We start from the raw sequence: 72,089 nt of genomic DNA on the forward strand, positions 1-72,089 counted from the left end.
ATCAATAGGAGTGTAGCATCTAGATCAAGGGAAGTAATAGTGCCACTGTATTCTGCTCTGGTCAGACCTCACCTGGAGTACTGTGTCCAGTTCTGGGCACCACAGTTCAAGAAGGACACTGACAAACTGGAATGTGTCCAGAGGAGGGCAACCAAAATGGTCAAAGGCCTGGAAACGATGCCTTATGAGGAACGGCTAAGGGAGCTGGGCATGTTTAGCCTGGAGAAGAGGAGGTTAAGGGGTGATATGATAGCCATGTTCAAATATATAAAAGGATGTCACATAGAGGAGGGAGAAAGGTTGTTTTCTGCTGCTCCAGAGAAGCGGACACGGAGCAATGGATCCAAACTACAAGAAAGAAGATTCCACCTAAACATTAGGAAGAACTTCCTGACAGTAAGAGCTGTTTGACAGTGGAATTTGCTGCCAAGGAGTGTGGTGGAGTCTCCTTCTTTGGAGGTCTTTAAGCAGAGGCTTGACAACCATATGTCAGGAGTGCTCTGATGGTGTTTCCTGCTTGGCAGGGGGTTGGACTCGAAGGCCCTTGTGGTCTCTTCCAACTCTATGATTCTATGATTCTATGATTCTAGGTGCCAATTCCCACAAAATTCCCCTTGAAGGGGCCGGGCACCTACAAATTTTGGTGTGAGGGCCATGCACGCTGCATCACACCCATGGTCCTGTGCACCCATCGTTGCGTGACCAAGCTGGCACTCCTTTGTGCACACACACACACACACACATACCCCATGTGTGTGCAAATAGTAGTCACAATTCATCTGGAAGCTCTCCTGCACAAAACCCTTTGAAAAGCCAGAGTAACTATCCTGATCTGGCCTGCATACACACCATATATTCAAAGCACATTTATAGCACACACACAAAGGTTCCTGGGAACTTTCGTTTCCCCACCACAGAGGTACAATTCCCAGGATCCTTAAACACTGCAGTTCATATGAGGGGGGTAAGTGTGCTTCAAATGTATGTTGTGTATACAGCCTGAATGGATTCTTTCAGTTAATCAGGATTGACTCCAAATATTTGCAGTACTATTTACTGACTTATTTATTTTTGTTTTTGTTTTTATATTTATATTTATTTTTACTTTGTTTGTTTGTTTGGTAAGTAAATAAGTAAGTAAGTAAGTAAGTAAGTAAGTAAGTAAGTAAGTATACTGCCCTCAGAGTGGTTCACACCAGAAAACACAACATAAAAATACAAAATACATGATAAAAGCAAGAATGGAAAACACAAATCAATAAGCCTACCTCCAGTTTGCGAACAAATTTCAGCTTGCTCAGTCCAGAAAATTTCACTTGGTTAAAATGTTTTAGCGAGCACAATGAAGCAGGTGTGAAAGAGGAAACTGATGCAGAAAGCCATATTTCAACAGCTGACACTTTCATTGTTCATTGCAAGGCGAGGAGGGGAACCTTCAATTCTCCCTTATGAATTCTACCTCTATCTATTCCTTCCTGTGTGAATCAGTAGAGAGCTTTGTGTTAAATGTAAAGGTTCAAAAAAATATTTGTCCTTGTCTAAACTTTGCATTGGACACCTTGTTTATGAGCTGCTTAAAGAGGATCTGGGAATCAATGGGACAATGTTCAATAAATAAAGGCCAGAGACCTCTAGTTTTTCATTTCTTTTACATTAGTGCCTGAATATAAGAGACGATGCATTATACCTCCTAAATCATAGTAACACTGATATAATTTGCTACAATATGACAGGTTCTCATCGAAATCTGTTGCTACCTTAGCATTGTCACTTAAAGTAATTTGTACACCGCATTAAAAAATAAACCCACTTGGAAAGACCCCTGCTATGTTTTAGGACTCCCTGAGTACACATAAGCAACCAAAATGAATTTATTGCCATTCCAACCATTTATAGCCAGCCACTTGATTAACCAGAACTGGGTTAACTATTATGCTAAATACCCAGTGGAATAGTGATCTAGCCAAGGCAGGGGACCCATCTATGTTGCAATCTGTGCTGTGCCAAAACGTGTCCGCCAAGTTCTTGAAGGTTTTCCTCCTGCACAAAACATGCTTCTGTCTTGTTTGGAGAAGTCCTTTAGGTGGCCCTGTGACTTACACTGCATTCCTCCAAACAATCCTAGAAACTTGTTTACCCTTCAATTCCCTGCACCCTTAACAAACTACAGTTCCCAGGATTCTTTGTGGGAACCCATGTGCTTTCAATGTGTCGTAAATATATAGCATGCCTATACGGAGTCTTTTTTTCCATTCTTGACCTAACCCCTTTAGATCCAAGATTACTGATCTTGCATGAGCATACTGATAACCCACTTGCTTCCACGGAGACAATACTGGAGAAAGGGAATTGCAGTCAGGAAAAGGCGTGCTGAGAGGAAGGAGTAAAAAGTACTCAAGCCATAAGGTTCCTGCCTTTGCAACCTATCCCAACAATATCTAAGTAAACTCCAATAGACAAGAAGGGAAGGCTCAAGAACAGCAGTTGCAGGCTACAGAGCACTCTAAGGAGGCTTTGGAAAGTACAGCACATAGAATGATTCCTGCCATTCCCCAGAAGAGGAAGAGAGTGGGGTAGGGGTGGGGTGGTAGGTGATATTCTAAACATAGTTCACAACATATTATTATTATTTAGTTATTTGTCAGTACTACAAAAAAGGCCCCAAAGCAACTTGCCACTGTAAAAGCATTCATGAGCTAGGGTCATAGGATATGATGATACCCAAACCTGTAATGGTGCTCATTTTTTAGTAGGGCTCTGTCCTTCTTTGTTATTGGTCATCCTGCAATAACATAAACAAGGACAGATCTTACTCTACCCTACTAAAAAATGAGCACCAGTACAAGTTTGTGTATCATCATATCCTATGAGCCAAATGCCTGAGTGAACTGGAATGCATTTGCCTGGTGCCTAACAGTTGATAAGGTGAAGGCACCAGAAGTATGTCTCTCAGAAGAATATTAGGCACTTGAGGACCCACCACTGAAAGAGTGACCATGGGTCCTACTTTACAGAGGACAGCACTTTATTTGAACACTGGTCCAGTTAAAGCTGAGTTTAAAGATAAAGGACTTGAAGTGCCCCTATCAGCAGTTTGCACCCAGATAGCAAAACTCAGCAGGTACATGTCGTTGTTCTCTGCTATGGGAAGATGTATTGTGTTTCTATATAAATTATAGTAATTGTTTCTAAATTTGCATCTACACCATATGCAAATTTTAGGCAAATTTGTGCTCCCACCCCCACTTTGGCTGATGCATAAATGACCACCCTACTGTAACAGCACCTTCCTTTCTCTGACCAGGGGCAGAGAATATGAACTGCTAAAATTCATTCAGAAAATTCCAATAAAGTATCCAAAGTCCAATGCTTGGGGAGGAAAAACCCACTTCCAGGTATTAGCTGCATTACCCGAATAAGAACAAGCAGTAAGCTCTTGAATGCAAGCCATTTGCCTATGACTTATAACTTTCTCTCTCCCTATAGCCCTTAGCATAGCAAAGAGTTTCACTTTAATTATAAACAGGATTGAAGAAGCCGCAAGAGGAAATCACACCGTATTGGAGCCGGCCAACAGCTGCTTTGCTGATTGCACAGGGAGGTTTATCAAAGCGGAGACAAAAGTAGGGGGGGAGCACAGGCTGGGCTGGGAGCTACCAGCACTGCAGTTAGTGCGTGGGAGAGAGCTTGGAAACGGATGTAATTCTGCCGAATTGAATTCTCCATGGAGAACCTCTCCCTCCTCTTTGGGCCTGCCATTAAAGGAAACAGGAGAAAAATGTGAAGCAAATCCCAGGAGGACAGAGGGAAGAGAATCAAAAGTGCAACCTCCTGGCTTTTAATTTCAATGTCAGGAAAGAGGAAAGTCTTTATCATAACACAGAGGCTAATTATTTGCAAAGTCTAAAGAAAACTTCTGACTCGCATCTGCAAAATCTCCCAAGCAGTCGGTGATAACTACTGTTTAGTCACCGTCCCACTGTTCAGCAGGACTTGGCCACACGCCTTGGTCTAAAGATTGTGACAGAGGGGCTGAACGTGGATGCCACCTGTCCTGCACCAGACCGTGGCAAGAGGGGTCAGATCCCCGCCAGAATCAAAGGATTCAGGTGACATTTCAGGAGTGCCATGTCAGGTTTCAGTTTAGGAAGTGGGAGACAAGATCCACCACACGTTTCAAAGGCCTGCTTTTGGATGTATTAAAAATTAAAACACATGCACACAAAGCAATGGGCTGTAACCAAGGCTAGTCCTACTCAGAGTAGACCCATTAAAGTTAATGGACATGACTAACTTAGGTTTATTAATTTCAGTTGATCTACTCTGAGTAGAACTTAGTGGGGTACAACCCCACCCAATGTGTTTTAAATTTGTGTGGGTCAAAATTTCGGTCCATATTTGAGTGGTGATTTGGGGGGAAAGCTAAAGTTAAACTTATTCTCCTCATTCACATTTTGAGGGTTGGGGGCACATAATTTATGGGAAGAAACTTACTGGACTTCCAAGGTGCCCATCAGCTCATCATAGGGTAGTCACATAAACATTGCCAAAAAAGAAAAAAAAATGAACCACCCTCCAAAAGACGGTAAAAAAGCACAGATATGCATAAAATTCACACATGCTAACTTATATGTATGGTTGAACATTTAGGGGGGAAAGACTACTATTTAAATTGAAGAAATACATCTCACCAGACCTGGTCTCGTTGCCGCTTCAAGTCCCCTCCTCTCCCTTCTTATGGTCCTTAATTTGGAAATCAGTCTTGGAATGGACAGACGTTCCCATAGAAGATGCCTTCCAATACAGGACAGGACTGGCAGTCTTTCAAATAAATGGGAAGGGTCATAATTCAGTTGTAGAGCATCAGCAGTGCATGCAGAAGGTTGTAAATTCAATCCCTGCCATTGCCAGGTAAGGCCTGAAACCCTTGACAGCTGCTGCCAGCAAAGACAATACTGAGCTAGATGGACTAGTCATTTAATTGGCCATACTGTTTCATTGATCATGGGCAAGCACCATTTGCCATGGTCCAGAACAGAGGGCAGTATCCAATGTCCCCATTTATGACAGAACTTTCCCCCTCTCCTACTCCATTCCTAGCCCCACATTCTCCTCAGATTTGCTCTGAAGGGTTCAGGGAATCCCCAGAACAGATTTAGGGGTGCATGGGGACAGGAAAGGGGGATTTCTGTTTGGCAATAATAGAACGAGAGACTTAGTGCTGCTTTGGATACAAGGCAGAGATATTGGAGACCCTGCCTTTCCCCCATTTCCCCATTGCATAGAGGCAGACTATGCCCCTAAGCCATAGAATCATAGAATCATAGAGTTGGAAGAGACCACAAGGGCCATCGAGTCCAACCCCCTGCCAAGCAGGAAACACCATCAGAGCACTCCTGACATATGGTTGTCAAGCCTCTGCTTAAAGACCTCCAAAGAAGGAGACTCCACCACACTCCTTGGCAGCAAATTCCACTGTCGAACAGCTCTTACTGTCAGGAAGTTCTTCTCCCGAATATGTCCTCACCTTCTCCCGAATATGTGATGGAGTAAGGAGTAGAGATAACAGACCTGATCCCAATTTCCTCTTTCTTTCTCCACATGCCCTAACCCACACGGGGGTGCGGCTATCAGAACAACATACAGGAAGTTGAATAAGTTGCAATAAAAATGAGTTTAACATTTTGATACACTACACCCTATATAACTAAAAGCAAACTCATTCTCTGAGTGTCTTGTGGAATCAAAATGTCAGCATCCATACCCAAGAGGGAGCTATCAGCAGGCTTTGGGGAAATGGGGACCCCACAGCTGCTTGCCAGAGTGCAAAAAACATTTAGAAAAATGCACATTAAAAAATAAACTCTCTTGGGAAGACCCCTGCTATGTTTTAGGACTCCCTCAGTACACATAAGCAACCAAAATAAATTTATTGCCATTCCAACCATTTATAGCCAGCCACCTGTTTAACCAGAGCTAAATACCCAGGAGGCTACTGCTTCTGACCATGGAGGCAAGGCATAGCCATATCTACATCCATGAATTTGCCCAATCCTCTTTTTAAAGCTATCTAAGGTGGTCTTGTTTCAGAAAGTGAGAATTAGGTAGATTCACCTTTAAATGTAAAGGGAATCCAATTTTCCCCCATCCGTCCTTAAAAGGGATTTCCCCCCTCCCCCAAATCTGTAATAATAGGATTCCTGGAAAGAGCAAACCACGAGTTGCTCAGCCTACTTGTTTTGCTGGATTACAAAGCAACTCAAAACAAATGCTATCATATGCAGCTGCTTGCTGAAGCGCCTTCTTCCGCTGCTTGGGACCTGGCTCAGATCCTTGATGTAGACTGTGGAGGGTCCATTATTATCCCCCCCCCCATTACTGCTGGAGAGAGAGCTCACCCACATGACGCAAGTGCATCTTGTATAAATAGTGACACATTGAGAGGATGGGTGGATGGCTTGCGGAGCGAGGCAGCCCACTTTTCCGGGTACATGCAGTTAGCTGACGTCAAGGAGTAAGAGTGTCATAGAGTGGACAGCATAAGATACATCTTGGTCTGTTTGCTTGTTGTTGTTTCGAAATCTGCTTGCTAAATCTTTACATTTGCCTCAAGAGCCTTTTGGCAGACAGGAAAAATAGAAAACAACTGGGACAAAGAAGAATCAAACAAGTGGGAGCAACAACAAAATGTTGCAGAGTGGAGTGCTTCTGATCTGAGATCTTCCAGGTGGTGGAGTTTGCTCCATTAGTGAATTGTTCTGGAGCTGTAGAGTGCTGAGAGACTGTGATTGGCTTGGGCTGAGCTGGGAAACCAGGCGAGAGAAGACTGAATGAAATACCCTGGAAACAGTGGTGTCTGGTGCCCATTTGGACTGATAGGGCAGAAGGCATGGAGCTCAACAGTAGGTGGAGCCAGATCCAATGCCAGGCAGTAGGACTAATGTTGGCTACAAACCTGAACCATTAAATAGAAGAAACCATACATGTTCATTGAACAATAGCCATGCCATTCTGTAATTAACAATGCGCAGGTCTTGGTTTTGATTTAAAGACAACTTGTGTTTGCAACAGAAAGCTTAGAACCTCAAAAGAGGCAAACTAATTGGTTTCTTAATTAATTAATTAATGAACATCAACAGAAGTATAGTATCCAGATCTCGGGAAACAATAGTACCACTCTATTCTGCCTATGTCAAACCATACCAGTCCTGGGCACCACAGTTTAAGAAGGATGTTGACAAGCTGGAAGATGTGAAGAAGAGGGTGACCAAGATGATCTAGGGCCTGGAAACCAAGCCTGAATTAAGAATGGTTGAAGCAGCTGGGTCTGTTTAGTCTGGAAAAGAGGAGACTGAAGAGATATAATAGCTATCTTCAAATATCTAAAGGGCTGCCACAATGAAGAGGGGACAAGCTTGTTTTCACCTGCTCTGGAGGATAGGACTCAAATCCATGGCTTCAAGTTATGAGAGGAGATTCTGACTAAACTTTTCAGAGAGTAAGACTGTTTGATAGCAGAATGGACTCCCTCAGGAGGCTGTGGACTCTCCTTCCTTGGAAGTTTTAAAGCAGAAGTTGGATGGCCATCTGTCATGGATGCTTTAGCTGAGATCCCTGCATTGCAGCAGGATCATCACTAGATGACCTTCAGGGTCCCTTCCAAGTCTACGATGCTATGATTCTATGAACAAAGAAGCTCTGGTACATCTCTGCTGGAGCTGGAGAAGCAGCTGTCTTCTCCTCTGCACTCACGCAAATTAAAATTAAGTGTTTGATGAATAAAACATGATGCGGCTAATTAAAAAAAACAAAAAACTTTGTGGGATCACCCCAGCCAGAGAATTTTCCACTGTCTTTGTGCAATAAATAACAGCCTTGGGTTTGTTGTTTTTAAGCCTATAAATAGCCATTCCATGCACCACTGAAAAACAACAACTCTGTTTTATGATTTAGGCACGCTCAAGCGCTGGAAAACGGCAGTGCACAGCAGACCGAGAGAGGGTGCGCAAATATTTGGAGCTGTCCATAATTAAGCAAAGCACATGGACTCCAAATGCTGCGAGGGAGGTGGGATGTAGAGGCGGAGTTGAGGCCAAATGCTGCTGGGTTCCAAGCACTACTCCACTGAGACCAAGGAGGACCGCAGTCGTGTAATCAAGACCAGATTTTCACATCTGGCAATGGAAACTGTAGCTTAAAATTAAAGGGTTCTTCCCCCAAAAAGGTGTGACTCCAAAATACCAGTATAATTGTTTTTGTTTTACAAAACCCCATGTTATCCAAAAGTTGTCTCTAAGAAAATTCATTGTTCATTTCCCTCATGATATGCACAGCTTCTGCCCCTTGTTCGTAATTGTTTTCCTTTTTTGCTGGCTGATTTCAAACATCAACTATTGCAGTAGAGGCTGGTCCATTAGCGATAGCAGAAAAAATATTCCAGCAACCTCAGCCTACCCTCACCTGCCTGCTTAGAGCCAGTCCAGGGGTGGAGGCACTGCCTATCAGCTTCTTCCTCTTCGCGCTCAGTCTTGTCTCATGTAGAACTCATAGAACAGAATATAGAATCTAACCATGTCTCCTGAAATGCAAGTCATATTGAATTCAGTGGGGATTACTCCCAGTCCCAGGAAAGTGGGGTTAGGATTGTTGCCTAAAGTGAGGATTGGGGCCTTTGGTAAAAGGAAAGATGCAGAGAGACAAACACAGCTGCCTGTGGAGTCAGAAAATGGTGAGTAGAGTGTTGTGTATGTTTGTGTGGGTGTAGTACATGCAGTGAATCAGGGCTTCATCCACCACCATCTAGAGTCCCTGCTTGGCACACACACACACAGACACACACACACACACACACACACACACAGACACACACACAGAGAGAGAGAGAGAGAGAGAGAGAGAGAGAGAGAGAGAGATGTGAGGGCTCCTCCATTCAAAGAAAATGAAGTGTATTCTCCCTACTATCCAAGATAAGAGCCCCATGAAGAAGTGAAATAGTATTGTTTTGCTTTTAAAATAAAATAAACTAAAAAGAGAGCTAAACAGTAATTAAAGTATTTCTCCACACAGTATAGGAATAGAAACTGACGCTGGAGCAATTCAGAAAGGCAACTTCACTGATCCTCCATTTGTACTCATTAGCAAGTAATGAAACAAGCTGAACTGGGAAAGAATAATTGATTGATTTAAGAGATCTTAAATCATAGCATTGTAGAGTTGGAAGGGACCAGTGCAACCTCCTGCAGTGCAGGAATCTTTTGCCTAATGTGGTGCTCAAACCCACGGCCTGAGATTAAGAGTCTCCTGCTCGACCAACTGAGCTGTCCCAGGACTTTATGTCTCCATGAAGCTTCACCTGTCCAAGGTGCTGCATTTTGCTGCTGCAATTAATGTGTTTTGAGTTAGTTAGTTAGTTAGTTAGTTAGTTAGTTAGTTAGTTTGTTTGTTTGAAGAAACCATCAAAAAACAGATCTGATGGGAAATCGTGGGAGGGTAAGGCAAAAAGCACTGTGATGCAACAGTATGATAGCATGGATCCATAAAATGGACAGAATAAAGGACAGCCAGCAGTTTCAAAGTTCATAGCACAACTAACAAAGTGTGCAGCAATTTTTCCATGGGTTAAACCCATGGAAAGTAAACCCACATTAAAGTGCACAGTTCCTAAAGTTCATAGCAATTTTCCATTAACTTGCACACCATTCCTAAAAACTTGATCATATAGTATGAAGTACACACACAAAATCCCTTCTCATTAATCCTTGCAGAGAGCAAATTTTCCATCAACAAGCGATGGCTTCAGTCACTTCGTTCACTAGGCTCTCATTAAAACCATCACATACACTTACAGAGTGTATAAATGTTTTGGCTAACCTCTTAGAGAACAAAATCAGGGAGACGATTCTTTCCCAAGGGTGATCCCAAAATGCAGCTCATCTAAATTTCTCCCTGGATTTTGGAGTTGTAAATTAGTTGGTCTTATTTCTGAACTCAAACTGATATATTAGGAATTCCTCCACCCACCCCCATAATTTATATTTCTGAATTTTGTTCCTAGAACTGTGGCTATGCAGTTTGACTCAAGTTAGCAGTTATTTCAGTCCAATTTAGGTTCCTACCCCCCCCCCGGCTTCTGTTTATCAACAGACATGTGCAAAGTGAAGGGCGGGAAGCAATCTTGGTGCAAATGTGATGGTTGTATCCATGGGCCTAGCCAGGTTTTTTCTTGGGGAGGGGGCACGTCTTTTGTTAAGGGGGGCAGAACAGATGTGATTGCTCAGTTAGTTAAGTATTTCTATTGTTTTAGTTGATCTGGGGAGCAGTTGCCCCCTTCCCCCCCTCCTTGGCCCATGGTTGTATCTGTTGGTGTTTCTGGGAGCAAATCCACAGCCAGCGCAGAATATGGAGGGGGAAAGGCCTCTTTGTTCCACCAACATGGGAGCAAAGAGGCTCAGGTGGGACTGTGGCTGTCAAATGACAGGCATGTGGCTGGTGCACAATTGGGGATGGGAGCATCTGTCAGTTTTGATTTTCCTCAGTTACTTGGGTGTGTTTCTCCCCCCCCCTTTTTTTTTTTTGTTGTTCTCCACATTTCCTTATCAGTTTGCAGGGTTTTGTTTTATTAATGGTGTCATGAAAATTCATGAACATTCTAGTGTGAATTTTTCCAAATGTATGCATGTTTGTATCCAATTTTACCTAATATAGACATTTTTGAAAAGCGGTGTCCCCCAATATAATGTTTTTTCCACAAGTTATGTTCACCAATGTATGCATTTTTAAGCACAATTTAAGACAATATTGATGTAGATGAACCAACGGTCTGACTCAGTATAAAGCAGCTTCCTATGTTCCTTTATGAGTGTGTATGTGTTTTAAGCTGGACCAAAATATCAACCCATACATTTTCATCAGGGGTGGAGGGTAGCGGTGAGAAAGGAATCCCCTAATCTGTGAATTCTCATTGGGGTATGTCTTACCATTATTGAAGAAAATGTGATTGAGGTTTCCACCCATTCCCTCCCCCTTAAACAAGCTTTGCCACCACTGAATGCAGCTCTTCCCTAGAGATGGGGGGTGGGGGTGGGTGGGGCAGATCTGCAGCTCAATAACCAATCATGCTAACCAAAACACAGCTATCTTTGAAAAATGGCACTTCTCCAAATTTTGTGCTTCAGTTCTCATACCAAACAAGTATGGACTGAATTGCATTTATTAGGGGAAAGTGTGCATACTAGTGGACATACCTTACAAAAAATATGGTATGTTAGGGGACATTCCTTGCAGAAATGTGTTCATCAGGCCTGCAAAAATGCACAGTCTATATATATTGCAGAAAATAGGCACTAAATCACTGGCAAATTTATAAACGCAGTGAACCAAACTTAAGATTGGATAAATGAAGAACTGAGAGAAATGGAAACGGATAATCTGCCCCCCCCCTTGTTTAAGACAGATCAAACTCTGTTGTCTCATTTTAAACAATGGTGAACCCCTCCCAGTTGCATTTTACTGTATAATGTTCTATGCTGCTTTGGACCCAGATGGTGAAAGGTTGGATATACATTTTTCCAATAAATCAAATCAAATAAATGAAAACGAGTGGATGCCAGCCAAAATGTCCCCTTCCCGCTTTGGAAATGGTGGTGGTGGAGGAGACTGTTCAGCTCTGCTGGGGGCTTCCTTAATGCACCCGTGTGCTGATTAATGGGGGTGGGGTGGATGCAAAGGACACAAAGGGCTGGAAGCTGCTATAGCAAAATTGTGCATACTGTAATGCCAGAGTTAATTTTAGGAATTCTCCAAGTTAGCAAGAGCAGAGTAGAGGGCAGAGCAAATTCATGGAACAGTAATGATTGTATGGGTGGCTGAAGGAATCCACTCCTGCCTACACTTTCCTGGAATGAGCAAATGGTCAGATAAGATCATTCCACTGCTTATTCCCTTTTTGTGATCTTTGCCTGGAAAAGATAAAAACAAACAAAAAAGCACACCTTTCATGTGCTGGATTTACTGCTTAGACTACTGCAGTGCATTGTATGTAGGTCTGCCTTTGAAGACATTCCAGAAACTATTGTTACTGCAGAATTTGGCTACTAAGTCCTGAGCAGATAGCACTGGGTCTGGACTGACTGCACTGGTTTCCAGTCTGTTTATGGGTCAAGTTCAGAGTGCTGGTTTTGACCTTCAAACATTAGGAGTCCTGTACCTAAAGGACTACTTTTCCCCATATGAACCTGCCAGGATGCTGAAATCAGCGATTTATGCTTTTAGCTTACAATCTGAGGAGGGGGGTGGGGGAAACTGGCCTTCTCTATTGTAACCCCCCATCTTATGTGATGCTTTCTTCAGGGAGACCTTCCTGGAAGCATTTTGGTTTCATATGTTAAATCTGTTTTTATTATGTTTATGTGATTTTAACATTGTGATTTTCTTTTTTACTTGGTTGCGATTTTTTCATAGGAAGTGATATATAAATTTAATTAGCCAAAACCTAACTCTATAGTAGCAAATGTTTTGCATCATATGCAAATTAGACTTTCCAGATTTTGGAGGGAGCAGAGATGTGGCCACCTTATATCCTGTTACAGCCAAGAGATGCTTGGAGGGGCGTGGAATGAAGGTCAGACAAGACTGTGGGATCTTTAGGATATATGGTGGGTGGGTGGGTGTGGGTGGGTGTACACACACACAACCTGAACATAAGGTGGAGGGGCTCACAGCAGATTAAGATCTTGCTTCCCCATTCGTTTTCTAAAGGACTTCCAAAGTCTCTCCCAGCTTCCAACTGACACACAATAACTCTGGCTATAGTTTGTCTACCTAGGATCCCATGGCCTCCAGCCAAGTGAAGGGAGTGGGGGAAATGTCTCTTCTCTTGCCTGGAGAACAGCATCAGTTAGTTCACTCTTTAAGATGCTGATAAGCACCTGGCCCTAAGCCATTCCTCTTATACATTCCACCTTCACAGGTAAAGGATTGCAGGTTTGGAGGGAGAGCCACAGTTTCATCCAGATGGATCGCCCTCCGAAGAAAACTCATACCAATACATGTCTCTCTCTCTCTCTCTCTCTCTCTCTAGCATGAAACAAGAGAGAGGTATTTACCCTAAAGAAACAATAACAGCAGCAGCTCAATAAAGACTAAGCATGCTTGATAGCTAAAACATAATACAATATACATTTCAAGCATGGTGATTCCACTTTAATGGTGGTGGCTCCCATGGGCGTAGCCAGGATTTTTTTGGGGGGCAGGCTTTTTTAGGGGTGGCAGAACCTCAGATTTATATTGATTTTTGGATTTTGATTGACTTGGGGAGGCAGCTCCCCCTTGCCTGCCCCCCTGGTTTCACCCATGATTACTTCCCCCAAAGAATCCTGGGAACTGTAGTGTGTTGAGGGTTCTAAGAGTTGTGAGGAGACCTCTATTCCTCTCTCAAAGCTACAATTCCCAGAGTGGTTTAACAATCAATCCTTCTTCCCAGGGAACCCTGCAAATTGTAGCTTGGTGGAGGGAGAAGAGGTCTCCTCACAACTCACAGCGCCCTTCACAAGCTACAGTTCCCAGGATTCTCCATCACCAAGAGTGATACACCACCAGGAAAGATCTTTGTATTGTGAATGCTAGTCCTACTCAGAGTAGAAATTAATGAACCTGAGTTATTCATGTCCATTAACTTCAATGGCTCTACTCTGTGTAGAGCTAGCATTGACTATAACCCATTCTCTCCCCCACCACCCCCATCACTAGGCATCTGTTTCAGCAATACCACTAATTTTAAAGATGGGTCAAAGAGGGCTTTTGCCACCTGCAAGGCTAACCTCCAAGCATCAGTGTTCCTGCCTCTTCCACGTCCAGTAGACAATGGGCCTGGGTGCTGGATCAGTTCCTGAGCAATGGATGTGCTGAGCAAGATGGTCCTCACATTGCTCTTCGTAGTAAAAAAGAAAACAAACCTTCACCATCTGTACTACGCAGCAGCCTTGAATTCCAAAAATCATATGCTTATTTAAAGCATCCAGATGATTACAAGAATTCCTGGGGAGAAAAAAGAAATATAAATATAACCAAACACACTATCAATACTGACCACATTTCCAAAGAGCTTTCAGCCCCTTCTCTATTTTTTAAGTGTCAAATGTTTCCATATAGTTTTGGAAAACTACTGGGTAGTACAAAATTAGAAGGAACTGGATTTACGGTTGCATGCATGGGCTGGATTCAATTGAGACCCCACCCAGTTTTCTCTACTCAGAAAAGCTGCCAGGACTGTTCCACGAAATCCTTGGCCTTTTCAGTTGCCTTTGTTATTGTCAAAATTCTGGGTTTATCAGCAGGCCCCAGCGAAAGAAATGCTGCAGTAAAGGAATCCTGCACATGTCTATCTGAAAGTCAGCTCCGTTGGGTTCCAATGGGACTTACTCCCAGCTGGTGAGATGGCACGGATGCGGCTTCCCAGCACAGCTGCCTACTGCAAGGGGGAGGCTCAGGGAGCTCACCGTGGTACAGTGGCACAGTGCATGGTGGCAGGAACATCTGATTGGCCCCACCACCACACTGCACTGGCCTCCATGTGTTTTGCCTCTCCCCGTCAGTCAACAACAATGGCCCACTGTGTGCAGAAGCAGGGTGGGCAATAGAGGCAGCCTCACATTGCCTCTCTGGCCCCTACTGCTCCAAGGTAAGTGGCTACAGGATTGCAACCTAAGTGCATGGGGAAGGGATATCAATTCAGGTGAGGGAGAAGCTAAATACAGCTAGTCCAGTCTGTTGAAAGATCTTGAGCTGTGTTCAATAGGCATGAAATAAAGTTTCAAATAAATGAAGGACATCATACTTGATCCAAGTTAAAGATGCAGGTGCAGCTGGCATCAGGACCTAGCTTCAGTGTATAACTGTTGGGGCTCCAATACTTTGAAAAGGATTAGAGCTGACACAAGCCTTGTGGCACACATGCCAAAGGCCAAGTCTGTAAGCTGCCCACCATTTTAATTACCCACAATGCCTTGGAGTGAACTCTGCAGCTAGCCTTCTGAAATTTAGCAGGGTTGGTGGCCTCAGAAAGGACAGCCTTGCCTGCAGATTCATCCACTTGTGTCCTAAAATAAACATTTAAAGAGGAGGAGGAGGAGAAGCACCCAACATGAAAGTAAATTGCCTGTAATTTGAAGACTTTATCCATTCTAGAGGAGCTAATATAGCTGCAAATTTCATCAACCTCTGACAAAAAATCAGTAGTTAAAAGGGATGAAATGAATTGTGCTTTGGTGGACCTGAGTTGAAATAGGCAGCCTACAAAGCACTTAGGCCTGCGGCAGACTGTTTTCCAAAGCACCAAAAGGAAATCAAAATGGTATCTTGTAGTTAATACACACCCATAATTTAGACCCTGTCCAATCACTGGAGAAATAAATAAAATGACTTGCAAAATTTTAGAACACACACAGACAAATTCAAAACATACGGACTTAAAACATGCAAAAAATACTTTAAAAATAAATTCAACAAGAGTAGCATAAGACAAACTCAGCCAACATGAAACACATCAAAGTACTGTACCCAATGTAGGTGTATAAAATAGTGAATAGTCTGGAGAAAGTGGATAGTTAATTTTTTCACTCCCTCTCTCCTAATTCTAGAACATGAGGACATCTAATGAAGCACAGTGTTGGAAGATTCAGGACAAAGAGAAAAAGTACTTCTTTGTACATAATTAAACAACTGACTTCTCTCCCAAAAGAGGCCGTTGTGGCCACCAAATTGGATGACAAATACATGGAGGATAAAGCGATGTTCCACCTCCACTGTGGAGGTCACATGCTTCTGAATACCAGCCCCTGGGAAATGCAGAAGAGGAATGTGCTCAGGTCTTGCTTGCAGGCTTGCCCTTGGGCACCTGGCATCCACTGTGACAACAGGATGTTAGACTACATAAGTCATTGGCCTGGTCCAAGAAGGGCTCTTCTGGTGCTCTTATCAGCCACTTGAAGTAGCACAACTAAATCAAAGAAGGCAGTTCAACAAGGAATAATTCGGAGCAATATTTGGAGCAGGGGCTCAATGCTATAAAGTGTTAGATGATGTGAGAACACTGAGGATACCTGGCTTTAATCTGAAACAGTAGCAAGTGCCTTTCGAGTGAACTTGGTCTGGTGTGGCTTGCCACAGCAATGCTGGCAGAGAACGACTGATCCTCTTGCTTAAGAGAGGCAGACAGCAAGGCTGCCCTGCTCCACCTTTTAATCCCACGATGCCGACTCTTGCTGGTAGGACACAGAAGCCTGAACCACAGGGACCATTGTGGTGGCTGGCTTGAGGGTTCTCTCCCATGTAAGCCTTCTTGGCTGCTAACAAAAAGCGGTGTGGGTTTCAGAGAGGGTTTTTTCCTCTCTCTCTCTCTCTCCCTCCCTCCCCTTCCCTTGGAGCTCAACCCACAGTTTCTCACTGTTTCAGATTGTGTGTTGGAGGGGTGGTGTGTGTGTTGGTGTGTGCACATGCACACACTAATAGGAGAACAGGCACACTGGAGTTTTCAGCCAACTGCCAAGAATAAATCTCATCTGCGGTGTGAAGTGGGAGTAGGGGTTAGGATTCCTGTAATCTATTTCCAACTCTCATAAGAAACAGCACCCAATGGTTGGAAGAGAAGCAAGGAGTCAGGACTTGAAGAAATACGATGCCAGAAGGGACCTTCAGAGGTCATTGGTTGATCCCCTTACAGAAACTGATGATTTCCCTTTTCCTCACAGACCTGTTTGTCAAAAACCTTTTGCATTTTGATGTACAATATCTTGCTATATTTTCTGTACTATATATTATTTGTTGTGGTGGTTCTTAGTTACTCGGCATTGCTTATAGAGGTTTTATTCATTCATATATCTATTTACAGGAGTGTAGCACAGGGGGGCCATAGTCCTGGGCGCACAATTTTTAGGGGGCGCAAGCCAGGTGTCCGCACGCAGGGATCCCTGACCCACCCTGGCTGCTGCCAGGGGTCTCTGAGCCCTGGAGCCCAGCCCGGCCTCGTCACCCAGCCCCTGGCCGCCTTGCTGAAGGGCTGCCTGGCCAGTGTTAGGGTGGAGTTGCCTGCCAAGGGCTCACTGGCGGAGGAACTGGGGTGCAGAGGGAGCAGACTGCCCCCAGCACCACTATTCCAGTAGGGTGCCATTGTGCCCCCCCCTGTACACACACCGCACATTCCCCCCCCCCCGTGCATGGCGGTTGCCATGCCCCCAGAACGTGCACCACGCCCCTGCAGGCAGTGTACCATGCCCCCGGGATACACGCCACAGAAAAGCTGTTCAGGGCTCCCTGATTGACATGATGTCAAGGTGTCCTTCTGTCTTTTAGCATTTTATTTTTTATTGTACATCTATCCTGCTCTTCCTCCAGGGAGCTCAGAGTAGCCCACATTATGGCTATCATTCAGTCTTTCATTCAGACAGCTTGAAGAGTGGGGTCTGCTTAGCTTCAGCTATAAAATTGTCCTGTGCCTCCAGAACCAAGCTCTGGATCCATTTTTACATTACCCCTACAAAATGGACAAGTCTCAGAGTGTGTCCTTGTTCTTTCAGTCTATCCTGTATCTTCAGTCCAGCCAGGAACAGGGATATGCAAAACCTGACTCTACCTTTCTGCAGCGTTTCCCAGTTTTCCACCTCACCATTCAAGTATTCACAGAAACCCTAGTTCAGGCATAGGCAAACTCGGCCCTCCAGATGTTTTGGGACTACAACTCCCATCATCCCTGACCACTGGTCCTGTTAGCTAGGGATGATGAGAGTTGTAGTCCCAAAACACCTGAAGGGCCGAGTTTGCCTATGCCTGCCCTAGTTAGTGTTGGTCGGGTACCCAAAAGGCATAAAAGGAAGGGGTATAGCTCAGTGATAGGGCATCTGCCTTCATGGAGAGGGTCCCAGGTTCAGCCCCGGTATCTCCAGGTACATCTGGAAGAGGAGTGCCAACTTGAATAAAATATTGTGGGGGCTCAGGTAAGCCCTGCCCCGCATGATCAATCACATGATGCAGTGCACACACACTTTTGAATGGGAATGCCCATCGACTTTGTGGGGTCCAGCCCCCTCAAATATTTTATGGTGGGGGCCATAGGAGTTGGCTCCTATGTCTGGAAGAGACTCCTGCCTAAAACCCCGGAGAGCTGTTGCCAGTCAGTGTAGACAATACTGAGATGGCCTGACTCAGTGTAAGGCAGTGTCCTTTGTTCCTAAATCAGATATGCATCAAAATGCACAAAGTGCCATCAGAAGCTATTCTTTTCTTTCAATGTGACGCTCCATTCTTTAATGGCCAGCTGACTTGTGGAAAAGTTTGCATTTTGCACATTTAGTTACTGCTGTGCTGAAAATGTCTCCTGCAATTTTTTTCTTTAAAGGAGGGGACATTTATCTTCAATTAATAAGAAAAGAAATTGCATCTGAAAATTGTCAAAGGGGACATAACGTTTCTGTGAAATTGTGCAGGAGTAAAGTTTTTCTTCCTCTCTCATAACACTGGATAGGGAACTTGACTAAATGAAGTCCTTTTTTCATGCAGCACAAACCTTATTAAACTGTGGGATTTGTTTCCGCAAGATGAAGCGATGGCCACTAATTGAGATGGCTTTGAGAGAGGATTAGACAAATTTATGGGGGGAGAGGCTACCCCTGGCTACTAACCATGATGGCTGGAAACCCAAGAGGGAAGGGTCCTGTTGCACTGAGGTCCCATTTGTGGGGTTCCCAAAGAGGTGTTTGGCTGTTTTTAAGTTCTGTAGGAACTCTGTGAGTGAATTCTCCCCGCCATGTTTTCATTTTACTTAAAATGCAGTCACAGTGTGTGTGTGTGTGTGTGTGTGTGTGTGTGTGTGTGTGTAAAGGCCCTGCATTATTGCAGCTGCTCCTTTGATCAAAAGTGAAGCCGTATCTCTCTCTCTCTCTCTCTCTCTCTCTCTCTCTCTCTCTCTCTCTCTCTCCACACACACGTAATCTATAACATAATATGCAGTTTGGCTCCAAGACTATAAAGTATTCAGGGCAGAGACCTGCCATTTTATTTCATTCCATTTTATTCCTTGTCTAGCTCCATAAATGGTCCTGTACATTGACAGTGAAATAGTCATTTTTACCAACAGCTGTGAGATTAGACCATTTTTTTTACAGAACAAAAATTCCATTTGTTAGCCCTGATCCAAACTGTGCAAAGTATTTTCCAGGCTATTTCATGGCAGGATCTAGGTCCTGCATCCATTTTCTCTCTCCATTTTCAATTAAGAGCTGGCCTCCAGGCTACCGGCCTGCTGATTCACTCCCCCACAGTTATACAGCTGATGGCTCATAAAGACTTCGTGTTAATCTGATTCCGTAAATAGCTCTGGGCTACATCACAGTCACAGTGGTGATTTTGCTCCTAAAATCTGAACTTTATTCCTATTAGCCTCTGAAAGTCAAGTCAAGAGCTCTTAGAGGAACTGTCTGGGGCATCAGAGGGCTGTGGATGCAAAAGGGGGAAGCCTGCAGCAGTTTCTAGCATGATATGCCTTGAAATGGGCAGAGATACGAAGTCAAAGCTCACTGGAATCAAAGGGGTTCTCTCTAATGTTGAGAATTTGGAGCTGCAGAATTGCATTATGTCTGGGTGCTCCAGCTCTGTCACCAGGACTGACATCAGAACCTGGCAGCCCAGGGCAGCTGGCTGGACCCCAGCCACCCGATGGCTGCCCTTGACCCTCCACCTTGAGCAGCTGGGCCTGCAAAGCTCTGTTTGATTTTCCCTGTGCCAGGGATGGGGGACTTCAGGCTTGTGGGCTAACTGTGGCCCTCCATGCCTCTCTACCTGGCCCTTGGGACTGGCCACAGTCCCTTCTTGGCTATGCCCTCTCTGACTTGCTGAAATGTGTCCTTGGTAAAATGACTCTTGCTTCGCTGGACAGATGGCAAAGAATGGCATGTGAGCATGTGAAGAAGGTAGCCAACAAAGGAGTAACTATACAAATACAGTAATAAATTTGTTGCTCTGTCTACATTTGCCCGAAAACCTACCCACTACAGACATGTGGCACCCACAAAAGGTTACCCAGAAAAGAATGTGGGCCTTGAGTGGAAAGGCGTTCCCCATTCCTGTCCTATACCTTAGAATGTCTGGGCACACTAGAGCACTGTCGGAAATCTGAATGGCAGCTCCCAGCCTCCCTTGGACTGTTCCTGCTACTACCAGGCAAGCCTCAGAACCTGGGGCACATACTCCTTGCTTCCTTTGGGAACTGGCTGCCCTCCCTTCAGACCAGAGAAGATCTGTTCTTCATTCTTCCTTTTGCCTCCTTCAAGAGGCAGCCCAGTGCCCCCCACCTTAAGACTTTGGGGTCTCAAATTTCAGCAGTGCCCTGTTCAGTGCCAAAATTCAGTGCCTCCCACCTCTCACAGTCCATTCTAAATAATTGTTCTGGCATTCCCTGCGGTGCCCCAAGGCTCTGGGGCCAGTGCGACTGAACCGGTCGTGCTCCCCCAAATCCATCTCCGGGCAGCCTCCACTTTCTTCAGCTCTATCCTGAAGGAGTTTCCATGCCTCCCTCTGAAATTTGTAACTCCTCTTCAGCTCAGTCCTGCGGCTGGATCAGAGCAAAAGCCCATCTAGTCCTGCATCCTGTTCTCAAAAGGTGGATAAACCAGGTGGGCTAACCAGATGCCTCTGGGAGTTCTGCATGCAGCACTCTCCCCACTTGTGATTCCCGGCAACTGCTGTTAAGTAGTGTATTGCCTCTGACAGTGGACCTAGAGCAATGCATTGTCCTCGTGGCTAGGAGCCACGGGTAGCCTCCACCATGAATTTGTCTAATCCTCTTTGAAGGCCATCCAAGTAGTTGGCCATCTCTACATGGCTACAGGAGTGCCTGGCATGCTCTGGTCCATGGGGTCATGAAGAGTCGGACATGACTAAATGACAACAACAACATGGCTATATCACACTGAAAGTCCAGCATGCTGTTCTCACGGTAGCCAGCCAGATGCTTCTGGGAAGCCTGCAAGCAGGTCTCAGCTTAGTTACCCACCCTTATCCACCTGCAGCCCATCCTGTTCAGGCTACTCATGAGCAAACATCCATGCTTCATCCTCACCTAGACCTGACAACCAGCAGGAGCACTGAATAGACAGTTGTGGTGCCAGCCATGCAGCCCCAGCCATGCCACTGACCCTCCCTGGCCCCATCCAGCTAAGCAACAGCAACCTCACTCCACACACCTTGCTTAGACAGAGAACATACCAGTCAGGAAGCTACACAAGAACTTGAGTTTCTTTTTCCAGAAACCTCCTGACTCTACCCAGGGACAGTTAAGTCCAGTGCCACCTGGTGACTTAACTCTAGTATGACACACAACTGGCAATGCATAAGACAGACTTAGGCAGACATTTCCAGGTGGCAGACTCTTGTCAGAAAAGTGAAGAGAAGTAACTGCAGCTGCTTCTGGATTCTGGCAAGGGATCGTGAGAGCCCCACGAAATCTTGCAAGAGCCCTGTCAGATTTCACAAGAGCCTCTTGAGATCTCACAAGATCTCTCCAGAACCTGGAAGCTGCATGACCCCAGCCCATGAGGCTTGGGCAAGGGCAGCGGTGGGGGTGCCTGGCAAGTGCAGAGGGCAGCACCTCCCCATTCTGCCTCAAGCAGCAAAACAGGACAAGCTGCACCTGTATGACACTCTCCACACAAAAGCTAGTGAGCTGGCTTGCACAGGGCTTGCCCTCTCCCAATCTGCCTTTCAATGATAAATTTGAAATAGCACATTTGTTCCTTAGTATGTGCACACAGATAAACACTTCCCAGCTGATAGCCTCAGATGCTCAAAGAGCAAATACACCATACCTGCAAAGCATGGGCAACTCTGTTAAACAGTCTGGACACCCTTGAAAGGGTTGGGCTGTTCTAGACCTTGGACTACTGTTCAGAAAAAATAACTCCCCCACACCACAAAAAATAACACTTGGCAATCCCTGTGCCAAGTACTGAACACAAAAACCCACCTTGGCTCAGATCAAAACTTCACCTAGCCCAGCCTTCAGTTGCCATAGGCATAGGGTTGCCATACATCCAGAATTTCCCAGACACACACGGAATACTGCAGTGTCTGGGCAGAAATGAACTAATGTCGGGGGAAATCCGGATGTATGGCAGCCCATGTTGGCAGGGTCGTTTTTGCCAATTTTCCCTTTAAAAATAGCTCAAAAACGTCTTTTTTTTTCACACACAAAAAACACCTCTACAACTCCCCCCCCCCCAAAGAAAGCTCAACAATTTAGATTTTCACTGTTTGAAATATGGCAACCCTACCAAGGGGCCTTTGGTGAGCTCCCAAACAGCACACACTGGAAAGAGCCTTCCACTGACCTCAGAATTTTGGTACTTAAAAAAGAAAAAGATGTGCTTCTCTTGAACATGGAAGAACCATTTAGCTCATGTTCATTGATGGACTCACCCTCCCTGAATTTGTCTACTCCATTCTTTCTGTCTTTGTTTATCTTAAATTTGCATTTAAATCTCACCTTACCCCATGGAGTTCGAGATGCGTCTCTCTCCCCCCCTAATCTTCACAACAACCCTGTGTGGTGGGTTAGGCTGAAAGATAATGAATGACTTCAGTGGAGATTTGAACCTATGGTCATCAACGTCATCATCACATCTTGTGGCTGGGGGTCCATAATTATGTGCTGTGTAAAAAAGTATTTTCTTTTGCCCTCAAACTGATTTCCAGTCAGTTTAATTTGAAAAGCCTGAGTTCTTTCATTGTGAGAAGGGGAGGCAGGATTTCTCAGGAAAAGCCTGCTGCTGGACAGAACCAAGATTTCAGGAAAGAATTCAGATGTATTTTAAAGAGTCCTGTGACTGGATCTGTGATTCATAGCTGATAGCATTTCAACAGGGGCTTCACATTAGCGGGGAAATGTGGGCATTTGCTTCTACTTTTCAAACAGAGTGAGAGAAATATCCAAGGATAATGTTGATGGAATCAAACCTTAGTTGTTTTTGTTTTAGTAAAACAAGAAAGATTATCAGCCAGTTAAGAACTAAATGACTTCCTGCTATGATGCTGGTAAAAAGCTTTTCAAAGCTTTGCTAATCTTTTTCAGGATTAGGTATTCATTAGCCCATTCGATTCTCTTATTACAACAATCATGATAGAGCAATTGTTTTCACTTTTCAGAGCCTGGCCAGCAGCCCACCTGTCGCAGAGCCTCAATGAGAAATTTGCCAACTGAATAAAGTAAAAGAAATCTGAGATTCCTTGAGCATTGTCATAAACCTGAAAGCACTTTGACTGTAGCAAGTGAAACTTTTTCCAGCTCATTGGCTAGGAAGTCATGGAAAAAACTTTGGGGCGGGTGGAGGGGTGGTCATATAATCCTTCTCTCCAATGGGCCAAGATTGTATGCTTCCTAGGGCTTTGTCCATTCTAAGTATTAAATATCACAGGCAGCGAAGCTTCAAATTGCCCTGGCATTTTTGTCAGGCCAAATCTTTTCAAGTGCTGTGCATTTTTAAAGAGTGGGGCAGGAGAAAGTCTATAAGTGGAGGAACACAGAATTTACTCTTCCTTCAAGAGAGCTAGGAGAGTGATGAGGATTGTACATACACAGGGATTGAGTGATGCAGTCAGCACCTTGGGAGCAAGTATCATAGAGCTCCCTCATTGACCTTCAGATGACTGTAGCTGATGTAGGACTCTTGCCAAGATCCATTACAAACAGGTTGTAGGGTTCAGTTTTGGTCTCCTACTATGCTCTCCTACTTTCTTGCGTTAGCTCATGGCAAACTAAGGCCCGGGGGCTGGATCAGGCCCAATCGCTTTCTCAATCCGGACCACAGATGGTCTGGAAATCAGCGTGTTTTTACATGAGTAGAATGTGTGCTTTTATTTAAAATGAATCCCTGGAGTATTTGTAGGGCATAGGAATTCGTTCATTTCCCCCAAAAAAATATAGTCCAGCCCCCCACAAGGTCTGAGGGACAGTGGACCAGCCCCCTGCTGAAAAAGTTTGCTGGCCCCTGAGTTAGCTTGTTTGAATAATCTGGAGCTATTGGTTTATAGAGTGGCTGGGGAAACTCAGCCAGATGGGCAAGGTATATATAATAAAATTGCTGCTGCTGCTCTTTTAAAGCATTTGTCAAAGCCAACAGGAGGGTGGAGTGGGGCAAAGGTGGGGGGGGGCAGCTGTTTCCAGATCCAGGCCCAAAATGTTCTCCAGCCCAGGATTCCAGATACCAGGAGGAGGAGCTCCCTGTTGATCAGTGAAAGGCAGAAGACTTGGACTTTCATCTTTATTGGGCCTGGCCAATCCAAAGGCCTCCCAGTTGCAGGGGCTAGTCTTACAAACCTCTGTCATTCCTTCAAATAGCAAACTTGGTCGGTCTCATGCCCATCAGTTTAGATGCAAGACTGGACCATCCACAAACAAAACAGGGGTTTCTACATTTCTAGGGAAATCATGAGGAACACAGCACTTACGTGTTCTTTAAAATTAGCTGCACACACATAGAAGGGGGACAGAAAGAGGCAAAAATGTGAAAACAATCGTTCTTAAGAAGTATGGATGAGTGTCATAGCCTCTGTATGCTTTACGACAGGCATGTCCAAAGTCTGTTTCAGGGGCCTAATCTGGGCCACTGGTCAGTTTAATCCGGCCCTGTATTTCCTGGGGTAAAATCCTTAACAAAAAACCGCAACAACAACTTCAACCTTAAAAAAAGCTCAACAACTTCAATCCTAAAAACAGCTCAACAACTTGGGGTAAAATCATAAAAAACTCAACAACTTCAATCCTTAAAAAAAGGTTGGCCTCACAGCCTTCATCAAATCTGGCCCTCTTTGAAAAAAGTTTGCACACCACTGCTCTACAACAATTCACTTTGCTTGGGGTATCTGTGTGTGCACATTGGGCCAGATTCAGTTCACCCAGAGTGCTAGCAGAAGCCAGTGCAAGGGCTCCCGCTAGCCCAACAAGGCTTTACCTGCTCTCCTTCTCCTGCATGTTCCCCAAACCTTCTACAGATTCACCAGGAGAAGAGCAGGGGGAATTGTTCTATCTTGCAAGCAGAAACACTTGCATGAACAGAATGATCAGAAGAGAGCAACCCTGAATTCTTCCCATTGTTGTTTTGCAACAGGCAGGCAGACCAGCACATGCTCATAATGATGAGGGAGAAAGTCACCTGATATACCTGTTGTGCAGAAACACAACCATTTCATTACCCCCCCCCCACTGCTTCAATAGACTCTACCTGCCTTAGTGAAACCTCTAGGACCCTCCAGATGTTCACAGACTCCAGCTCCCATTAGCCCCATTCTAGCTCCTACCATGACTCAGTGGGATTTATCTAAATGACATCTAATGCCATATACCTGCATGATGATTGCATTAAGCAAGTTAGCTTTTACCATGCTTGTCACGAGCCCCATGATCCTGTCTGGTTCATTGTAAGAGTTGCTGGCAGATGAGTCAGAGGAGGAGAGCACAGAGGGTGCTGCTGGTGAGAAGGAGACCCAAGGGAAGGATGGCCAGGAGGTAGAAGAAGTCCTTCTGCCTCCCTGTTACACTCCATTCATGGAGCAAAGAGCTTCCCTAGCAATAGGGGAGGGCATCGCCCAGCCAGGAGGAGAGACTAGTTGGCAGGAGGAAGAGCCAGAGAGATGGACCTCCAACCCATCACCAAGAATACGCCACTGCTCTGCCGTTGACAGGTGTGATGGACCTCATCCGTACGTTCTTGTGTGAAGGTCACTTTGGTGTTTGGCGATTCAGGCAGAAGTTGAACAAATAAGAAAGGTTTATTTTACAGAACAAAGTTGATAAAATGAATGATGTGTCAGGAGATAATAAGTTAACTATTTCCTCAAATAATAGTAATAATCTTACTAAATCTAGTAGATGTTTCAGGCTTCTAAATAAGGTTGCAAACACACAGCTTCTTTTAAGTTTGGTTGCTTATTTTCAGTTATTACGCTTCAGTTAGATGTTAGAGGTTTCTAGACTAGATGGTACTGTAAATGCACAGCTTATTTCCAGTTACTTCAGTTCCTTAAATTTATTTGCAGATGTGTTGGCCATCTGTCATGGAGTCCCCCACTTCTGCTCACCCCCTGTCTCCCAAAAACAGAACTTCTGCTTTGTTAGGATTCAACCTCCATCTGCTGGCCAACATCCATCCTCCAACTGCCTCCAAACACGCATACGAGACATTTAAGGCCTTAACTGCTTCTAGTTTAAATGAGAGGTAGAGCTGAGTATCATCCGCAATCAACATGTTGATTAATAAATGTCATATATATGTGTGTGTGTTTGTGTGTGTGTGTGTGTTATTGGTATCATTAATAATGGCAGAATTAATCTGACCAAAGGTAATACTTTTAGTACTCACTGGTTTTAATGTGCGAGTGCCATGCCCTTGCTTAACTCTCCCCATAGGTCACAAAAGTGCATCACTTTGACTAGATCATTCCCATTGGTTCAATTCCCATTGGTTCAGGTTACATTATACAGTAAATGTACATTATACATTTACTGTATAATGTAAGAAACACTCACTTATACAAGAACTCCTTAGAGAATGTTCAAAAGCCTTTTCAATCCAATTCTAGTCTTGAGCACCCAACAGCTGTCCTCTGAGGAATCTTCTGCATACCATTGCTCCATCTCTCCAGCCATACCCTACGACAGTGACCTTTAACCTTTCCTTTTGTAATCACTTTCTTAAGAGTATTTCCATCGTTGCACCAAATATAGACAAAATACTTCAGTGGATGCCCACTGATTTCCGGCAGGAAGATCCACTCTTCTCCAGACATATTTTCAGTGTTATCATAGATCTCTGGCTTCTGCTCAGGAGCCTGAAGTCTTAGGAGTTGCCTATGGATGAATGATTAAATAATTGTTTAATGGCTTGCCCAATTCCATTTAATTCACTAGCTATGCATGAATGACACTTGAGTGGTCATATCATGCATCTCACTAGCAGCATTTGCTAACACTGTTTGCTAATGAAATGCTCTCAGGATGATGGATGAAACAGAAGTCTTATTCAGCAGAACAGAGTGCACCATTTTGCTTGCAGGCTGCCCCAGAACAATGAGATGTACATCACTGAAAGAGGCTCCCTAAAAATGCTGTGGCCGGAGACACAAAGCACAGGCTAAGATGACATGACATTTTTGCCATATTTGTGGACAGCGGCCCCTATGAATAGTCTTTTAAAATAGGCTGTGGAAAAGGAGGGGGAGGACAGCCTCATCTCAGCCACCAACCAGAGGACCAACAAATTCATGAAAAAAGGGCTATTTATATAATAATATAATAATAATTTATTCAGTCTTTACTGAGTATTTGTTCTGATTTGATTGCAGGGAGGTCACTGTATATGACAATGAGCATTCATCTGGATTTGCCTGTGGTGTGGTGTGTTTATATGTCTTCCTGTTAATCATTTGTCCATTTGTCCATTCCACGCTTTAAAATGCATCACTTTCCTAACTGCAAAAGGCTACTTCATTTGTTAAAGAGGCCGTGTTGCACTGGGGCAACAGAGCACTTTAAACCAGGGGCATAGCGTGGGCTGCTGGGGTAATCACCCCAGCCACATTTCCTGGAGGGGGCAACACTGCACCCACCCTGAACCAGCCCTACACCACTGTGCGAGGATCCCAGCCTTGCAAAACAGCTTGGGGAGGGTGATATTAGAAAGATGCTATGTTCCCTTTATTCGCAGCTTCACCTCCAAGGGACTGGGATTGAAGGGCATGTAGCTGTTGTGTCCTTCTCGTGTTGCCACTCTGCAAGTACAGCAAGCTACTCACTGCAGACTTTTCCACGTCAGCACGTGGGGAGCACCAGGGCCAAGCAATGGGCTATGACAGAGGAGGTGGGCCTAGAATGTCGCCACTCTCCCTTTATGCAATTCTAATTCCACAAGGAGAAGAGCACCTCTTGTGGCTCCATCAGGGCTCCATTGGAACAGGAAGGCATTTTCTACTCCTTTGTTATAGGTTTAAGTGGAGGACCTCCCTAAATCCGAGAAGTGAGAGAGGGGCAGGCTCCTGACTTTTGTAACACCTTCTTGCCCAGGAGGGTGGGTGGATGGAGGAGATGGCCCAGGGCCTGAGGGTGGAGTCAAAAAGTGGTCAGAATCTAAAGTAGGTGGCATCACCCCCTTTTCTTTCATTCTTTTAAATAATGTAAGTAGCCTGCAGGATCAGGTCAATGGGGTTAAAGTTATAAGTGTAATGTAGATTAGATGCTGTGTTTGAAAGCATTGTACTTGAAATGCTGGAAAGATAAGTCTCCCTTAAGTGAGAGGTTCCACTCTGGGTGAAAGTGGAAGGTTGGTGTTTTCCCATTTCAGAAGGCAGGAGAGGAAACTTGAGATGCCAGAGATGGTAGAAGCAGCAACTGCAAAGAAACTCTGCAATGATGAACATGCTAAGGATCACTCTCTGGGACCAGAGAGAGGAAAGATTATTGAACTGCATAAAGGACTGAACCACATTGCTTTTTTGCAATGTGTTGCTTTCTTATTTCATTGATGTAATGCTTTTTTTGTAAATCAGCCAGGGGCCATGTGAAATTTTGCCAGCGGCCACATGTGGAAAATCACTATCCTGTAAATTCATGCGATGATCAAGCTGTGAGACACAGGCACCTTGCTGTTATGGAAGGGCAGGGTTCTTAGCGGATACAGTAACCCTTCAGGACAAAGAGGGTTGAAGCTTTGGCTTCTGTTACGCCCATACACTCTAAAGTTGAAGCCAGCAGTGCTGGTATAGCTGAAGTGATGTGAGAACACCCCTTGTACACCAAGCTTCAGGTTAATTTGAGAAGAATAGTGTTGGGCAGAGCCTGTTGGAACCATGATATTTGCACTGCAATTCTGCCCATCAGCACCTCAGGAACATGGAAGGATGAAGGCATCTTTCTCATTCAGAGCCCTCTGACCATAGATCTTTATGAAGAAATGTTTGGCAGCTCAGCTGAGAAGCCGGGTTTTTATTTTAACCTTTAAGAATGACGCCAATTTCACAGCTGTTAATGGTATGTGGAACTGACTCTTTCCAATGCAAATTATCCATCAAGGGCTAAATGCTTGGAGGGAGAAATCTCCATATTAATGTGCTGGTATCTTTGTCCATAAGTATCTAATTTTATGCCTTAATCAGATCACCTCCTTTTTCTGATTAAAATGCTTTTTAAAGAAAAAAAATGATTTGGATATACATTGGGAGCTATTGGCCTCTGAGATTTTGGAAACAGGAGTGGAAATGTGGATTTTGCTAAGAAAAAAAAGGGGAAATGTTGCCAGCTCAAGTAGATCCCCAGCTAGTATGTCTAGTGATCAGCAGTGATCCTATCCCTGTGTTCTCATATATACTGGATTCCAGTCTCTTTCCTCCACCTCAACAAAATGATTTCCACAACAAGTTGTCCTAAACTCTTTTAAGAAGAGGAAGGTGTGTGACCTAGCAGCCTAACTTGAAACACCCACCCACCCCAAATAAGGACATCAGAACTGAGCACTGATCTTTACGTTAATAATAAGAATCCATCTCCCTACCCCCAAAAGACCCACAATAGATAAAAGAGATCACACTGAAAGATAAATGTACAGTAATCTTTTATTATCCCCCTCCAGACTTCCAAGATGCTTTGATGCTTTGTTAGGGGGCTCACATTGCCTACCCACCCTGCCCCCCCATGCACACATTTGTTTGCTTCAGGACAGCCTTGCATGCTGCAAAATGTGGCCCCAGCCACACAAGAAATTAGTTTTTCAAGGGGCACCCTATACTTGGGCGGGGGCACTTAGGCCTCAAATGCAGTGCTCTGGGCCTCTCTGTCTGGCCGTTTGGATTATCCCCAAGCCATACCACTCCCTGCTCTAGTTTCTCTCTTCCCTCCATCTAGAAAAGCAAGAAACATTCTCACAGTTCAAGGACACATCCCACCCAGGCAAATACACTGGAGTGTCTTGGCCTGACTGGAATGTGTCTCAGAACTCTGATAACCCCTTTCGCTTGCCTGGATGGAGAATAGGGATGGGTGTGTGAGCATGTCTAAAAACTAGCCTATTGTACAGAAGTAAATATTTGCATTAATTTCTCTGCCCACTTTTGCCTTGGCCCCATTTACTGCTTGACTTGCGGCCCCTGGAATGGCAACATATATGAGGCCACAAGCTAGCTACCCATCATCTAGGTGGTCAAGCCAGCCATGCAAAGGGTGCACATGAGAAGGGTGCAAGGGGGGTCTGTCCTAAGGAATCCCCAGTGTTATGGAGCTCCACATTTGAGGGGGGAGAACAGGCCTGAAGCTCCCCCCTCCCTGTTTTGTAGATTTAACAAAAATCTGGGACACGTGTGAAATATATACTTCACCTTTGGCTAATGAGTTCTATGCCTACACCGCCAACATTTCACAGAAAGAGGGAGGGCTGGCCCACCCATGAGGTGAGGTGAAAGCACCTGCCTTGGGCAGTGTCAGCTCCAGAGGCAGAGCCCCCGCGGGTGCCCTGCCCATGCTGCCACCTTTACAGTTGGTGGAGAAGTCATGCCAGAACCTGCCGGGATGCTTCAGTGGAGGCAGCACAGCAGGGCAGGGGCAGGGCAGGGCAGCACTTCCCATTTCACCCCAAGTGAGCTATGCTTTTGACACGCTTATTGTTTTTCTGTGATCACTGTCCAAGCCCTACACCCCACCATTCCGTACTCCAGGGATGCTTGCTGGACTCTAGCTTCTATCATTCCTGATTATTGGCCATGCAGCTGTGGCTGATGAAGGTTGGAGTTCAATAACACATGAAGGTCCATGGGTTCTCCTCATCTCTGCTCTATGCCATTCGCTGTGCACTATATTCACACATAGGTTCTCTTGGTTAAATATATGCTAAGAAGCCATGATTGTCCTATGATGCATTCCCCATAGTGGCAATATGGGAAACGGCAAACTGAGCACTGCCTAAACCTTCATTGTTTCAAATGTGCACTGGAGACAAGATGCACTAGATTTCTGCATGTACAGTGGTACCTCGGGTTAAGTACTTAATTCGTCCCGGAGGTCCATTCTTAACCTGAAACTGTTCTTAACCTGCAGCACCACTTTAGCTAATGGGACCTCCTGCTGGTGCCGCGCTGCCAGAGCCCGATTTCTGTACTTATCCTGAAGCAAAGTTCTTAACCTGAAGCACTATTTCTGGGTTAGCAGAGTCTGTAACCTAAAGCGTATGTAACCTGAAGCGTATGTACCACTGTAGTGTGGATGTTCTGCCACTGAGTTACAGTCCTTCCCCCAGAAGAAGAGTCAGGTGTATCTTCTTCCAATGTATTGTTGAGTAACTGATCAGTTAACTCTGGATAGATAAGAAAAGGGCTAGATTTTTCAAAATGAATGGCTGTTCCACTATTATAGAGTGTGGACTGCTGGATAGCTCAGTTGGTACAGCATGCAACTTTTAATCTCAGGGTCGTGGGTTTGAGCCCCACATTGGGCGAAAGATTCCTGAATTGCAGGGGGTTGGACTAGATGATCCTTGGAGCCCCTTCAAACTCTATGATTGTATGATTCCATTTTTCAGCAGATGGAATGCAACTGAAATACATGGAACCTGACCTTATTAACTCACCTGCATCTGTGGGATTTCTGCACCTATCCAAATCAACACAAGCAGTCGAAATTGTCATTACCATGGAAACAAAATCAGATTCAACAGTAGCAACTTATTGCATCATGTTCTGTTCTGGAATTTGTGTAGTAGTGAGATGGGGAAGCTACAATTGACAATTATTATTTTAATCTACCCACCTAGCAGGTTCCTAAGTTCATTGGCATGCATGCCATGGTGATCTCCAGGCTATTTGGCAGAGTCTTAACTATTTGAAATAATTTTCTTTCTTTTTTTACAAAAACTATCTTTGGGGGACATTTTATACAAGGGAATTTAGGGAGCTGCCTTACACTGAGTCAGACCATTGATCCATCTACCTTACTGTTGTCAACACTGACGGGTACAGACTCTCCAGGGTTTCTCCCAGCCCGACATGGAGATGCCTAGAAGTGAATCAGGTACCTTTTGCAGGCACTACTACAGGTAGACTACAACCCTTTCCTTGATTTTGTGAGTTTTGTTCAAGTCTTGGCACTGCTATGGCAATTCTCTCTGGAAATGCGCTGCCACCGCACACAACTGTTTGGGGCAGCCTAGACGTAAGAGCTGTAATGTGTACAGCAGGTTCCCTGCTTGATGACTGCAAAAATCAAGGAATGGTTTAATGGGCCATCACAGGTAGCACACACTGCAGAGAGAACTTCCATATCACTGCAGAGAAAATGATTTTCAGTGTACAGACATTCCACCATCAGTCATCAAGGGTTGCTGGTTCATACATGCGTGTTCCTCAGCTGATCACTGCAGTATCAAGCAATCATCTGTATGTGTGGAACTGATGGAACATCACAGATCGAACTTTTGCAGCTCCTCAAGTGCAATGGAATCAGCCCACACAATCCACTGACATCAATCTGATGCATGCATGGAAAGCTGTATCACATTGTTTGTTCATCTGGCCCAGGTGTGGGGAACTTTTGACCCTGAACTTCAACTCCCATCATGCCTAGCCTTAGGTCACACTTCCTAGGGCTAATGGGAGTTCTATTTCAAAAACATCTAGTGGAGATGTTGGGGGATTGAATAGGGACAGCGTATTGCAGTGTATATGATACACTTTGGACACTTGTCTGAAGCATTATACATAGGAAGCTGCCTATATAGGAAGCTAGGACCAGAACCACAGCAAAGTGGTGCGACCCACCCCTAAGTCGGACAGCTGCTCCAGAGGATACCATGGTTGATGGTATTGAAAGCTGCTGAATCATTGAGGAGAATTAACAGGGACACATTTCCCCCGTCACAGAGGTCATCACACAGGGTGCCCAAAGCAGTTTATGTGCCAACACCAGCCCTTAATGGATCTAGAAAATCAGTTTCCTCCAAGAGTGCCTGAATCTGGTCCACAACTACCTTGCCCAAGAAGGGAAGACTGACAAGTGTGGTGAGTGGTAAGAGTGTTGAACTAGGAGCTGGGAGATGAGGGTTCAGATTCCCATTGGACCATGTTGCTCACTGGGTGACGCTGGGTCCCAGCTGCTGTCTCTCGGCCTCACCTCCCTCATTGTTTGTGAGGATAATATTGGAGGGGGGAGAGACCCATGTGCCCCACCTTCAGGAAAGGTGAGATGGAAATGGAGCCACAAGGTAGTTTACTGTTGTTATGAATTTGTTGGTCTTTAGAGCCACTCAGTTCATAGCATGCAGCTTGAGTTAAATTCTTCCCCCAACCACCCCATCAAATGAAAATTCATGCTCCTTCTTTTCTTTTGGTTAATATTGCTCTTTGGCAGGTTCTTTTAATGGGCTGGAAAAAATTCTTCCTACGAAGTTCCAGGCTTCCTGTGCTTGAATGAGCACAGCTCCCCATTGGCTGCCCACCGCGTCTCCTGATTGGCTCTTGAACTTGGAGGTAGGGGTGGGGAGGGGGAAGGAACCTCTCAGGGTGGCTATAAAAACTCCAGGTTGGTCACCTGCAGCGAGGAGGAGGAAGGGGAGTCCAAGGGGCGACGGAGAGCAGCGGCTTTGACGGACTCGGCGCGTCAGTCTATCGGTTGCTCCTTTCTCAAGCCCCGTCCGCTGCCGCGCGCTCTGCTGCGTCCGGCTCCGCGTCTTCGCTCCAGCTCGAGAGGGGGCCAGAAAGCGAGAGAAGCCCGAAGCGAGAACTTAGCGGAAACTTAGCAGAGAATGCTCCGAAAGTCGGCGCTCCTGCTGCTGCTGGCGGCCGCTGCTGCTGCGACTTACGAAGTGGAGCAGAATGACTCCTTCAGCCCCAGGAAGGCCAGGCTGGCCGCGCAAAATTCAGGTACCCTCTTTCTCCTTTGCAGGCAGGAGCCCGTGCAGACAGCTATTGCGGCTCACTTTGGCCGCAAACGCAGGCGGGAAGTTCTCCTGCGCAAGCCGCTGCCCCACTGAAAGAAAGGACGGGAGCTGTGTGCAGGAGAGGAGCTTGCGCAGGAGAACTTTACGCTGCGTTAATATGCCTCCTGCTTCTCTCTCTCTTTCTGCCGCTGTTCCACAGCCGAATGAATGGGAGGAGAGCGCTCGCTCGTTTCAGCAGCTGGTGTAGTGATCCTAAATGCGGGGTAGTGTTCGAGGTGGTTCACACTGCGCCGTCCGCTTCAGCCACAGCGGAGACCTCCAGTCTTCTTGGAGAACTGAACTGAAGCAGAATGGTTCACCCATCTCCAAGTTAAGCACCATTCCCTAGCGAACACTTCATGCCTCTGATGAATTGCGCCCCGCCCCCAAAACAGCTTCTGCTAGAATTAAATTGGTTGGTCTTCAAGGTGCCCCGAGACTTTTCGTGATGTTGCTGCAGCAGATTAACAGAGCTAACCTACTACTCTGGAAATAGAAAGATGGTGTGTGGCTGTGTATGCACAATATACTTAAGGCGTTCTCCCTGCCCTCCCCCCGAAAAAAGAATCCTGAGAACCGTAGTTTGTTCGGGGTACTGGGAACTGTAGCTCTGTGAGGGGAAAACGACAGTTCCTAGGATTCTTTGGGGGTGATGTGCTTTGCATGTGTTCTAAGTGGATGGTGTGGATGGAGCCTTAATAGCTGTACCGGGAACAGAGTACCCCATGTAAGTACCTACATCTGAAAATCTACACCTTCCCTTTCTGGCTTCTAACTTTTAATTCTCCCTTGCTCTACAGTCAAATCAGGAATTCTCATGTTGCATGTTACCAATACACAGTCTTAAAACAAGTTAGTTCCATTTGAGAAATGGGCTGTATATGTTTTGCTGACTTACCTAAAGCTAAACACTTTTGAAAAGGCTAAGTTGTTGGCTGCTGCTTATGCTTCCAGCGCTGGCAGGCATCACTTGCACCCATTTAAAATAAAGACATTTATACTCCTCTGATTTGACACTTGCCAAGAGAGGCTGCTATTTCAGATCTGCAAGACACTGCAGCACAGTTCTAGGGTATTTGTTCAATTTCCTTTTGTACTTGGTTGCTATAGAAACAAAGGGTCTCAGTTATTCCACTGTGCCTAAAACAATAAGAGCCCTAATACATATTAAACATGCTAAGTGCCAAGTTATAACCTGAATCTATGGAAACATATTGTTATAAAATGAGTTGTTTCATTCATTCATTCATTCATTCATTCATTAAATTTCTATGCCACCCTTCATCCAAAGATCACAGGGCAGTTTGCAATATAAAAACACAAAAATGCAAAACTTAGTAACAAATAATAACCCCCACCCCCACACACAGGGTATTTATTTCTGAGGATAGTTAGGGATGGTTTGCAGAGAGCTTTGTCTTATCAAATAGTTCTTTTTCCTTGCATATAAGTTAGCATTGAAACATGCAGTGCTCTCATTTAAAAGGTACACACGGCAAGATGCTACACTTGACTAGAAATTAACAAGCTTTTTCACTAGGTTTCTAGAACTACTGTCTAAAATCCTCTGCTTCCCTGAGAAATAGCATCCCAATTTTTTAAAAGTCCTGGTTTGCACGTCATTCCTAACATATGAAACATGATCAGGCAAAAAGTAACAGATCTCCCTTTGCATGACTGAGTAGAAATTCAGCTTGGAGAAAAATGTTACACCAATTTACCTGCAGGCAGGGGAGAAATCTGGTGGATTGTCAGCCAGCTTCTGGAAGAAAATTGTCCTGCTGACATATTTAAATAGTTCAGCCTTGTGCACAAACTCTGGCGGTTCTTCCTAAGTTCTTTATGCTGCTCTGCTCACCTCCATGAGCTTAACTACTGGGCTTTAACTACATTTACTGCATTACTCTGCTAATTTTCCATCAAGGAGCTCAAGGGGATTACATGATTTTCTCCCTGTACATTCCATCTAATCCCCTTCAACAACCCTGTACGGGAGGTTATGCCCAGAAATGACTAGCCCAAGGTCACTAAGTCAGTTGTATGGCTGAGTAGAGATTTAAAGCTGGGGTCACCTCAATCTTAGTCTGACACTTCAACCATTTCACCACCATGACTGTCTGCAAAATCTTAACTGGAGCCTCACACTCAACTTAGTGGGATTAGAAAGCCTGTATTAGTGACAGCTTTTGAAACTGGAGTTGAAAGATAAAGAAACGTTTGTCCAAAATGCTTACAGTGATAAGGTAAGGTTAGACTCTGGGTTTATGGGCCCCCTTCAAATGAGAATTTAAATAATAATTACTATCAAATGTGGCAAGCCAGCTTGCTGCATCTGGAAGCCCTGTGCTCATCCCATCAAATGGGGCCCTGCCTTTTTGTTTCAAAGTCCTTTCCTGATGGCACCATTGGGTCCTTATTTAAGCAGACGGACATGTTCGCAGTGCATCCATTCAAACATCCAACATGATTTGGAAGCGTCAGATCCTGCTGCTTCAGCAACTTCTCTACGTGGCTGATGAAGGTATGAGCCATTGTGCTGGTCCACTGCTCTTGGCCACTGAGCATCCTAAGGCAATGGTAATTTGCCTCTTTCTACAGTATATACTCACCCCATGCTTCTTCCAGCTGTGCACTTCAACACTCAGCTGCCAATTCCATGACACCTCCACATAGAAAGCAAACAACGCAATGAGTGTAGAATGCATTATCTATTTTTAAATGTAAGGGACTGCAGTTTCCTATATTTAAACTGTTTTAGTGTGTCACACCAGAAGCACGGGATGTTCAATTTTGGAACAGAAAGGATAGTTGTGCAAATTGACCCCCTTCTGTAGTGATTCTTTAGGCTAAGTTATAAAGTTTATACCATAATACAGCTGTTTTAGATGGGAGGTTTGGGGCATCATTAAGGGTGACTGAATTTAAAGCAGGTAGAAATGTCCAATGGGGCATCATCCATTAGGAAGTTCTCCTGAACAAAAATAGACAAATCCTTCCCACCCCACTAAAAGATGAGCACTAAAGGGTCAGAAAACATAACACTACCTGCTCAGTTAGCAACTGGAAGCCTGGGTAAGTAAGAATCATAGACTCTTCGGGTTGGAAGGGACTCAAGGGACCCCCTGCAATACAGGAAATGTTTCAGCCTGGTGCCCAAAAGCAAGCAATGGTGGCACCATGTGTCCTTCTCTGGGGAGAGCATTCACATCAAGATAAGTCTGGGTCCAACATATGCAAAGTAGCTCCTCTCCCTACATGAACCCCCTTGCTCATTAAGGTTAGTGACAAAGGCCCCTCGGAGCACCAGCCCATTCTTGGCAAGGTGAGGAATGAGGCCACAGTTCCTCCAGAATTACCTTCAAGTGATGCCCAAGACTTTGTGTCGGTGCATGCTTTCAGGAGGTGAGTTAAGGTGCCTTCTTTTATTCTGGAATGCTTGTAGTGTTCTGTAAGAGTTGGAATGCCATCAGGTGTGGCTTAGGTTCTGTGATGGTTTTTATTTTATTTTTCTATGCATCTCAGAGGTAATCCTGGTTTTTACAAAGAGCTGGGTGATGATTTATTACTTACACCCCCTGCCCATCCAACCAGGTTGCCCTAGTCAGGATATACATATTTGTTAGTACTTAACAGCCCCCAAATGGAGGAGAAATTAACTTCAGTTTACATATGAAGGCAAAGCTACCCAGTACTTACTTTCCGAAACATTATTCAAACTAGAGCACAGCCATCCTTCAGAATTTGCACTTCTCCAAATTTTGCAATGCAGTTCTCCAGCATGTAACGTGCATGAGAATGTACCTAATACAGTGTGCATATAAATGTATATATTGGTGGAAATTGCTTTGCAAACTGAATTTATTAAGCAAAATCATGTCTAAAATATGCATAGGGAAACTTGGCACAAGAAATACTGACTAATTTCAAACTGATGTGTAAATGTGGAGAACTGAAGTCAAGGTTGGAAAAATGAGAAACCAAAATTAGCACAGTCATGCATTGCTACCCAGAAACAGAAGAGGGACAGCACAGCACTGTAGCATGGGTTCAGAGACTCTTTTCCAATCAAGCATTCCATAGAAACATGCCCATTATGTATCCATTGCAGCCACACCTTTAGTCTGTAAAATGCTAGGTATTCCTCTGCGCCTCTTGGCATCCTATCCTTGAAAAGTTTACTGACTTGCCACCCAGAATTTTAGCAATAATTCAAAAATGCTTTTTCTACAAATAATCTCTCCCTTGTCTGTATGTTGACTTGGAATGGGAAATTACCATTTTCCTATACATGCAGAAACACACTCACGCTACATAATCAGAGTTTAAAAATTGGAATGAAGTTGGAAGCCAACAGTCCCATTCATGTCTACTCAAATGCAAGCCCTCAGTGAGCATAATGGTCATGTGTGTCTTTTTAACTGATGAAGCCCATAGTTCATAAACTCAGCCCAAAACTCATTGAGTGGCCTTAAGCAAGCCATTATAGAATGATAAGGAGTAAGGAATGGGATCTGGCAGGCAGGTAAGCATGATCCTTGTATCCCCACCCCCTTCATGCCAAGCTTGACAGGGAGTGGGGTCACCTATTTGTCAACCACATTGTGTCACATTGACCTCTATTTTTGACTGCAGGGGTTGAAATCAAACTGCAGGCAAAGGCACAGTGCTATTTAAGCCCTGGTGGTCAACTGGTAAGCAGTGCTGGCAAACCCCATTTTGGTGCAGTTGAGTCTTTACTCACCCCACATGTATGACATCAGATCTAGGGCAGGTAGGTGTGGCTTGGGCAAATGAGGAGGCCTGGCAAGGCCTTATTAGGCCTGTGGGGTGGCATTTCCCCACTCCTGACTTAAGGATTTGTGATGGTTGCATTGGAGTGAGAGCCTGCGTGGGCTAAAGTGTCCTTTGGCACCTCCTTTCTCAGAATTGTCATCATACGCTGCCCCTTTTCCTGGCTGCTTCTCATGGAGAGGTGAGACAGCGACACCCACTCAAGCAGCTCAGCTGGAATGAACTGCCACTTGGCTGCTCATCCACCCCATAATTGTCTTGCAGTGGCCATGACAACCCAACTTTGCCTTTTCCCTCCTCCCTACCTGTCTGTCTTTGCATTGCAATGGCTGCTAAACTGTGAACTGTTAAAATAAAATGTGACGCTTCTTAGGTGCATTGGCAGTAAGCTGATATATCAAACTAGCAATGTCTGGAATTAGCACTTTGGGAAGGGTGTTTCTGTACATACTAACCATTTTGAATGTGCAGTTGTAATAGCCCCAAAGTCTGACATCCATTGCTTGTTGGAGACTGTGTCGCATTGCAGGACTGTAACTATGTGCTTGTTTCTTCCTGCTTTGTAAAATTGGGTTACATTGCTACAAACAGTGGACTTGTGCTATGGTTCTTGTTGCAATAAAAATGTTTTGCTATGTTAATAGTGACACACACAAACACAAACACACAAACTCCTCTCCACCATTCTCACTATGGCACTAGTGTGGAAGGGTGAGATGGGAAGGTTCATCTAATGCAGCCTTTTCCAGCTTGGTTGAACTACATCAGGCATGACCAAACTTGGCCCTCCAGATGTTTTGGGACTACAATTCCCATCATCCCTGACCACTGGACCTGTTAGCTAGGGGTGATGGGAGTTGTAGTCTCAAAGCATCTGGAGGGCCAAGTTTGGCCAAGCCTGAACTAAAGTTTCCATCATCCCTGACTGGTGGGCTGACTGGGGCTTGTAGTCCAAGACAGCTGGAGGGTACCAGTTTGGGAGTGACAAATCAAATGTTTATAAAGTGGCATCATAACTGGGGTGGAGGCTTCTCGGCTTGGTTTGTAAAATGAAAGCACCAGAAACTTTTGTTTTCTTGGCAGTCATGCTTTCCAGTTTGGAGTCCCTAAAACCAGTGGTGCTATGAGGGCTGGACTTCAGGGCAGAAATCCACTTCACCAAAATGAACAGGAGGACCCCCAAATACAGCATGTCTGACTTACTCTGTTTGTGATGAATAGGCAACAGTGCCTTCAGGAACTTAGTTTAGTGCCTGCCACCTGTGGTTCAACTGTCCAATTATGCACTAAGACTTTCTGGGATGGTGTCCTCCTGGTGTATTTCACACACAAAAAAGGCTTGATGCAGAAAATGTACTCTCCAAGGTGCTGGAAGCTGACTCTTGCAGCAGAAATGCATTTGAGGTGTGGTGGCTTAGCTGTGGGTGCTTGTTAAAGGTGATGTGTAGAATATGCACACTCCAAGAGGAAAGCAATGACTTAACAATTGCTGGCAAATGCCTTCAATTGAGTTGAAAGCTGCTATGGAAACATGAGGTATGGCAGAAGTCTGTATTAAGATGGACTCTCCTTCTCTCTACCCCTTCTCTTTTGCAGCGGATGTGGTGCGGTGTTTAAATAGTGCCCTCCAAGTAGGGTGTGGTGCTTTTGCCTGCCTGGAAAATTCCACATGTGACACAGGTGGCATGTATGACATCTGCAAATCCTTTCTCTACAGTGCAGCTAAATTTGACACTCAGGTACAGTATCAGCCTAACCCCTTTTCCCTTGCAGCTTCCTTGCTGATGGGTAGGGGGAGAAGGGCCAGGGCTCCATGGTGGTGCAATGTTTTCCTTGCAAAAGGCATATCCACTTAGAGATAGGAAAGTCTCCTGTCTGAAACCCTTGAGAGTCTCTGCTAGTCAGTGCAGATCAGTGGGTGAACAGCTGGTCCTCCAGATGTTGTTGGACTCCAGCTCCTATCAGCCTCATCCAATATAGTCAATGTTCAGGGATGGTGGGAGTTGTAGCCCAGCAACAGCTGAAAGGCCACTGGTTCCCCTTGGTGTAGGTGCTATTGAGCTATATGAGCCAGGGGTCTGAGTAGGAGGCAGCTTTCTTTGACTCATATGCCCAGGGGTGAGACGCTGCTGCAACCAATACTATTGTATTGTACATAAGTTCTCAGAATTCACCTAGTTTCATATAGTGCAACTGATGGAGAGTGGACTTGGCTTGGCTGAGACAGCCTTACAGGCCAATCAGGGAGGCCTCAGTGGCCTAAACTGGCTTTTGGGCTGGAGCTTCCCAACCCCTGTCTTACAACAACTGCAGATATCAAATGCAATCTTAAAAAGAAGCATTCTCTTATTCCACAGAAGGAAATGCTTCTTCTAAGATGCTGGTTGCTGTGATGCATGTGTGTATCCTCTTAAAATGAAGTGTCTTGTTTTCTTTAAAACAGGGATAGTGAAACCTTTGGCCCTCTAGATGATGTTGGTGTCAACTTCCCTTGGCCTCAGCCAACATGGCCCACTACTGGGGATACATAAATAATTTTATTTGTATATGGCCCATTTTGTTCTTAAGCCTGGTGGAGTCCCAGCTATTTGAGCAAATAAGGGTTGTAGCTCACTGGCAGATAACTTCCCAAAAGTCCAAGGTTCCGTCCCTGTTATCTCCAGGTAGACCTAGGGAAGACTCCAGCCTGAAGTTCTGGAAGGCCACTGCTGGTCAGTTATCAATGATACTGAGCTGCAACAAAGCTGCTGGTTGCATGAAGAGCTTCTGAATTGTCCTTTGTCCCTTAAGCACCTATATTTTAAGTAGCTGCTTTATTTGCTGCAAATATGTGATAACTTGTACCCAGAGACAGTTTATTCAGTTGTTGTTGTTTTTTAAAAAAATTATTAACACAGCGGATACATTCAAGTGGTGGGTTGGAACTAGGGGTCCGTTCTATGACAGTACATTTTCCACTCACTGTGTGTGAAGGCTTGGCAGAGGATGTCTTGTGGGGTGGAGAATCAAGCTTCCCTTTCAAGAGGAAACAAATGTTCTTTTCACACAGCCACTCCTACTGTGGGAGCTGGCAGGGAGATGTGCAGTGCCAGATCAGCCTGACATGACTTGCGACTTCTATTTCCCAGGAGGCTAGGAAGTAGAAACTTGGCACCTAACCCACCAAGTGTAGAGCCCTGGCCATTCCTACCATTGGACAAGGTGGAGTGGCTTTCCTTAGGCTGGAGATTTTAAGATGCCAGTAAATAAGAACAGCAACTGGCAAATTTTAAAGTTCATTATTATAGGGTGTGGGTGTGTTTGTTTTTTACTAACGGTGGATTTATTTTTCATTTATTTATTTTTTGCTTTAAGCATCACTGAGTAGCAGAGTACCTAAAGTAGGGACCATGGCAGGAGACTATGGCCTACCAGATATTGTTGGATTTCATTGCCACCCGCCACCCCAGAAAAAGTCAGCTTGGCCAGTGGTCAGGGCTGATGGGAGCCGTAGACTAGCAATGCTTAGAGAGCTGCAGGCTTTCTTGCCATCCCAGTCAGATGGGATTTCATATGCAAAGCATCTATATCTGCGGGGTAGAAGATTACTGAAGGGGGATGCCTTTGGAACTTGCATAGCCCCTATTCTGAAACAGCTGTTTTGGCTGCCAGTTCCTTTCCTTGAGGTGTTTAAAGTCTTAAAAGGTCCCAACTTTCGGAGAGACTGCCTCATTCCTTTCAGGTGATATGATCAGCTGAAGTGGGGGGCTCTCTTGGTAACTCCTCCACCCTCAGACATTCACGGGGGGGGGGGGTGAAGTCCAGGAGAGGGCCTTCTCTGTGGCAGCCCCTAAGTTGTGGAACTCCCTCCTCACAGAGATGGGTGTGGCACCATCATTATACAGTTTTCATTGTATGCTTAAGGCATCTCGCTTTACCCTGACCTTGGACACCTGCTGGTGTGTGTTCTCAGCATGCATCCTATTCCTATGACCATTTTAACTGCTTTTAATATTTACTTTTAAATTGTTGTAACCTACCCTGGAACTTGCTGATAAATGGCAGGTAAAAAAATTAACAAAAAGATCAAAATGTAGGAAGCCACTTACACTAATTTTGCTTCAATGGTGTGGTCTTTTCTTTTTGCAGGCAATCCCCAATTTGTGTGTGGGTTGCAATTCTGGGCCCCCATGTGGGTCAGCGGAGTGTGTGTAAGCCTGCCCCACCCCATTATGCCTTGTTACGTCCCCACCCTACTGCACCCCCTCTTCTGCTAGTCCCTAAAAAGCACAAGTCTGGGAGTTTTTCCACTTGTCCCAGGCTTTCTAGGCACAGGTCTGAGTGGTTTTGCCTTTCCCTTTCTGCTTTCTCCCAGGAAACCCGCGATTTAGTGCTAAATCATAACAAACAGCAACCCACAAAAGAAACCCAATTGCTGTTTGTTCCGATTCCATGCTAAACTGCAGGCTTTGCCAGAGGAAAATGGAAGTGTACATGAGCCCTCAGTGTTGTCAAGTAAGCTTTGTATGTACTGAAGCTTTAGTTGCAGTTACCGATATACATGCTAAGGGTGAATTTGGTTTTCTGAATTCTCCTTAAGTAGCCAAAACAGCACCACCCATGAACAGCAGGCTTAGGGAAAAACGCAAGTTGGCAAAAGTACATTTTTTAAAAAAAATATATAGGGCGAACCAAAAAGGGGGGAGAACTAGTGAATTTGGGAGGAGAACAGGAGGGGAATGGAGTATCTTGGGAGAAGGCATTGCTGGGTGTCTAGAATGCTGAAATGGAGTCATCCCCACTGGCAGGGGTAGAGGAGAAGTTCAGTCTAGTTTGCATTTAAAGGCAAATCTACCTAACTTTTACTTCCCAAAATAAAATGCAAACAGAAACTCTGCTGTAATTTTAAAATTACCACTTCTCTGAATTTTGCAATGCAGTTCTCCAGGAAAGCAATATGTGCAAAAATGCATATAGTTGTAAAAACAGACATATGTATATATAGGGAGAAATTAGCACTAAAATGCTTCTGAATTTTTATGAGAACTTAAAAAAACAAAACCTCTTGAACTGGAAATGTGGAGACCTGGAAAAATGAGAAACTAAAATCAACGTTCGCCCATTGCTAACTGAGGTTCCCACTTGAGGATCATTAATTACATGTGGCAAAAGCATAGTATATACAGTAAAGATTCATACTCCTGTTCTTTTAACCTGGTCACTTACACCCTAACAATCAATTGGCAGGGGAAAGCCTTTGTGAAGGAGAGCTTGAAGTGCATTGCAAACGGCATCACCTCGAAAGTGTTCCTTGCCATTCGGAGGTGCTCCACATTCCAGCGAATGATTTCTGAGGTGCAGGAGGAATGTTACAGCAAGCTGGACATCTGCGGCATTGCAAAAAAGAACCCAGAAGCAATCACAGAAGTCGTCCAGCTTCCAAACCACTTCTCAAACAGGTAGGCTTGTTTGTGCACTATAAAAGACATGAGTACACTTCTTGAAAAAGCATGTTCAAGTCATGGCCAGGGATGAGGGTTAACATAGCTGGGCACCTGCCACATCCCAGGGGTTCCGCTGGCAAGAGTGGACTTGCTTTAGCGGTTGGCTCACTAGTCGGTGCATTGCTCATAGACCCTCCAAAAGTTGGTGCTCACCCTGGTTCAAGTTGAGTTGATTGTGATGATAAAGTTTGGTGTGGAAAGAGGACCAGGTCCACCACTGGAACTCCTGAAGGGAAAGGCAAGATGCAAATGTCGTAATGAACTAAAGCTGTTCCACAATAAGTTGAAGGATGTTCAGTGGCAGAGCATCTGCTGTGTGTGCAGAGGCCCCAGGCTCAGCCCCCAGCATATCCAGGTAGGGCAAAGAAAAGTGCCTGTTCAGAAATGCTGTCAGTCAGAGTGAATGGCAGTGAGTTTTATCGACCGGTGTGGCTGTCATTCTGAAATGAAATGGCTGCAGCTCTTCACGGCTGTCTTGCTGACTTGGTGTAAGGCAATGTCCTGTGAGCTCATGGTCTTTATGTGATTGTCTTAATCCTGCTAAAATTGTGAGAATGTAGATAGGGAGGCAGCAATTTATGCAGTGGGGGGAGTAAGAAGCCACAGGGCCTCTTCCAACCTGCAGAGCTCAAGTGACTGAAGGGGGGGTAGTCCTTCATGCTGCTGGAAACAAAGCCAACAGAATTTCCCAGCTAGTAAATTGACACAAGTTTTCCTGAAGCAATCCTGCTTTCTCAGCTGTCCCCAGCAGAAGCTAAGCATGAACTAGATGGCACTGCAGTCAAACAGGAGGTCATTAAAAGGTCAGGGCACCTTTTCCGTGGTTAGTCTTGAATGGTATCTGAAATGGGAGAGAAAAGATTGGCATGTGGGTATGTGTACTAGGCTAAAACGTTTTTAAAAGACTCCTATTTCACAATTTGATCTCAAGCAAGGCCTTCTTTGCTGAACCGTTGCCTTGTATGATTTCAGGCCTGGCCGCTCTACTGTACTGTCTGCTTCAGGAAGGGGGAAGGCTTGTTCCCTTCACAAGTTATTTGTTTTAAAAACTTACAGCCCTTATTTTTATCATTGCTGATACCATGGTGGGGTGCAGCATAAAACTGCCATTAGCAAAGCTTAAATGGCAGCAGGGGCCTCTAAACATGGCACAGAAGTCTGAAACAGTCACTCATTTAGAAACCTGAAAGTCCTCGGACAGGGGTGAGGAACCTTTGGCCCTTCACATGAAGGGCCTTGACTGTTGAATGTACTGGTTGGGGTTGATGGGTGTTGGAGTCCAATAGCACCTGGAGAGCCCAAAGTTACTCACCTCTATCCTAGGTACACAGGTACATGTTTCCTTAATGCTGAAATGACAACAATGTCAGTTCCGTACACACCTGTACGGGGGCGGAAAAGATTCTCAGGCAAAAGGCTGCAGGCAAAAGCAGGTGGATCAACTAATATTCATTCTTGTACCCTTGTACAGCAGGCTAGTTTCTGCACAGAGAAGTCACACACCCTCTGTATCAGCCTTATCAGAGTCCAGGGGCACAATCCAGTCAGACAAACACTCAAGAAGGGTGTCAGGCAGGTCAAGTGCGGACTGTGACCTGGGGATAAGGGGCATGGCCCAGGATGAATTTCAATGGCCAGTAGAGAGGCCCAGAAGGCTACACCCCCCCGACCTGAGGTAGCCCACCCCCTGCTGTAAGGCAAGGGAGGGTAGTGTATGACTTTCTAGAGCATTGGTTCTCAACCTTGGGTCCCCAGATGTTTTGGCCTACAACTCCCATGATCCCTTGCTCACAGGACCAGTGGTCAGAGATGATGGGAGTTGTAGGCCAAAAACATCTGGGGACCCAAGGTTGAGGAAGGCTGTTCTAGAGGTTCCTAGCCTACAACTCCAATCTTCCCTGACCATAGGCTGTGCTGGCTAGGGCTGATGGAGTTGGAATCAGAGTCCAACAACCACGAAGAAGACTCTGTCCCATGTCATCATCAACCAAACCTGCTGATCAGAAAGCACAGGCAATTGGTTATAGCAGGGGCACTTCTTCAGGTATTCAGGCCCTAAACTATTTGGGACTTTAAAAGTAAGCAGAAACACCTTAAATTGAGCTTAGAAGTGGATGGGCAGCCAGGGCAGTTGTTTAAGGAATCAGTGTGATATCTCTCCTGGTGGTACCTGTCAAACCTCTGTCACGTGCTTTATTGACTCAGTGAAACTTCTGGGTTGTCTGCAGTGCATGGCAGTCATTCAAACAGTAGCTGACCACAGCATGGGCCACTGCAGCCCTGCCAGGAATATTTGTAGCTGGTGAACCAGCTGAAGCTTGGAAAGGACTCTCCTTGCCACTGAAGCCATCTGGTCCTCAAGCACCCTCAAACTATGTACCTATTCCTTCAAGGGAAGCACAGCCCTTTTTCCCATATCCAGGAATTGGTTTCTTGGACCTCATCCAGCCCATTAGCATATCAAAGCACCAATTCAGTACCTTTACTGCCTCACATGACTCAGATGACAATGTGAACTAGATATTGTTTGGCTGCAACTCCTGTAATTTCTGGCCTTTGACCATACTTCCTGTTGGGACTTTGAGTCCAACCACTCCAGAGGACCACAGGCTCACTGTCTCTGGCCTCCTCCAACTGGCAGCAGTTCTTCGGGGATCTGGGCAGCAGGATCTGCTACTACTACTCAACCAGTAGTGCTGTTAAGTAATATAAGACTCCAGGCTTAATGGTCTGTTGGAGAGAGCTTTAGATATATACTGTGGAAATATTTATAGTTTTCACTTGTTACTGATAAACCTCCCAGAGAACTTGTGTTAAGTCAGCGGGTGGTATGAAAGAAAATTGTAAATTGTAAGTAAATGAAGTAAACCTCTATTTTTCACCTACCTTCCCAAATGTGATAAGGGCAAATATTTGGGGTAGGGGGTGTCCTATTCTTCCACCACAAGCTCCTGCCCTCAAAGCACTGCTGTTTTAAGCCTTGTTGTCTTAGAACTTTTGGGGTGGAATTGAACCTGGGACCTCCTGCATGCAAGGCCGGTGCTCTGAGCTATGCATACCCTCCGTTTGGGGTGCATGCATAAGGTGAGTTGATAGGGTGTGCCAGTAAGTAAAGTGTATTGGCATAGCTAGAGGTGTAGATTATCGGTGAGAGGATTGAATGAGATGTCAGTCCTGTACCGAGGTAAACAAATTCTTAAATTCTGGGATTCATAGAAGTGGCAGAACTGGTTACACTTGCACAACCCAATTCACTCTGGTTTAGCTAGCTATGAAAGAAGGCAGGCAAAGACCTGCGGGGTTCAAAGGTTCTATGTCGTGTTGACCATGTGAACTTTTTTCCCTAGTTTTGGCAATTTCACCATGCATTCTCTACAGAGTTCTTAGCCATTCATAGGTCTGGGATTATAATCATTTTCTAAAAATTGAGACCCTATGGGTCAAACAGGCTATCACATTCATGGAATGCAAGCTATATCTGCAAAAGAGCAATCAGGAGCACCCACTAAAGTTAGGGAGAGCTCTGTTTAATGGCTAGATCTGCTCTGTCACATTACCCATCGCTTGGTAGTCTGCAGCTGGTTTTTAGAGCTGCAGTGCAAACTGACCCTCAGCCCCAGCCAGCAAGGTCATGGATGGTAGGACAACTTCATCAACAACATCTGGAGGGCCACAGGTTCCCCACTCCTGTCTTATATATGCAAGTATTATATATAGTTATTGCAAAGCTGTTACATTATATAGGTATTGGTTGCAAAAGACAGCTTTTAGGGGTGGCTTTTGTCTTATGGCTTGCTTCAAGTAAACAAATCATTCTGTCATTATCTTGATAATAAGCTGGAATAGCTCTTGCTCTGTCCAAATTATCTATTGCTCAAGAGCATTTGGGTGTTGGAATTCAGGGTCCTGTCTCCCTACCCATCACCTGTTCTCTAGTTCTTCTAAGAATGTTCCCTCAGAAGTTGCAAATAGCTTTCTCACTGTGGATCTTCATTTCACCATGGCTCTTGCTGTCTCATATTAATTTTATTCACAATTTAAGCTTTCCATTCTTTATATTGCAAACTGCCCTGTCATCCTCAACTGAAGGGCAATATATAAATTTAACAACAACAATAATACTTTTATTATTTATACCCCACCCATCTGACTGGGTTGCCCCAGCCACTCTGGGTGACTTCCAACAAATTTAAACACAGTAAGACACCAAACATTAAAAACTTCCCTATACAGGGCTGCCTTCAGATGTCTTCTAAGTATCAGTATCAAACTTCATTTCAGTCACAGACAAGCATAAGATAAAACATACGGATAAACTGAACACATAAGACTTAAACAGGTAAGGGATAAAAAACTAGTAGTTAAAAGATGATTATATCATACATAACTTAAAAAGATAAAAACAAGGACAAACTGTTAAGGGAGGGAGCATGAAGGAGCACAGGTCTTGCATTTTGGGCCTCGTTTGTGGCGCAAACCATCCTTCAACAAATATCCATCATGGCAGTGCAAAATCTAGCAACTGAGTAGCTAATCTGCATTTTCATCTTGACATGGCAGAGAGATATAAAATTGTTTTGTGCAACCTGGAAATTTATGTATCTTAGGCAAGATGAATCTAGATCTTTCCCATCATTTGCCACCTGATCCTTCTTAACTGAAAACGACAGGAATCAAGCCCTGGGCCTTTCGTGTGCAAAGCAAGTGTTTCGCCCCTGGCTGGGAGGGAGGGATGCTGCACTCCACCAGCATGTGGAGGGCTGCAGGGTCCCCATCACTGCTTTAAGGCTTTTTTGGAGTCACATGTGGTTTGCTTTGTCAGACTATTGAAAGTGAATCCAGGAGAAGCTGTTTTCAGTTTGGAAGTTGAATCCTTTTATCTGTCAAGCCATCAGGTTTTAGAATAGGGTCCTTTTCCAGCAAAGTATGTAGAAAATCGCCACAGTCTTTCTAGGGGATGAATCTCTCTCTTCAGTAATGGCATCTGGGAAATGAGCCCGAAACCCCATGCAAGAAATTCACCAAACACACCGCTGGACCCTTGGATAAAGAAACCATAGATTCCAGTAATCTGGATTCACTCCCAGAACCAGTATTTTTTTATTTATTATTTATTAAACTATTTCCTGCCTTAAGTATAAGGTGCCCAAATGTCAGGACCGGCTTAGGAGATTTTTCTCCAGGGGTGGAGAACACAAGACTTTCCAGATAATGCTGGACTACAACTCCCATCATCCCTGACCATTGGAACAAGAAGGGACAGAGCCTCCAAGCTGCTGTCAGCTAATGAAAGTCTCACCTTGGCGTGTACTCCTATTTCAAAGTCCATGTTTAAGCTGGAGCTGCCTGTGCAAAAAGTAATAGCAGGGGGGGAAACCCACATGCTGAATTCTTGATAGATCTTCTCCCTCTCTGAGAGGATCATTGGAATAGCAAGACTAAATGCATAGGACTACTCTATCATTTGTGGGGGTCACAGAACAAAGGAAAGCACAAAAGAATCATTGGGTGCAGATAACTATTAATTGTTAGCATTTCTGTGGTGCTTTCAGGTCCTCAAAGTGTTCATCAGGCCTTGATGGTAGGGGCAGAGGAGAAATTCAGTTCAGTACATGGTTAAAGGTGAATCCTTCAAAATTCACACTTATCTGAATTTTGAGATCTCCAACCAACTTTTGCAAAAATCCATATACTAGGATTGTGAATTAATAGTGGGGGGGGGTACTTGCAAGAATGTGTACATTAGTCAAAACTACATATAAAAATGTGTTTTAGGAGAAATTAACATAAATTTTCATGAGGACTTTGTAATTAAAAAAACACTGATGTGAAAATGTAGAGAAGTAAACTTAAGACTGGAGAACTGAGAGAAATCAAAACTGACAAATTCACCCATCCCTTGTGACTACTGAGCAAGGTGTTAAACTCAAGGTCCTCTTAAGCCACTGCACTGCATCAGCCTCTTATTGACTACGATTGAGTAAAATTTGGACTTCTGTCATCTGTTTCAGCTTCCAGCAGCCACTCCTCAGCTCAAAAATGCAGCCAGAGAATTCTTGAATTGACCAGTTGCATGAACTCTCAAGTGTTCTCTTGCATTTATTTCCTGTGTATGTAACTGAATGAAAAAGTCACATTGACCAGAGCATTAATTTCATTTAAAAGTTACTTTCTTTTTTTAGTTAATTCAGAATTGATTCATTCCATGCTTAAAAGAGGTTCTTAGTATCGTGTGTGAAAACCTCCTTTCTCTAAATGAAAGATGTCTTGCATTTCTGGAGCAGTTATTGTAGGGCAGGACAGAATAGTTCAGATTCTTAAAACTCCACTGTCTGGCTCTTTGGAAGCAGACTCCACGAGTTCCATGAAGCAGTTCCCCCCACCCCCCAGTGGCTGGAGTCTGCAGAGGTTGGGCTGGTGGGAGGAAAGATGATGCCCAAGATTAGCTTCACCAATGTGGTTCTGTCGTTCAGATGCATGGGACTGCCTCTTGGGAAACTGGCCCCTGTGTATTGCAGCCATGAACCAAACTGGATGTTGCCCTATTCATGCAACTAGCAACTGCAACAATAGCTTTCTTAAATCACGTTTGTCATTTATTGTATTTATTGCTCACCTTTTCACAAACTTCTGCAAACCAACTTACAAAAATGATACCAACATTAAAGCCAAATATGATCATTGAGCCTCCCTTCTCCCACACAGAGTGCAGATAGCAGGCATCTGGGACCAGATCTAAATCAGGACTTCACAAGGGGCAAAGGAGCAAAGCTGCTCTAAGGAGCACTGCCCCACCAACCTCAGCCAGCTCCCACCTGCCTTTCATCCAGCCCAGGGGGCTACAAAGCCTATCACCTTCCTCCTCCTCTTCCTCCTTTAGTCTGTGTTTTGCCCTTGCAGAAGTCAGCAGGGAGATGGATGGGGGCAAAGCCAGAATTAGTTAGCTCTGTCTATTAGTGCCTCCAGCTTCACCTGCCATTGGCTTCAACAGCTGTTGGTCTTCCTGCCTTGTGGCTTACTAATCCCAACGGGCCAGTCACCACCGCCTGTATGCCATGGTCCTGATGCGCCCTGCACCTGAAATTGCTTCTCAAAAAGGCATACATGAGGGTGGCACTGTGGTTGCTAATTGCATGGGTGGGGTTGTGTCTAGTTTGGCTCTGCATTTCAATGACAACTGCATGTAAGACATTCCTAGTTAGCTAGGTTCTAGGGAATGCAAAAGGCCACCTCATGAGAGCATTCTGCAGATGGGAAGCTATATTAGAAATGGCCCATTCTCTGAGAAAACTGGGCAGCGCCGGAGAATGGATGGAATCCTTTGAGGAACCAAGAGACCTTTGCATTGAGAAGCTAGTGTCATATAGTAGCTGAGAGCCTGAGTTGCGAACTCTGTTGCTAATTGCGGCACAAAGAGGGGGGGTTTCCATTGGGGTTGTGTCTGGGGTGCAAATGGTTAAACCTCCCCCTTCTGTGTCTTATGCTTGAAATGAAAATGGCCTTCCACCTAGGATTCATTAAAAAAAAATATCCTCTCACGTGGCTACAAGCCACACAATTATAGTGATGTGAGGGCTCAGCCGCACTTTTGTATGGACCCAAGCAGTTTTCCTGTGCTTCTTAGGTATGGGTCTGGGCAGTTTTGTGTTTGCCTTGCATCTTTTCCCTGGAAAACAAACGCTCTTTGCCACTGAATCGGAAGAAACATCAAACCCCCAGAAAAACTGATCACCTTTTGTTTGTTTTTTGGTTTTTTTATGAAATATTTATTAAGGTTTTACAAAAAACAGAAGTTTACAGAATAAAAAGAAAGCATAAAAAAGGAAGAGATAAGAAAAAATACAAAAAAATACAAAAATACATAGAGAAGAAAAAAAAATACAAGATACAAAAAGCAAATAGGTAAAAAAATTAAAAACAAATCCATTTTTTGATATTTTTAAGCTCATTTGCTTGTTTCCTTGACCTCCTCACACCTCCCCTTTTTGTATTCCCATTTACATAATCAATTCAGCAAATCCTTACCCTCTTTCATTTATCTTAACTCAATATCTTATATATTTATATATAGCTATATATTTTCATCCATTGTCAATCCATTTTTGCATATTCTTCTTAATTTTGTTGCTAATGCCACTTAATTTCAATCCAGCATCATTTTAACATTCATTAATTTTACAATATTTCTGCAAATAGTCTTTAAATTTCTTCCAATCTTCTTTTTTTTTTAGTTTTGAATATATTTATTAAGATTTTTGAATTTAATACAATACAAAAAAACATAAAGTCAAAAAAAGAACAAAAAGCAGAAAAAATTAAAAACACATAAAGTTCACAAAATCTATTTTCCAATAACATATTTCCCAGACCTCCTCATACCCCCCTTTCTTGTATTCCAATTCAAATTGTTAATTCAGCAAATCCTTATCCATAATTTTTAACCTATTTCTATGCTTAATTTAACATATTATTATTTTACTTTTTCTCTTTCATTCATTTCCTCAATTTATTTTTGCTAACCTTATTTTCCTTTAATTTAGTCCGTTTTAAAACAAACCAATTTTACCTTATCCAAACTTCAACATCAACACTTGTACCTCAATACACATTCTTAAAACATTCTTTCTAAAGTCGACCCAGATTCCCTTCCACGAATTTCCCAAATTTCATACACATTACCAAAACAAAATAAAAGTAAAAACACATTATAATTATGTACCCTTTGGATTCCCAAGCCCCACACCCCCCTTTCCCGGTTTCAGTCCCCCACAAATATCCACCGGTCTTAATCTAGTATTAGCCTGGAGACCTCACATCCGAGGCTCTTAATTCTCTCTCAATTCCTTTCTGCTGGTTTTTCTGATAGTCCTTAAAATTAAACACCAAATCTCGGAAAAGCTCTGGCCCTTCAGGATCCATATTTCTTCCAACCAGTCCTCCATACTTAAAGGTGGGGCCCAAATCTTGTTTCTTACTCCTTTCAAAACCAAATGTCCCCAAGGCTCCAACCTCCACCTTAAGCAAATTTGTAATCCTTAGGTCTTCAGATCTCCACATAAGGAAATCTCTCCTTTTTTCCATCTCCAATTCAGGCCAGATTTTCCACATAAAGTTCTTATTTTCCTTCATTGCCATCATGTCAAACCTCAAGTCCTCTTTCATCATCTGCAGAATTACAGTTCCTCCTTCCTTTTCTTCAGGGACAACATATGTCTCCTTCTCCAAGTTCTCAATGTTGTCAAGTTTCTCTTTCTGTTCAGTTGGATAAACTTCCTGATTCAAATCCTTATCAGGTTCCATGATATTGTTTACAGTTGAGTCCAGAGTTGTAACATTTATAGCCAAAACATCAATTTGGCCTTGTAACTTTCCCAAGAGAACAAAGACTCTGTCCAATAAATTTCTTCCAATCTTCTTCCACCAACTCTTCTCCCTGGTCTCGGATTCTGCCAGTCATTTCCGCCAATTCCATATAGTCCATCACCTTCATCTGCCACTCTTCCAGGGTGGGTAAATCTTGTGTCTTCCAATACTTTGCAATAAGTATTCTTGCTGCTGTTGTTGCATACATAAAGAAAGTTCTATCCTTCTTTGGCACCAATTGGCCAACTATGCCCAGGAGAAAGGCCTCTGGTTTCTTCAGGAAGGTATATTTAAATACCTTTTTCATTTCATTATAGATCATCTCCCAGAAAGCCTTAATCTTTGGGCACGTCCACCAAAGGTGAAAGAATGTACCTTCATTTTCTTTACATTTCCAACATTTATTATCGGGCAGATGATATATTTTTGCAAGCTTGACTGGTGTCATGTACCACCTGTATATCATTTTCATAATATTCTCTCTTAAGGCATTACATGCCGTAAAACTGATCACCTTTTGGTCCAATTCAGCCGTAAACGGTTGGTTTTCCTGGAGGGAAGTGGCAGGACAAGCGGAAGTGTGGGAGAGTCCTTAGTTAGGCTCTGATCAGTCCTGTTTTTCTAGAACAAGAGGAGCTGGAGCTCATCCTGAGCACCTCCTCTCTTCTCTTATTATGGCAATGATGCCCACCTGAGAGGTGTTAGAACTGAGTTCCGGCTGAAAAAAAAGCTCTGGCTCTGATACTGAAGTTTGTGGCAGGGTGCTTGTAAACATTTTATTGAAGGTCCTGTGTGAGTGGCTGGAGGATGGATGGTGGCTAACAGATTGAGGTTGAATCCTGACAAGACAGAAGTACTGTTTTTGGGGGACAGGGGTCAGGCAGGTGTGGGGGATTCCCTGGTCCTGAATGGGGCAACTGTACCCCTGAAGGACCAGGTGCGCAGCCTGGGAGTCATTTTGGACTTCCAGCTGTCCATGGAGGTGCAGGTCAATTCTGTGTCCAGGGCAGCTGTCTGCCAGCTCCATCTGGTACACAGGATGAGACCCTCTCTGCCCGTGGACTGTCTCGTCAGAGTGCTGCATGCTCTGGTTGTCTCCCGCTTAGACTACTACAATGCGCTCTTCGTGGGGCTACCTTTGAAGGTGACCCAGAAACTCCAACTATGCGGCAGCTAGACTGGTGACTAGGAGCAGCTGCCGAGACCACATAACACCAGTCTTGAAAGGCCTACATTGGTTCCCAGTACGTTTCGGAGCACAGTTAAAAGTGTTGGTGCTGACCTTTAAAGCCCCAAATGTCCTCGGTCCAGTATACCTAAAGGAGCATCTACACCCCCAATGTCCGGCCTGGACACTGAGGTCCAGTGCTGACGGCCTTCTGGTAGTTCTCTCACTGCAAGGAGCAAAATTACAGGGAACCAGGCAAAGGGCCTTCTAGGTAATGCCTCCTGCCCTGTGTAACACCCTCCCATCAGATGTCAAGGAAATAAACAACTATCTGACGTTTAGAAGACATCTGAAGGCAGCCCTGTTTAGGGAAGTTTTTAATGACTGATGTTTTAATGTATTTTTAATCTCCTGTTGAAAGCCGCCCAGAGTGACTGGGGAAACCCAGACAGACAGACAGGGTATAAGTAATATATGGTGGTGGTGGTGGTGATGATGAAATAATGCATATGAAGTTCTTTGGTGTGGTCCGAAATGCCGCACAAATGCTTTAATTGTATTGGTGGGAGGAAATATGAACAACTAACTGTCTGATCTTAACACAGGTATTACAACAAGCTCGTGAGAAGCTTACTGGAATGTGATGAAGAGACGGTGGCGACCATAAAGGACAGTTTGATGGCAAAAATCGGTCCGAACATGGCCAGCCTTTTCCACCTCCTGCAGACAGATCATTGTGCCCAAATCCATCCGAGAGCAGACTTCAGTCGGAGACGTATCACTGAGCCTCAGAAGCTAAAAATCTATTTCCGAAATCTGCGGGGGGAGGGGCCTGTTCAGTCCCACATGAAACGTTCTTCCTCAGAGAGTGTGTAACATTCCTTGAGAGGGTGGAAGTGTAGGGCAGCCTTCACCAACCTGGTTTCCCCCCAGATGTTTTGGACCTCAGCTCTTGGGTGTTATAGTTCAAAACAGCTGGAGAGCACTAATTTGGTGAAGGCTGGTGTAGGGAATCCAAGCTCTACCAAAGTAGGAAATTTACTTCTTCTTTTCCTTTAGCATTAATAAACACCAGAAATTTACTGTAATTGATTTTAAGGAACACTGAGCTAATCTACACATTCAAAACAAATAATGACATGTGGTATATTCCTCCTAGGACTGAGCTGCTTCATTGTGCAGATAGGAGAGTTGCAAATGTAATGCACAATTGCTTGTATCCACCAAAGTTCTCCTCAGTGTAGCCCCACTGAAATTAAGGTGTCCATTGATTTCAATGTGTCTGCTCTGGGTAGGACCAGCATAGGGTACAGCCTTTAGATTTAACACACTTAAAAACAACAACTAGCATATCTCAAAAAGCTGTTCTAGGACCATCTCCATTGACCCCTAGGCTTTTCATTGACAAGGGGTTGTGAATGTTCCCTGCTCATCTCTGCCAAGAAATACAATCCCCTTATCTGCATTTTGAAGTGGTATAGTCCCAGGAAATGTATCATATGTTTGAAATGAATGTATAGACCAGCCCCTGGAAAACAGGTGGGTTTTTGGGTGAGGGGTAGGGTATGGCGAGGATTTATTTTCTTTCGCTGTCTTCAGACAAGCTGTATGGACCTGGGATTTCTGGTTGGGGAGGGGATCCCTTAATTCCTGAAATGGAAATACCTTCTTTTCTTTCCACTCACCTTCCCATAAAGAAATCCAATGAATCTGGGCTTTTCTTGAAAGCAACGTTAACAGCACTTCTTCAGCAAACACCAAATTATCACTGTACTGTAGCTCAAATGCCATTGCAGTTTGTGCAGGGGGGGAATGAAGTCAACTGTTGAAGGCTAAATTCTGCTGAACTAAGTTGGCAGATAAATGGTGGCGAGTCAAATCTACAGCAGTTGCACAGTCTATAGAGGTCAGCTGGGAAGTCTCCTTATGAATGGTGCTGGCCAAGGCCAAGTAGGGTTGTCATATCTGGGCTTATAGTCTCAGTGTTGTGCTCTTAATTTTCTCAAGCTTGAAGATCCCTTAAATGCCTGATTTATACCAAAACTGAATTTTTTTGCACTGTGTTGACCCTAAAGCAAGAAAAGGGGGGCACCTGTGATCCTCCATAAGTTATTGGGTTCCAGCTCACATCAGCTCCAGCCAGCTGGGGATGATGGGAGTTATAGTCTCAATGCACCTTTAGGACCACAGGTTCCCCACCCCTGCCACAGAGAGAACCCCACTGCAACAGTTGCTCTTGGCCACACCTGCACACACCATCTGAATGAAGGTCACCAAAAACAGGTTTATCTATAATAGGACAGCCAAAGTTTTTCAGAAGGGGGGAGGAATGGGGGGATTCTGAGTACTTTGTTTTCCCAATCACCACACTGGAAAAAGGGGTCATTTTGCCAAATGTTTCCCACCTTTTTTTCTTCTCCTCCTTGTTTCAGCTGCCTTTTTTTTTTCTTCTTTACCAGAACTAGCTCTGGAGCTTTGTGGCGATGTAAAATAGCAGATTGGCTGCCACTACTGCAGTTGTTGCTGTTGCTACTTTTAGCAGCAGAGGAGGGGGGAAACTTTAAGGGAAATGTAAGAAGCCATGTTGCCCCACCCCTACTAATGGCATTTCTCTCTCCCAGAAAATGGGTATAGCACAGCTCAGGAACCTCTGTCCAGATATTGTTAGACTCCAACTCCCATCAGCCCCAGCCAGTGTGACCAATGGTTTGGATGATGGGATCTGGAGTCTAATGAGAGGGGCTGTGGCTTCCTCCATCCCCGTGTTACAGATTTCCTCCTTCCAATGGGGAATATACAGTGAAATAGTCTCTATCAATTTCATTTCCTCCAGACAGGGAGGAAAATGTTGGAAGGTCATGTATGCTCAGTTCTAGGACAGCCACAGATTGATGGTGTGTTGCAAGTTGTCCAGGTCATGGAGATGGGGACCCTGTGGCCCTCCAGATGTTGGATTATCCCATCATCCCTGGTCATTGATCAAGCAGGTTGGGGCTGATGCAAGTTCAGCAACAGCTTGCAGGCCACAGAGTCCCTACCTCTGCTATAGATCATAGCAGTGGTACAAAATAGTCCCTGGTGTTGTTTTCATGCGTGTGTTGGTGGGGGCAGGAGGTTAAATCTGTGTCTGGACTGTACCATTCATTGAAAGTTTGTGCCTGGCATGGCTGAAACCCTTTGATGTGCTTGCAGTAGGCGCTCTTGGGCAATGGAGTGGACTCCCTCAGGAATGATGGGCTCTCCTTCACAAAAGGTATTTTAGCAGAGGCCGGGTGTGCATCTGTCAGGGAACCTGTATGGCAGACCGTGCACTGAGCAAAAGGTTCCTTCCAACTCTGATTCTTGGTAGGGGGTGGATTAGTTGGTGGCTGTATTTTTGAAGACGGGGGTACATTCAGCCATGGGACCCCCATACTTGCAGCTTGAAGTGGTATAGTGCAGCCAACAGGTCTGCCACCTCAGTGACCACTAGGCCCTTATTTCTATTAGGGTACTTTGTCTGTGGTCAGCCGTGACTGTGGGAGTTGCATACCTCTTGCACTGCTTCAAAAGCAAGCAAATATCCTTATGTACTGTATCTTAATTCAAAGCTTTAAAAAGAATCTTGAGCAAAAGGCAGTTGTTTTGAGAACAGAGTTTCAAGACTTGTTCTGTGGTATAAATAGTAGAACTTATGTACTGTACGTAATTTCCAGAGGAGTCTGCTTTTAAATGCAGAACAGAATACCTTTATAGCATGCATTTTAAACTTGTACCTTAATTTTTTTCCCTCCCCCTCCCCCCCCCCCGGGCACTGGTAGCATTAAATACCGCCTGCAATGAAATAATGGCACTTGTTGGATAAAACTAAATATTCTTGGTTCTAAAGTCCTCTTCAGGCATTCTTAAATTATCTCTCCCCACGCATGCCAGCTCTGCCCCCTCCAGACCTGGAGTCAGTCGTGGCTGGGGCCCATTATGACTTGTGGGGTGGAAGCCAGGGAGCCAACAGCAGGTGGGGCCTGAGCCCTTGACAGGCAGAGCATCTTATTCCCATCCTTCTCCAGGCTGAGTTCTGCAAGGAGCAATAATAAGACTAAGGAAGAAGGATCTTACAGCCAGGGCCATGCCATGGATTGGTTGTAAGTAAGAAGGCAGACAGGCGAGGGCTGGCTGGGGGCAGACTGAGGTTGGTGGAGCTGTGCTGCATTTACCCAAATGGAGCAACAGCCTCCACTGGTTGCTGTCGTTATGATCTGGAGCCTTGCGTTATGATGGGGAGTCTTCTAAGTGCATTCAGCAAAATTCACTTCCAATCACCTTTTAGACCATGCCATTCAACATGGAAAAATCAGGGGTGGAGAAGGCAGGGGGAAGATGGAGGGCTCCACTGTTGCACCATGGATACTATTTAGGAACCACTGAGCAGAGCTCAAGTGCCCCCAGAGTGAATGAAGCTGCAGTCCCAAGCACACTGCCTGTGAGTGTGATGGGGGAACCTTTGGCCTTACAGATTTCATTGGACTACAACTCCCATCATGCCTGGCCACTGGCCATTCTGATTGGGGCTGATGGCAGCTGGAGATCAACATCACCTGGAGGACCACAGATTCCTCTCCCTTGGCCTACGAAAGGGTGTCAGCCCTATTGCACTTAGTAGGGTTTACTTCTAAGAACCTTGCTGCCAAGAGTAGGCAGCAGCAGCACCGCAATCTGTAATAGACCCCCCCCCATCATTTAAAAATGTAAATAGTGAGTACTTTGCACAGCCCCGCTTAGGTGGACCCTCAGCAGCTGCCCAGGAATGCTGTCTGCTGATACCAGAGCAAGTGAAACTGTTCCCATAAATTGTGTTTGAATTCAGAAAACGAATGTGTCAAAGAGAAGGCTAGTTTTCATTGTGCAAGTGTTGTTGTTTTCTATCCTGTGATGAGCTGCTTATCTGGACCAGACCTTACAACTCCCCTGTATATCTGAGTTTTTCAAACATGCATGCTTTCAAAGTTTGAAGGAAGCTTCCGAAGATATTGTACTTTCCCAATAAGACTCAAACTTTTCCTGCTCTTTCTAATGTGCATTTAGTTCAAAGATGAGAAATCGTTTTGGGCATGCAGTCAAAATCAAGAGAGACCTGTGCATTCCAAGTGTGCTCAGTTGGGGGTGCTATGGCCAATTTGTAAATTGGTTAAGGAGGGCAGAGAACCTTTCAAAAGTACACCTCATGGAAAAATATACAAAGCAATAGAATATTTACCATGAAGCCTTTAAGCAGCAACTTGCAGCTAATATGTTTCAAGCCAGGGGCAGCACTTCAGTCTTTGCTGACTTTATTTACCATATACAGTATGTATTCCAGAAAGTGCTGTTACAGGATTATAAGCAGCGAAAAGAAATTGCAGATGGTTAGGCATTTCTGCACTCTGTATTATGCAGTCAGGCTCAGTCTAGATGGGATGCTGTGGAATATAATCTTGACACTTTTCAGGTGAGCTAGATTCCTATTTTGCAGGATTGCACCCTTTCTAAAGTGCTTGAAAATTAATCTTTGTGAGGGGGATTTTGGGTTCTAGAATGTCTGATCTTGAGCAGTACTTAGCACCCTGTGGAACAAATCTTGAAGTTTATATTCACTCAATAAAGGCCATCAGTGTGGAAGTCTGAATAGCCCAGATCTCAAATGTATGCTTGAATGGGAGGGGGGTTAACAATCTCTTTTGCAAGAGTATTATGCCATATTATAGGATCTTGCTTTACATTTCAGCTTTTCCACAGTTGCCATAACCCCCCCTCATGCCCATATGTTTTGATTCATGGAATTTAGCCATCACAGAATTCTTGCTCCGCCAAAGCCCATGACTCTTGCTATTTAGTTTAATGAAGGGGTGAGATTTCTTTCTTGAAGGGTGCGCCCTGCTGCAGGTCCACCAATAACAGAAGCTAAGGGTGGTCCCACCCCATAGGCCAGTGGTAGCCAACATGGTGCCCTCCAGATGTTGCAGAACATCAGCTCCCAGCCAACAGTGAAGGGAGTTATAAGCCAGCAACATCTGAAGGCCACCATGTGATGGTGTAGGCAGAACATGCATTTGCCTAGGGCAGTGGGATTCCAAAGACTCCAGACTAATCAGCAAAATCTACTGAGAGGAATAACACAATTTTTCCTATTATCAGCTTCTTGAGGTAATATGGTTTAAGCTTTCCCAACTGCAGCCCCCCACCCCACCCCCGCTCTTCCATTCACTAGTAAAGAACAAGAAAGGGGTTTTCAAGTGGGAAAATTGTTACATGAGAGAACACAAATTGTCCCCTCTCCCGGACTCTGCTGAAGAAATAGTTCCACACCTCATACAATAAGATGCAGGGCTAACGACAGGCACGGGCGCAATTGATTTTCATTTAGGGCATCAACGTTGTTTGAGATACTCCTAAGGCTGCTGTCCTGGACACATAGGTCCACTCAGAAGAAAGTCCACTGAATCCATTGGGTCATAGTCCCAGGTCATCATCTGTAGGATTGCAGCCTTGGCTAGGAACATGTGCTGCTGAAGTCACTGGGGCTTACTTCTGAGTAGACATGTCTAGGATTGCACTTTAAATGCCTTTCACTGATAGTTAACTGCCCAGGATAGCCTTAACAACAACAAAAATGGGTCTATGGCAAATCAAGAACACAGCTCTGGAATAAATCCATAGAGTTTTGATGGGAAATGGTAATCACCCAATGTAAAATATGACTGAATTTCATTCATCTAATTCTTAAATATGTTTGGCCTTATAAATTGAAGAGTCCCACTCCAAGATGGCAGTTGGCTTATCTTAAAAGAATAAGATTTGCATGATTTAATTGTGATTTTCCCCGCCCTGCACTTTAGATAATTTGTGTCATTTCCATACATATATAGATATATAAATTTAAGTATGTATTTATAATTTAATTTTTTTTTTGCCAAGTACTGGAATAAACAGTGAGCATATCTGGTATATGTCATTATTTATTTATTAAATTGCATTTTTTTAAAAAAGAAAAAGAAAAAATAACTCCATATGTTCATTATAAAGATTTGAAATCTATCGCAGCAACAAGAAAAGATGCAAGTTATTTTCTCTGCTTATTTTTATAATTAAAGGATGAGTAACATTATAAAATCTATGGTGGATTCCTTCTGAGAGAAAAATAAAAAAAACTATCCCATGCTAAGTGTCTGTCTTCTTTTTTGCCAAAAAAAAAAAGGTTTTCACTTAAACTTCAGCTCAGATCATCCTTTGAATGTCAGCAAAATAGACTAGCAGCCCTGGCTGAATCGGGATATGTCCAGGGCCACAATCTAGACCATCAGGACCATCAGGCAGCTACCAATAATTTATGGCTGAATCTGGATCTCTACCAGGAACCACCATCACTTCCAGATGACGTGTCTGTTGAGTCTTTGTTTGCGAGGAGATCAAATGGTGTTGGCTATTTAATAAGAATTTACTCTGATTTGTTTGCATGGAGGACAGATGATGTTGCATCAAAGCAAGTGTTAATCCCACACTTGCTGGTGCATTTCCCCACCACTTCCTTATCACCAAAAGTATTTTGGGGAAGCAAGTTTGTTGCACAAGACCTCCCATTAGACTATAACTGTGCAGCCTAAAGTTACCAGGTTGTGACTGAATCCCACTTGAAAATAGTGACAGTCTGATCCTTGTCCTGCACAGGTAAGGCAGTATGTGTGGCCCCAAGAGGCAAATTCAAAAGCCCTTTCCATTCCCTCTCTTGGCAGCCCACTGTAGAAGGAGGACGACTAGAAGACAGTTTTGGCAGCAGAGCTACTCACCACCAACAGAACACCTGAGCTGCCCATTGTTTAAATCATCCCAGTGAAGCTCTGCTATGTATTCTTGTACCTTCCAACATTTCTCTGATGGAAATAGGGGCATCCTATTCAATAGTAGTAGTAGTAATAATAATAATAATATTTATACCCCGCATACCAGACTGGGTTGTCCCAGCCACTCTGGGCAGCTTCCAAAATATAAAAAATAATAATAAAACATTAAACATTTAAAAACTTCCCTATACAGGGCTGCCTTCAAATGTCTTCTAAAGGTTGTATAGTTACTTATCACCTTGGCTCAGGGGTCGCCTAACTCCATACCCTCCAACATGTCTCTGGTGAAAATAGGGACATCCTAAGGAAAAGCAGGGCATTTGGGATCAACTCAGAAACCAGGGCAGTTTCTGTTTCGACAGTGGAATTTGCTGCCAAGGAGTGTGGTGGAGTCTCCTTCTTTGGAGGTCTTTAAGCAGAGGCTTGACAACCATATGTCAGGAGTGCTCTGATGGTGTTTCCTGCTTGGCAGAGGGTTGGACTCGATGGCCCTTGTGGTCTCTTCCAACTCTATGATTCTATGATTCTGTAAATCCGGAACTTTCCCTGGAAAATAGGGACACTTGGAGGATCTGCCAACATGGTGAGCTCAAAGAACAAAGCCCTCTACTTTTATTTAGGGATGGACTGATGTCCCTCATCACTTCCCCACACCCAGGAGCAGGTCAGCAAAGCTGACTTAAAGCTGAGCTTAGGGCTTGAACTTAATACAGAGTTGCTATCCCAGCAAAGACCTGAGGGGAGACTGGGACGGCTCTTGGAGAGGTCCCTTCCCTTCCTGGTCGTATGCTGGTTCCAAATGCACATGACAACAACAGCAACAATGTTATTTGTATCCCACCCATCCCATCTGACTAGGTTGCCCCAGCCACTCTGGGTGGCTTTCAGCATATACAAAAGCATAATAGAACATCAAACATTAAAAACCTCCCAATACAGGGCTGCCTTCAGATGTCTTCTAAAAGTGGTATAATTATTCATCTCCTTGATTTCTGATGGGCGGGTGTTCCACCAGGGGAGGGGAGGGTGCCACTGCCAAGAAGACCCTCTGCCTGGTTCCCTGTAACTTCACTTCCCACAGTGAGAGAACCACCAGAAGGCCCTCAGAAGAGGACCTCAGTGTCCGGGCTGAATGACATGAATGGAGATGCTCCTTCAGGTATACACTTTGAATTGTGCTCAGAAATGTACTGGGAGCCAAAGTAGGTCTTGTTTATGTCTGCTTTCTCTCTGCCATTTTAGTGATGCCCTCTGGCTGCCATGCAAGCACTCTGCTGGCTCTGGACTTCTTGCAATGCATCACACGACCTCTGTTCCTGGGGGACTGAAAGGAGAGAGGCTGGAGTTGAGGGAAGTAATTGGGAGATGGGCAATGTAGGCTGTTCTACTATCACAACACTACCTTCAGCATCCCCAGTGGGGATGGAGGTCTTTGTCAAGTCCCACATCTCTTCCTTGGGACTGACTTAAAACTCTGGGTGTAGGTAGCTGGTACTGTGTCCCTGAGGCAACCAGTTCAGCATTCAATTGCAACGTACACTTCCCCATGTCAGAGCTCCATAGTCTTGGTATCACTGGTCTCTCTCTATATGTGAGCAGAAGGCTGAATCATGTGGAAAATGTCTCCCAAACTTTCCATTCTCCATGTGGAGTAACTTTCAATGATGTGGTTTTTTTCTGGAAAAAATGTGAAACTGGAAAAGGATGAAGCTGGTTTACAATTTATTCCACTAGCAAATAGGTTACATTGCATAATTTTAAATGGGAATTTGAAGGGCGATTGGGACCTGGAGCGTGTGTATTTGGGTCCCACAATGGTGAGTGTAGTAGATTGTGTAGACATTTCACCTCCTTTCCTCGATCAGAGGTGGAATATATTATATGACAGAAAGTAACTGTCGACCTCTGCGGATTTTTCTTGATGCAAACCCCACAATTTTAAAAACATTTACTGGATTAGCAGGTTAGTTGTGACCTTATTGGAGTATGAAGAGTTCCAGTGGGAGATACATTCCTGTTAGATGAGAACCCTGCAGGGAGGGTTCCTAGGGCCATATATTTGGCCCCCACAGGCCTGAGGTGTTGGGAACCCCATGGCTGCAGTCAGTTTAGGCTTTGGGGTGGCAGGTAGTGTCAGACGAGGAGCAGGAGGAGGACACAGAGGATGCTGTGGACAAGGAGTGGCCTGAGGGGGAGAATGGGGCTGCTGCTCCTTTGGGGCTGAGGGAGAAGATGCTGTAGCATCCTCACCTCCACCTCCAAAAATCTGTTCGGGAACAGTTAACTTATTAATAATTATACTAAATCTAGCAGATATTACAGGCTTCTAAACAAGTTAGTAAATGAACAACTTTTAAACTTCAGTTGCTTATTTTAAGTTATCACTCTTTGCGAATCTTATTTCTGGTTATTTCAATAGAAGCATTATTACCCAATATGTCCAGATTTTCATGGACATCCTCTTTTTTATGGTTAAAATCTCGGTCTGGGTGGATTTTTAATATTTGTCAAAATGTCTGAGGGGGGGTGCTTTTGTTTTGGTGCCATTCTACTCATACCGTGCCGGACGTTCCTTCAGCAACTGAGGGCAGAGGAGCAGCAACCTGCAGGCTCCTACTGAGCAGATTCTGAGGAGCTGCACCTGCGTCCCACCCAGAGCCGTCTTTCCCATAGGGCTTAGTGGTTCGTTGCGCCAGGGCACCGGCCTCTCAGGAGCGCCCCAGCAAGTGGGGGAGCTGCGCGGCTTTGCTGGCAGCCTCCCCTTTCCCTGTACCCACCAGCTGCGCCTCACCAACCATATGGCTGGCAGGTGCGCAGCTTCCCTCCCAAGCTTCTGCGGGGATCGCTCTCCTCCCAAGAAGGCTTGGGAGGGAAGGTGCGTACCTGCCAGCCATATGGTTGGTGGGGTGCAGCTTCCCTCCCAAGCCTCTGCAGGGATTGCTCTCCCACAGCGGCATGGGGGAGAGTTGTGGGGGGGCACTATCTGTGGTAATTTGGGGGTGCTGAGCAGATATTTGCACCCCAACACCGCATCTGCTAAAGACGGCCCTGGTCCCACCTGGGAAGCGCAGCAGCAGGTACGCCCAGCCTCCCCCTTCCCTCGCTCGCTCGTCCCCTCCTGCTCCCTGCCACTGAGGAGAATGGCAGAGGCTCACACCCCTTAGGTGTTGTGTGAGTGTCTGTCCGTATGAGAGAGAGAGAAAACTGGGAGGCAGTGGCAGCTGAGGCGAAGCCTTCTGCTCCCGGCTCCTGACCGCCTCCCTCTCAGCTGGTGGCCCTCGCTGCCCACCTGGGCCAGAATGTTGCTGCCTTGGAGAGGGAGCTGCCCTTGCTCCGCTCTTCCTTCTGTTGGGCTGGCGCATCAGAAACCACAGGGCTCTCTTTCTTTCAAGCTGTTTGCCTACAGTTTCCTGTCTCTGCCAGTCTTGAGAACAAACTCTGCTTTGTGGGAGGGGAGCAGGAAGAACTGGGCTCAGCACACAGAAGAAGACCCCCAGGATCTTGGCCCCAGGAAGAAGAGGGAGAGGGGCGAGAGGGAGGGAAGGAGCCTGTCACTAGCCTTGTTTAAATGTGTTGCTCTACACATTTGGCATTGCCCGTGTTTGCTGCCAAGTGCCTTAGAAGTGTGCTTACCCATAGGATCTCACTGCGCTGTGATGTTATGCTGTTGTCCCTTTAGCGGACAACAGCCAGGTTCCCTACACTATCCGCTATGGGGATCCTTTTTCACTGGCAGTCTGTAAATCTTTTAGTTCTGTTCCAGACTTCGTATGCATGTAAAAACCCAGGTGAAAACATTGATAATGTAGTATAAATGAAATTAAAACATTCACCTGGTGCATTACTAGATTAGTACTTTGAGATTTGTCCAAATTTTTCTAGCTGGTTAGGTTAGGTTATGTAAGTATTGCTAGCAACATGTGAGTTGCAGTTCTCTTGTTTTTCCCATGGTCTAGCTTTTTAGGGGGAAGGTTGCGGCCAGAAATGTAGAGATATTACAAAACTGAGATAGAAGGTCAGAGACCTGAAACCGGAGTCTGCACAAGAAATAACAGTCCTGTATAACATAGGGGTGTGTGTGTAGGGGTATTTAAAGTGAGAGTCTCCACAGTGATCTGTAGTTACATTTTGGCAAATGTGTCCTCTTTTTTGTTCTTCAAAATATGGCTACCCTACATTAGTGTCTATGACTGCTTCTTGTGTCATTTCATGGATGTGTTCTTGCTATTATGGAAGTGCTTTGAATTGTCTTCTTATATGGATTTTTTGTTTTTTGTTTTGTTTTGGCTGTGCTTTGTTATGATCTTTATGGAACACTTGTGGGGAAATGGTATACAAATGAAGCGATTATGACCAAATTTTAATCAGTTTGTTACCCACCTTGGCTGACCCACAATGGCCTGAGAATAAAATGCCTACCACTGAAAAAAATCTAATGAACCTGACACAGGGGGCAACCTTCCTTGTTATGTCACATTTCCAACATTCTCCAAGCACACAGGCTGGGATTCCCCCCTGATGGTTCTGTCTACCAGGAGTCAAATGGAAATCTCTCCTAGTTCTCACCTTTTCCTTTCACTTTCTTGGCTTCTTGGAAGGTGTCAATGGTGATTAAATAGTTTCTGTACTCCTATCAGCTTTACTGTCAACTTCAGTTTGTAGCCAGGAAGCATTAGTTCAGCTCCCATGAACTCCAGCCACCCATTGGTCAGGAGTGACAGTTCAACAACAAGATCTCAAAGCCTCCAGCTTCTCCAGCCCTGATGGAACACTTCCCTCTGAGTGAGTGCCATTGAACTCAATGGAACTTACTTCTGAGCAGGCTAAGCTAGGCTTGCGCTGTGGATCAGGAGGAGTCTTTAAGTTAAGAGACTGAGAGGATTGTATCCAACTGAGTTTGATTCAGTGTAGAACCATTGAAATTAATGAGCCTCAGCTAATCATGTCTAATAATTCTGATGGGTTTACTCTGAGTACAACTAACATTGCATACAATCCATCATTTGGATTTTGAGAGGCTGGCAAGGACAGAAGCCTAATTTAACCAAATTCCAATGCCATTAGAAGAACTATGGTGGATTTGATGCCTTTATGGACACTTGCTGTAATCTCTTTGACAAACTTAATATTTGGCAATTTCAAGAAGAAGAAGCTTCACAATGTTTATTTTCAGGGCTTGGCCAATACAGTTAATATTGTCTTTTTCTGTTAATCTCATTTTCTTCCCATGAATTTCCACTCTCCTCCTGAAGGGAAGCTTGCCCCTTTGACCTTGTGCATCTCCCTCAAGAGGTTTGAAGGGTGGATCTGCCCTAAGTCCCTTCCTCTGATGGAACGATAAAGCATCTGTCATCTTGGATCCCATCAAGTGGAGGATTAACCCTGTCAGGTCAGCCAGTGTGTGTGCTGTCATGGGCATTGTAGGTAGGAAGTGTAGATTATCAATTCAGGAAGCTGGAATTCATAGCAGCTGTATGAAACCTTCACTCAGACAGGAATCCTGCATGGTCAGCCGTCACAGATTATAGGAGCTGTAGTCCAGCAACAGCTGGAGGGCCACAGGTCCCCCACCCCACCTTTAGCTCAACTATGCACCCATTGCATGTTGCCTTTGTGCAAATCTGTTTTCAGCCCCAATATGTTAATTGCAGGTTATATCCAATGTAGTACATAGTTAAAATCACTTAGTGGAATACTTCTTCCACTGGTAAAATGTTTTGTGCCAGCAGAATGTTGTTGTGTGAGAGAATGCAGAAGCAGTTTACTTGTCACTTTGTGGTTTAATAGACTGTGATCTTGTGCAATGAGTTTCTGCTAGTGCAACAGTTGCATTGTACTCTCTGTTTTACAGAGTTAAAACTCACCCACCATTAGCTACTGCAAGAATTCTTGCCATGGTTGAAAGACAACATTGTTAACAGGCCTGGGTGTTTTCGATAGACAGGCCAGTGCGGTGTGGTTGATAGAGAATTGCACTTTGGCCACCAGCACAATTCAGATTCAAGTCCTGACCCAGCCATGAGACTCACCAGGTGACTTGGGGCCAATATTCATCTCCTAATCTAAGCTACCTCATGCAGTCACTGTGAGGAGAAAAGTGGGGGCAGTATCTTCCCTGGGTTCCTTGAAGAAAGGGTAGAGCAAAACTGAAACATGTAATATATATATTTCAGGCCTGGTTCCCCCACCCACAATGCAATCAGGTAAGAACAGAAGAAGAACCTGCTGGATCCAACCAGTGACCCATCTCTCCAGCATCCTGTTCTCACAGTGACCAATAAGATGCCTGTGGAAAACCCACAAGCAGCAGGATCAAAGCACAAGAGAGCTTTCCCTCTTCCGCAGTTTCAGGCAACTGGCATTGAGAAGCATGACTGCCTCTGACCATGGAGCCAGAGCACAGCCATCATAGCTAGGAGATCTTTTGCTTATCACGAAACAGAAGCTTCTGTGATAGGAAACTATTCCTGCCTTTGGATCAGTACTAGTGGGACTGCTAACACTCTGTCAAAAATGCATTGCCTCACCCCACCCTAGCCAAAAAAACAGGGTGGGGAAAGCACACAGATTTGCATGCTAACTGCATACATATAGATGCAAATTTAGAAATAATCACTGTAATTTAAACAGAAATTCAATGCATCACCCCACAGTAGCCTGTTTGTCTAATCAGCCTGCTGTCCGGGCATCAGATGTTAATGGGCAACTTCAAGGCCCATGTGGCTCTTCCTTTGTAGTGTTCTTTAAACTAGGATTGGGCCAGCCACCAGTGCAAATAAAAGATTGATTTCCATAAAACAGGGCACATGGCCACCCCAATCAGTACCTGAATACAAAGTTAACAGTTCATGCTCTCAGATGTTGGCAGGAATGGCATAATCCAGGGGTGTCTTTCCTATTGGGCTTACTGGGGGCCTTGCGCCAGGGCGCTGGCCTCTCAGGGGCACCCCAGCGAGTGGGGGAGCTGCGTGGCTTTGCCTCCCCTTTCCCTGCACCTGGCAGCTTGCCTCCCAAGCCTCCACGGGAGGAGAGGGATCCCTGCAGAGGCTTAGAATGGAAGCTGCACTCCGCCAACTAGATGCCTGGCTTGAGTGCAGCGCTCTCTCTCTCTCTCCCTGTGGGAAGAGGGAGGTGGGCGATGGCAAGGGGGAAGCGAAGCGCGAGGAGGAGGAAGGAAGAAGAAGAAGAAGAAGAAGAAGAAGAAGAAGAAGAAGAAGAAGAAGAAGAAGAAGAAGAAGAAGAAGAAGAAGAAGGAGCCCCTGACTTGCCCCCTTTCCTCCTCCTCTAGCCGGCCGCTGAGCCTCCGCGCTGGGTTTGCAGCCACATCTAGCCCAAGCCATGAGTAGCAGCAGCTGCTGCCCTGGTTTCTCTCTCTCCCTGGAATCGTGCCCTGTGTTTAATGTTACAGGCAACTCTATCCCGGGGAAGGAAAGCCTCCTTCCTTCGCTCTTCTTCTTCTTCTTCTTCTTCTTCTTCGGGGGTGGGCTCCTTCTCCGCCCCCCCAACAAGGTCCCTAGGGGTTGTAAAGCAAGGTTGTAGCACCAACCCCATTCATTCCAGCAGCTGGCCATCACCCACTCACTCCGAGCCCTGCGAAAAACATCATCATCACCACCATTACTACGACGACGACTACTACTACTACTACTACTACTGCCCTCCACCCACAGATATCAGGGCGGCTCACAGCCTGAAACTACGTACTAAGCACATGCTAGAAACTAGAACAAAGGCAAACCAAGCCAGCAACCCTCCTCCTCCCTTATTTGTGAAACAAGCCTGTTAATTGCCTATCCAACTAAAAAAAAAGGCACTGAAGCTTTTTGAGATCAATGCAAGCTAAAAAGCATTGCAGGGGGTTGGGCTAGATGACCCGCAGGGTCCCTTCCAATTCTATGTTTTTCTGAAAAACACACACGCACAACCCAACTACGGCCCCTCTGCAGTCCTCGCCCCAAGCAACTGTGTGTGAGACTTGCTCCCCAGAAAGTCTGCCTTGTCTTGCTACCTGAGGATTCTGGTCTCTCGTCAGCCCCCCCCCCAATCTATCCATATTCCTTTCTCCCTAATCTCCAATATTACATTTTCCTCTGGTTGAGACTTACAACAGAAAGCCCTAATTCCAAACTGTGTTTCTTGCTGCAGTCCTACTGTCTACTCAGAAGTAAGGTCCTATTAGAGTCAGCAGGGCTTACTCTCAGGTAAGTGCAGTTACACCTCATGAGTGTGGGATGTAAACACAGGAGCAGTCAATGACAACATTCCTAGAGTGTACATGTTAGAAGATGGGGAGGGATGTCTGTCCAACAAACAGGTAAACTTCCTGGGGACGGACTTCCTCCGCATGTGACCAGAGGTGGGTGTGGCCTCACCTGTGCAGGTAAATGATAAAAGCACAAGGCAGGCAGCCATTCTCTCTCTTGCCATCTCTTGCCTCTTGCCTCTCTTGCCTCTCTCTGCCATCAACTTTCGAAGAAGCAGGATGCCCTCTTGGCTCTCAGCCAAGAGAGGAGGATAGGACTATCTTGCTATAAGATAGATTCTGAATGTATGTAACCTTTTTAAGCTGTCTGCCTTCTGGGATCATATTGTGAACAGAACGTGAGTAAACTGTTTTATACTTTAGAAAGACTGTGTCGTGTCTTGTATTTTAAGAGGGAACAAAGGGGAAATTACCAGAGTAAGTATTCTAGCTAACCTGTGCAAGCGTTACCGTTGTGAACTAAAAGGGGAATGTTATAAACTCTGCTGATATTTTGGGAACTTGTTAGCACAAGTTGGATTAGGATATAATCTCACAATATATCCTCTCCTGCACCCCTGAACATTCCCACAATGAGAAGGGGATGGCAGAGGACAAGATGGTTGGACAGTGTTCTCGAAGCTACAGACATGAGTTTGACCAAACTGCGGGAGGCAGTGGAAGACAGAAGGGCCTGGCATGCTCTGGTCCATGGAGTCACGAAGAGTCAGACATGACTAAACGACTAAACAACAACAACAACGAAGTGCAGTTAGGGCTGCAGCCTTTGTGACCCAAGTTTTGGGTCCTTTTTAGATTCAGGATGTCACTGCTTTACACCCACCCACACCCCCACACCCCCACAATATTTGAAAACGTCAGCTTTGTACTTAAACACAATTGGCTAGGAACTTCAATGTCTGTGTCTTTATTAATTTATTTAAAGAATAACAAACTAGTGATTGCTTTAACTTTTTGATATGTAGTGATTTGAATCATGAGGATGAATTAGAAGAACTGCTGAGTCTTGAATGAGTCTTGCTTTGGAATTGAGGACTTCATTAGATTTTCTTCTGCCTTTTCATTTTATGTTCATTTCATGTTCTAAGGGCTTGTTAGAGATAATGTGTAAGCGTGGTGTCAGATCTCCCAAAAAAGTCAACAACTCTGGGGAACCTTTCCTAAAAAGATCAACAATTT

General features: G+C 44.7%; 1 protein-coding gene across 1 annotated transcript; it reads left to right on the top strand.

The window, feature by feature from the left end:
- Positions 1–33,645: 33,645 nt before the first annotated feature.
- STC1 (stanniocalcin 1) lies at positions 33,646–56,503 on the top strand. Its single transcript, XM_053367849.1, has 4 exons — positions 33,646–33,933; positions 40,377–40,519; positions 44,007–44,218; positions 55,400–56,503. The coding sequence occupies exons 1-4, from the start codon at positions 33,816–33,818 to the stop codon at positions 55,668–55,670; spliced, it is 744 nt and encodes a 247-aa protein (XP_053223824.1). The 5' UTR covers positions 33,646–33,815; the 3' UTR covers positions 55,671–56,503.
- The last annotated feature ends 15,586 nt before the right edge of the window (positions 56,504–72,089 follow it).

This window comes from Podarcis raffonei, chromosome 15, assembly GCF_027172205.1.
Source record: "Podarcis raffonei isolate rPodRaf1 chromosome 15, rPodRaf1.pri, whole genome shotgun sequence".
In the NCBI taxonomy this organism is placed as follows: domain Eukaryota; kingdom Metazoa; phylum Chordata; class Lepidosauria; order Squamata; family Lacertidae; genus Podarcis; species Podarcis raffonei.

Excerpts from the sequence above, each read along its gene's own strand:
- STC1 (XM_053367849.1), top strand. The coding sequence starts at position 33,816 with ATGCTCCGAAAGTCGGCGCTCCTGCTGCTGCTGGCGGCCGCTGCTGCT. Across the intron at positions 33,934-40,376 it reads GCTGGCCGCGCAAAATTCAG|CGGATGTGGTGCGGTGTTTA; the intron begins GTACCCTCTTTC and ends TCTCTTTTGCAG. Across the intron at positions 44,219-55,399 it reads CCAAACCACTTCTCAAACAG|GTATTACAACAAGCTCGTGA; the intron begins GTAGGCTTGTTT and ends ATCTTAACACAG.